At 37.4% G+C, this 72,089-nt stretch overlaps 2 protein-coding genes and 1 pseudogene across 2 annotated transcripts; 2 read left to right on the plus strand and 1 right to left on the minus strand.

Annotated features, from left to right (window-relative positions):
- Positions 1 to 27,141: 27,141 nt before the first annotated feature.
- DEFB128 (defensin beta 128) lies at positions 27,142 to 29,333 on the plus strand. Its single transcript, XM_025469622.3, has 2 exons — positions 27,142 to 27,309; positions 28,962 to 29,333. Exons 1-2 carry the CDS (start codon positions 27,147 to 27,149, stop codon positions 29,195 to 29,197), a joined length of 399 nt encoding a protein of 132 aa, XP_025325407.1. The 5' UTR covers positions 27,142 to 27,146; the 3' UTR covers positions 29,198 to 29,333.
- A 5,224-nt stretch (positions 29,334 to 34,557) lies between these two features.
- LOC112673455 (lupus La protein-like) lies at positions 34,558 to 38,294 on the plus strand (annotated as a pseudogene).
- A 6,983-nt stretch (positions 38,295 to 45,277) lies between these two features.
- On the minus strand, positions 45,278 to 48,788 carry DEFB127 (defensin beta 127). Its single transcript, XM_025469032.3, has 2 exons — positions 48,545 to 48,788; positions 45,278 to 45,656 (listed from the first exon to the last, which is right to left on the minus strand). The coding sequence occupies exons 1-2, from the start codon at positions 48,591 to 48,593 to the stop codon at positions 45,403 to 45,405; spliced, it is 303 nt and encodes a 100-aa protein (XP_025324817.1). The 5' UTR covers positions 48,594 to 48,788; the 3' UTR covers positions 45,278 to 45,402.
- Positions 48,789 to 72,089: the final 23,301 nt, after the last annotated feature.

Genomic DNA, 72,089 nt, shown 5'->3' on the forward strand with positions numbered 1-72,089 from the left:
ATTGTAGTTGTAGTTGCCCCCCTAGGTGTGTGTTTAATTTGAAGCCTATCCCTCACACCACAGCTGTGAAGATAAGCTAATAGGCTCCCCCCCCTTTTTAAAAAAAGGATTTTATTTATTTATTCATGAGATACACACAGAGAGAGGCAGAGACATAGGCAGAGGGAGAAGCAGGCTTCCTGAGAGAAGCCTGATGTGGAACTTGATCCCCAGACCCTGGGATCATGACCTGAGCCAAAGGCAGATGCTCAAGCACTGAACCACACAATAGACTTCTTTCATAGAAAGACTGGGAATGCATTTTAGTCTGCTGTCACTCTGCTGTGCCCTGCAGGAGACAGGGTGTAACTGGCTAAGAATTCTTTCTTCCTTTGTAACAGTCCTGCGGGCCTTGTGAGCACAAGCCCTGCTGACTACTAGAGCCAGATGATTAAGAGATGCCCCCTTTGTGCAGTTGCAAAAACTTGGGTGCCCTACACAAGCTCCTTCCCTGGATATGCTTGTGACCCAGAGTGAGGCAGAGGGAAAATGAAAAGATTGAGTCCATGAGCAGCCTCTGTCCCCAGAGAGCACCTCAGTAGGCCTTTATATGTGTGCCAAACCAGAAGCTCCAAGATAAGAAACAAGCTACTTTCATGGAAAGACTGGCCACACATTTCAGTCTGCTGTCTCTCCATTGTGCCCTGTGGGGTTGGTAGCTAGCCAAGAACTGTCTCTCCATTTGTTACTATCCCATGAGGTCCATGAATGCAAGCCCTGCTGGTCATCAGAACCAGGCAATCAAGAATTGTCCCCTGGGTGGCAGTCATAAAACTGGGGCAACAGATGTAAAAGCCAGGGCACAATACTTGTGTATATATATTCCCCTCTGGGCAATAGTGGTATTCTGTAGCAGGAGAGGGAGAGAGCAAAGATAAGTGTCTTTCTCTGAGGTCTCTGGAGAGAATTATAGTTAGCCCTTAGATGTGTGTTTAATTAGAAGCCTGATTCTTGGCTGCAACTCTGAAGATATGCTAATAGACCTCTTTCACAGAGAGACTAGTCACCTCAATCTGTTGCTTCTCTGCCTGCCTTGGTGTTGGTAGTGGGTTAAGAAATCTTTCTCTGTTATTATTCTTTTGGGCCTGTTAAATGTAAACACTGCTGCCAACTAGAGGCAGGCAGTCTAGAGATATCCCTTGGGCAGCAGCAGCAAAAATTGGGGGAGCCAGATGCTGTATGAGCTCTTTTCTGAGAGATATTGGTAACCTGAAGTGAGGCAAAGGGAGAGCACACATATGGGATTCACTAGCCCATCTTTGGAGAGTATTTCAGTAGTCCCCTAGATGGGTGTTAAATTAGATGCCTGCATGCTGGTGATGGGATTTATAGTGAGATTGTGTCTCAGCCTCTCCTACTTACATAAATATGTTTTTTTCCCCCTCATTTGTCCAACATGTAGGAGTTGTTCAGCTAGTCCCCTGCCCCTGCAGTAATTGTTTTGTATGTAGCTGTAGAGTCAATGTGACTGTGGAAGGAGGTAAGTTCAGATCCTCCTATGTTTCTATCTTGAATTAGAACTGCCTTGCTTTTCTTTTGATTGATTAAATATTTTTCCTTTTTTTTTGATTAAATATTTTTCAATTTAAATTTTTTCTCATACCTTGTTTGGAAGACACACACTATATCTACTTAATTATTGACTTAGAAATTTTAACATATATACTCACCTATCAAAATCTAAAATTAGTTAATCTCTCTCTCTCTCCGTTATAAAGATTTAGAGCTTTATAACTCCATCTCTTGGCTTTTTCACAATAGCTATTGTATATTTTAGTTATATAATTGTTAATGCAAGACATTAATATTGTTATTTTATAAATCAGCCTTTTCTCCTGGTATGATTCCATGATCTGAAGTCAATTCTGTTGGATGTTAATATAGTAACTCCAACTTTCTTTTTACTGGTATTTACATGGTATATCTTTTCCCATCCCTTTATTTTGAGACTACTTATAATTCCATTGAAAACAAATGTATATATTTGTAAATAGCAAATAGTTTAAACATCCATTTATGCTCAAACATCATTCATCATTAGGGAAATGCAAATCAAAACCACAATGAGATACCACTTCATATCCATTGGGTGGCTTCTGTCACAAACCCCAGAAAATAAGAAGAGTTGGTGAGGATGTGGAGAAATTGGAACTATTGTGCAATATTGATGGGGATGTTAGAATGGTGCAGTTGCTAAGGGCAATAGTATGGCAATTCCTTAAAAAATTAAAATAAAGCTACTATATGATCCAGCAATTCCACTTCTGGGTTTATAGCTCCAAAAAACTGAAAGCAGGGTTTAGAAGATATATTTATACACTCATGTTTATAGCAGCATTATTCATGATAATCAAAAGGTGGAAGCAACTCAAGTGTCACAGACAGATGAATGGATAAACAAAATGTAATATATACATACTATTTCATAGTATGTATATTTTTAAAAAGAAGGACATTCTGAAATGTGCTGTAACATGAATGAACCTTGAGAACATTATGCTATATAAAATTAGCCAGTCACAATAAAGTCAAATACTGTATGATTCCGCTTATATAAAGTACCTAGAGGAGTCAAATTCATAGATACAAAAGGAGAAGTGTGGTTTCCAGAACATGAGAGGAGGAAAAAATGAGGAGTTATTGTTTAATAGGTAAAGATTTTCAGGTTTGCAAGATGAAAAGAATTCTGAAATTAGTTGCACAAAATGTGAATATTTGTAATACTGCTGAATTGTTACTTAGAAATAGTTAAGATGGTAAATTTTATGTTATGTTTGTTTTCCTACAATTAAAAAATATTGAAATAAGCCTGGCTCTTTTATGGGTCATTAATTGTCTAGTGAAAAAAATCCATCCATATTTTAATTTGTATATTTAAATCATTTACATGTACTATGATTATCAGTGTGTTTTGATTTTGATCTACTGTTTTAATATTTGTTTTCTGCTTGTTCTCTGTGTGTGTGTGTGTGTGTGTGTGTGTGTTTAATCCCATGTCACCTTTTCTGCCTTCTTTTGGATTATTTGAATATGTTTCTGGTATCTCTTTAAAATTTTTAAAGTTTTTTTTTACTATATAGTTTTTTGGTGATTTCTTTTTTTTTAAGATTTTATTTATTTATTTCAGAAAGATAGAGAGATAGCGAAGGAGAGCATGAGCAAGGGGAGAGGGAGAGGGAGAAGCAGACTCCTTGCTGAGCAGGTAGCCTCTAATGCAGGGCTTAATCCCAGGACTTGAGCTGAAGGCAGACACTTAACCGACTGAACCACCCAGGTACCCCTTTTGGTGATTTCTTTAGTGATTACAATATACAATCTTATATTTTCATAACCTACATAGAATTATATTTTATCATTGCAAGTGGAAAGTAGTATTCTTACCACTATGTAAGTCCCTTTATACATATGTTGTCATATGTATTACATTTATATATAATAAAAACCCCATGAGATATGTTATAATCATTGCTTTCAGTTGCTATACTTATTTTATTTTTTGCTATACATATTTTAAAGCTCTTAAGGGACACTTGGGTGGCTCATGGTTGAATGTCTGCAGTTGGCTTATGGCCTTGATCCCGGGGTCTGGAGATCAAGTCCCATATCAGGCTCCTCATAGAGAGCCTGTTTCTCCCTCTGCCTATGTCTCTGCCTCTCTATGTCTCTCATGAATAAATAAATTTTAAAAATCTTAAATAAAGCTCTTAAGAAAGACTAGTCTATTATATTTACCAAAATATTTACCAATTCTGTTGCTCTTCCTTTATTGTTGAAGTTCCATTTCCCTCTGTTGCATCTCCCTCCCCCACACCTGTTTTTGGGAAGAAATTTCTTCAGCATATTTTTAGAGCAGGTCTGCTAGTTTTCTTTTATCTGAAAATGGCTTTATTTCTTTTTTTTTTAAACCACTTTATTGAGGTATCATTGGCATACAGAAAAGTATATATTCTTTATGCAATTTGATGAGTTTGGAGATGGGTATACTTCTATGAAACCATCACCACAATCAACAACATATGCTCATAAACATATATGACCTCGAAAAGTCATTAAAATCTATCGTCCTACATTTAAAATCTGATTTTTTACATTTGAACATCTAATATTTTATCATTTAAAATCTACTTTTAAATTATTTTTAATTATTTTAATTACTTTTTGTTTATTTTTTAAAGTTTTATTTACTTAGGTAATTTCTACATCCAACATAGGGCTTGAACTCATGGTCCAACTGAGCCAGCCAGGCATCCCTAAAACCTATTTTTAAATTTATTTAGTGATAAGAACACTAAACATAAGATATATTGTTTTAGCAAATTTTTAAGTATACAACGCAATATTGTTAAGTATAGGCCCTATGCTGTACAGTACTTATTCATGTTTGTGTAACTAAAGCTTTGTACTCTTTGACCAATGTTTCTCCATTTCATCTTCCCTCCAGTCCCTGGTGACCACCATTCTACTCTCTGCTTCTATGTGTTTGATTAATGTAGATTCCTTACTTAAGTAGGATCGTGTACCATCTGTTCTTCTGTGTCTGGCTTATTTCACTTAACATAATATCCTCTAGATTCACCCATGTTGTCACAAATGGCAGGATTTTTTTTTTTTTTATTAAAGGTGAATACTATTCTATTATATACAAATACCACATTTTCTTATCTATTCATTCACCCATGGACATTTAGATTATTCCATGCTTTGGCTATTGTGAATAATACTGCAGGGAATATGAATGCAGATATTTCTTTGAGATAATGATTTCATTTCCTTTGGATATATACCCAGGAATAGAATTGGTGGATCATTATGGTAGTTCTATTTTTAATTTTTTGAGGAACTTCCATTCTGTTTTGCATAGTGGCTGAACCAATTTACATTCCCAAAAACAGTGTACAAGGGTTTCAAATTTTTGCATATCCTTGCCAACACTTGTTAACTTTGTTTTATTGATAACAGACATCCTAACAGGTATGAAGTGATATCTCATTGTGGTTTTGATTTGCATTTCCCTGATAATTAGTGTTGTTGAACACCTTTTTCATATACTTGTTGGCCATTTGTATATTTTTGGAGAAATTTCTTTTTTAAAAAAAGTTTTATTTATTTATTTATTCATGAGAGACACACACAAAGAGAGGTGGAGACATAGGCAGAAGGAGAGGGAGAAGCAGGTTCCCTGCAAGGAAGGAGCCCAATGCAGGACTCCATCTGACCCTGGGATCATGCCCTGACCACTGAGCCACCCAGGCGTCCCTGGAGAAATTTCTATTGAGGTCTTTTACTCATTTTTAAAACTCAAGTTATCTTTTCTTTTGCTACTGAGTAGTAGGAGTTCATTTAATATTTTGGATTATTAATTTCCTATCAGATATGTGGTTTACTAAGGTGCATTTCTATTCCATAGATTGCCTTTTCACTCTATTGGTTGTTTCTTTTGTTGAGTAGGAGCTTTTTATTTTTATTTTTATTTTTTTAAAATTTTAATTGGAGTTCAATTTGCCAACATATAGTATAACACCGAGTGCTCATCCCATCAAGTGCCCCCCTCAGTGCCCATCATCCAGTCACTCCCCCCACCTCCCTTAGTTCGTTTCCCAGAGTTAGGAGTCTCTCATGTTCTGTCTCCCTTTCTGATATTTCCCATTCATTTTTTCTCCTTTCCCCTTTATTCCCTTTCACTATTTTTTAATATTCCCCAAATGAATAAGACCATATAATGTTTGCCCTTCTCCGAATGACTTATTTCACTCAGCAAAATACCCTCCAGTTCCATCCACGTCGAAGCAAATGGTGGGTATTTGTCGTTTCTAATGGCTGAGTAATATTCCATTGTATACATAGACCACAGCTTCTGTATCCATTCATCTTTCGATGGACACCGAGGCTCCTTCCACAGTTTGGCTATTGTCACATTGCTGCTATGAACATTGGGGTGCAGGTGTCCCGGCGTTTCACTGCATCTGTATCTTTGGGGTAAATACCCAGCAGTGCAATTGCTGGGTCATAGGGCAGATCTATTTTTAACTCTTTGAGGAACCTCCACACAGTTTTCCAGAGTGGCTGCACCAGTTCACATTCCCACCAACAGTGCAGGAGGGTTCCCCTTTCTCCACATCCTCGAGTAGGAGCTTTTTAGTTTGATATTTTGGTAATTGTTTACTCTTCCTCTTTTTTTTCAGATTTATTTATTTATTTAGAGAGAGAGCATGAGTGAAAGGGGTGAGGGAGAAAGAATTGCAAGCAGACTCTATGTTGAATGTGCCCAGTGCAGAGCTCAGTCTCATAACCCTGAGATCATGACCTGAACTGAAATCAAGAGTCAGATGCTTAGCCGACTGAATCCCCCAGGCACCCCAAGACTTTGTTTTTTAAATGCAATTTTAGGTTCATTACAAAATTGTTGGTGGGAGGAAGATACAGAGATCTCTCATATACTTCTTGCCCCTGCACATGCATAGCCTCCAGCATTATTAATGAACTCCAGTGGAGTGGTTTACTTGCTATAATTAGCATGTAATAATCATCTAAAGTCCATAGCTTACGTTATGGTCTATTCTTGGTGTTGTATTTTCTATGGGTTTAGTTAGATGTATTGATGTGGATTCATCATTCTGGTATAGAATAGTTTCACTGCTTTAAATACTTACTGTGCCTCACTTATTGATCCATTCCCCCACCCCAATCCCAACACTAATCTTTTTGTCTCCATAGTTTTTCATGGAGAAAACAAATTCATACAGTGGTAATTTCATACAGTGGTAATCATAACAAATTTCATACAGTGGTAATCATACAGTTAGTGTCTTCCTGAGATTTACTTCTTTCACTTTGTCATATGCATTTAAATTTCTTCCAAGTCTACTCATGGCTTAATAGCTCATTTTTTGGGGAGACTGAATAATATTCCAGTGTCAGGATGTATCATAGTTGTTATTCCTTTGCCTTCTGAAGTATATCTTGGTTGTTCCATGCTTTGATAATTATAAATAAAGCTGCTTTAAACTTCTGTATACAGGTTTTTGTGTGGACATAAATTTTCAATTTCTTTAGGTAAATACAGGTCCCCCCAGTATCCAAAAGTAGAGCATTCCTATGAAATCTTTTGTGAGATGATAGTGTAAAGTGAAGAGATAGTTAGCATTGCTTTGTTATTGATTAAATTACCATCCATTTAATCCAAATAATCCATTAAATTATATGGAAAAATTTGAGGGTATTCCCAGACCTGAAAAGTAACCATTCTTAGGGTATTTTTCTGGTACCTTTGGACACATCTTGTCAATGAATGCACAAAATAAATTGAGATAAAGCACAGATGCTCACGCTCACAGATCCAGTTAAAAGCCCTGGCAGCCTGATATTGAGATACTAAGTGTAGTTCTGGCAGGGGAGGGAGCTTGGTGGCATCACTATTGTTACTCAGGGTGCACACTGCCTCTTTGCTTGTTGCAAAACAAACGCTGAATGCTATTTTCCCTTTTTTGGTTTTGTTTTGTTTTTTAAAATTTTTTTTAATTTTTATTTATTTATGATAGTCACAGAGAGAGATAGAGAGAGAGGCAGAGACATAGGCAGAGGGAGAAGCAGGCTCCATGCACCGGGAGCCCGACGTGGGACTCGATCCCGGGTCTCCAGGATTGCGCCCTGGGCCAAAGGCAGGCGCCAAACCGCTGCGCCACCCAGGGATCCCGGTTTTGTTTTGTTTTAGTTTAAGTTCAATTAATTAATATATAATGCATTAATGGTTTTAGAGGTAAAGGTCAGTAATTCATCAGTCTTATATAATACCCAGTGTTCATTATATCATGTGCCCTCCTTAATGCCCATCACCCACTTTCCCCATCCTTCCACTCTCTCCCCTCCAGCGACCCTCATTGTTTCTTATGATTTAGAGTCTCTTATGATTTGTCTCCCTCTCTGATTTCATCTTGTTTTATTTTTTCCTCTCTTCTCCTATGATCCTCTGTTTTGTTTCTTAAATTCCACATATGAGTGAGGTCATATGATAATTGTTTCTTTCTGATTGCCTTATTTCGCTTAGCATATAATTCTCTCTAGTTCTATCCACATCATTGCAAATGGCAAGATTTCATTTTTTTGATGGTTGAATAGTATTCCATTGTATAGGCATACCACATCTTCTTTATCTATTCATCTGTTGATGGCCATCTGAGCTCTTTCCATAGTTTGGCTATAGTGGACATTGTTGCTATAAACATTGGGGTGCAGGTGCCCCTTTGGATTCACTACATTTGTATCTTTGGGGTAAATAACCAGTAGTTTTTTTTCTTTTTTTTTCTTTTTTTTTTTTTTTTTTTGTAAAAGCAAGAATCATTTTAAGATTTCTTTTGATTAGTGAAAACAGTACAAATGGAAGTCTTTTGTACAACTGAAGTGGTGTAATGTGAATTTTTGGGAAGTGGGAGATACCTGTACTGAGGAAGCACAATTGCTGGATCAAACAGTAAGAGTATGTTTAGTTTTGTGAGAAACCATCAAGCTGTCTTTCAAATTGACTGCTATTTTGCATTCCCACTAGCAATGAACGAAGGTTCCTGTTGTTCCATATCTTCTGTCAGTGTTTAGATTTTGGCCATTCTAATAGATGTGTAAGGATATCTCACTGTTGTTATAACTTGAATTTCCCTGATGACATATGATGCGTAGCATCTTTTCACATGCTTTTATTTGCCATCTTTGTATCTTCTTTGTTGAAGTATCTGCTAAGGTCTTTGGCCCATATTTTACTTGAGTTGTTTATTTTTTTATTATTGAGTTTTAACAATTCTTTGCATATTTTGGGTAATAGTCCCTTATCAGATATGTCTTTTGAAAATATTTCTCCCCAGTCTGTGGTATGTCTTCTCATGTTCCTGATACTGTCTTTTGCAGAGCAGAAGTTTTAAATTTTAATGAACTTTACCTTATCAATTACTTCATCATGGATTGTGTTTTTGGTCAGTCATGAAATACTTCAGCTCTAGGGTTTTTTGGGGGAGAAGGAGGGGCAAAGGGAGAGAGAGAGAGAGAGAGAGAATCTTAAGCAGCCTCCACACCCAGCCTGACACTGGGTTTGATCTCACAACCCTGAGATCATGACCTAAACTGAAATCAAGAGCTCAATGCTTAACTGGCTAAGCCAGTCAGGTGTCCCTAGGAATTTTTTAAAAAGTGATTTCTTTTTTTTTTTTTTTAACTCATTTTGTTTAAGTATTATTTTCCTAATTTTAATTGTCTATGTTTTCTTATAGCTCACTGAAGTTCTGTAAAAGGATTATTCTGAATTCTTTATCAATCAGTTCATTCATCTTTATTTGTTTTTGCATCTCTATTTTTAAAAAATATTTTTATTTATTTATCTGAGAGAGATAGTGAGTGAGAGAGAGATAGAGCACGAGTAGGAGGGGTAGAGGGAGGAATAGACTCCCCACTAAGCATGGAGCATGATGTGGGGCTTGATCCTGGGACTCCAGGATCATGACCTGAGCTGAAGGCAGACACTAAACTGATTGAGCCACTCAGGCACCCCCATGTTATCTCTATTTTTAAGGGTCAGTCACTGGAATCTTACTAGTTTTCTTGGGTGGTGTCATATTTCCCTAATTCTTTGTGAACTTTGTACTTTGTATTGGTGTCTATGCATTTGAGGAAGCAGTCACCTCTTCTAGTCTATACAAGTTCAGTTTGGATGGAAAGACCTTCACAAGTCAGTTCAGCCTGAGGTTCTGGATAGGCTAGCTCATATCTTTCACTGGCAGGGGGGCTTGCCACAAGGTCTGTGATTGAATGGAGCTCCCTTGTGCTATGAACTTTGATAATGCTGCTGGCTGGGCTCCCACCCACTAGCTGGGTTCTGTAGTTGAGTAGGGTTGCCTGTTGGGATCCATGGACAGGCAGGGCTGGTTGTTGAGCCCACCAGGTGCCTATGAATGTAGGTTGGGCTCCTTCTGCTGCTGTCTGGACTCAATAACTGGGCAGAGCCACTGGCTAGTTTCTGCAATCACCCCCTAATTGGATGGGGTTGCAATTTGTACTTTTTGGCAAAGTGGTGCTTCCAGCTGGATTTTATGTTTAAGTGAAGCTGCAGGCTGTGTTTCATAGTTTGGTGGGGTTACTGGCTGTGGCCTGCAATTGGGTAGGGCTACAGGTTGTACTCTGTGGCTGGTGTTGGCTTGGCTCCCTGGTCCAATGGAGTCACTGTCCATTCTCTGTGGTTCGACAGGGTCCCTGACTGTGTATCACGATCAAGCAGGGCCATAGTCTGTGCTCTATAGCTAGACTGGACCACTGGCTGAGGCCAGGCAGAAATGCTGACTGTGTTCTCTGGCCTGAGGGAGTGTTGACTTAGTGGGAGGAGCCACTGACTGGCCTTTCTCTTTGGGTAAGGTCACTGGCTGGGATCTGGTTGTAATGCTAAGATCCACTTGCTGATCACTGTGAGCCTCACCCCTTCTTTGTTCCAGCTGCCTTTCTGTGGTCTAAGTCTGTTAGTTGTCCCAGTGTTCTCCAAGATAGAGGTAAGCTTCTATCTCGGAGAAATGTTGGGGAGGCTGAATGTCTGCTTCTTTTTTAAAAAAATTTTTTTAAAATTTTTCTTTATTTATGATAGTCACAGAGAGAAAGAGAGAGAGAGAGAAGCAGAGACACAGGCAGAGGGAGAAGCAGGCTCCATGCACCGGGAGCCCGACGTGGGATTCGATCCTGGGTCTCCAGGATCCCGCCCTGGGCCAAGGCAGGCGCCAAACCGCTGTGCCACCCAGGGATCCCTGAATGTCTGCTTCTCATCCTGTTTTCTCCACTGGAGAAATCATGGGACCAGAAGATTACTCTTGGTGTGGCATGGTGTTGGCCTAGTGGGGGTGATATGGTCAAAGTGAACCTGCTCCTTTACCTTTCTAAAGTAGATATTTTGGTTGTTTTTTGTGCTTTAAAAGATGTGCTTAAGCCTCACTCCCAAGTTCTGGGATTTTCAAAAAGGCATCTTTTCTGTGGCTATTTGCTAATTTGTATTCTGTGAGGGTATTCTGGATGCCTCCTATTCCAGCATCTTGCTTACTTCAACAGCAGAAGTCCATTTGGTTGCAGTATAGAGACTGAATCTGAGTGCACTCATAGTGACAGTGGGGCTGGAGAGAATGGAAGAGCTTTGAACAGAGAGAATATTCAGAACACTGTGTGTAGAGTAGGAAGGAGGGATCTTAGGAATGCCATTCAATTTGCCTTTAATACTCTCCTTTCCAGCTCCTCTCATGAGCAAACTCCTACTTTTTTTTTTTGTATATTTTTTTATTGGAGTTCGATTTGCCAACATATAGCATAACACCCAGTGCTCATCCCGTCAAATGCCTGTCACTCAGTCACCCCATCCCCCCACCCACCTCCCTTTCTACCACCCCTTGTTCGTTTCCGAGAGTTAGGAGCCTCTCATATTCTGTCTCCCTCACATATTTCCCACTCATTTTCTCTCCTTTCCCCTTTATTCCCTTTTACTATTTTTTATATTCCCAAAATAAATGAGACTATATAATGTTTGTCCTTCTCCAATTGACTTACTTCACTCAGCATAATACCCTCCAGTTCTATCCACAAGCAAACTCCTGCTTATCTCTCAAGTCTCTGCCTAATTGTAACTTCCAAAGCAAGTCTGTTTACATCCTAGACTACTGTTGACCACTTTAAGCTCTTATTCATTTAATTTATTTTTTTTATTTTTTTTATTTTTTTAATTTAATTTCTTCATTACATGTTTATTGAACATGTATCATGTTCTAGAAACTGTCTCAGGGGCTGGCAGTATATACCACAGGCAGTTACTACCATCATGGAGTTTACATTAAAGTGGTTTGAAATAACCAGATACTGCTTTTACTTTCATCAAGCTTTCTGTTGAATGGCAGTCAAATAGTTGCTGCTGAGGGCTCTATAAAGATTGAAAATGACAAATTCAGATGCCACTCTAATCTGTACAGCTTTGTGATTTTCTCCAGCATTCTTATCAGGGTTGGGCTTTGCTGTTATTTTCGTGGAGAAGGCAAACACTTAAAAGGATCTGGGGTTGAACTTTTTCCACTCAGGTGCAGAAAATAATATGTTTCTGCACCTAATGTTTGGATTCTTAAGATGTTGGCAAGAAAGCAACTGAAGTGATGAATCATGGAGTGGACACTGATAAAGAAGAGTGGAGAAGGAGGGACACTTAGGTGGCTCAGCAGTTTAGTGCCTGCCTTCGGCCCAGGGCATGATCCTGGAGTCCTGGGATCAAGTCCCACATCGGGCTCCCTGCATGGAGCCTGCTTCTCCCTCTGCCTCTCTCTGTGTGTCTCTCATGAATAAATATGACTTTTAAAAAATATTTATTTATTTATTTATTTATTTATTTATTTATTTATTTATTCATTCATGAGACACTCACACACACACACACACACACAGAGGCAGAGACACATGGATCCCCTCTCAAGAATAAATAAATAAAGTCTTTTAAAAAAAGAAGAGTGAAGAAGGAAAAGTCTGATTGGTGCTTGGAATGTATATGGATCAAGAGAGTATACATCTTGATGAATTCAAGGAGAAGGTTTCCATAATAAAATCAGGGAGCTGAAGAGGTGACTGGGTGTGATTACAGGAGGTGGAATTAGGCAGAATGGATTTCATTCGGCTTACACTGCTGATGCATTAATGAAACCCTGGAAAAGTCACATCAAACCTCTGAGCCTCAGTTTCCGAACTTAAAAAATGCTGACGATGACATCACACTCAAAGTGATAACTTAAGTGACATTTAGCACATGGTTGGTGTCCACAGAATATTTGCTCACTACTGCTTGATGCCACCTAGACTCCTTTTATCCTTCCCTTTCTCCTGTCCTTATTGTTAGAAGCCTAGTAGAGGTATTGTCCAATGAAATAAAATGAGGAATAAATTGTGTAGAAAGAGCAGGCTAAAGGACTAGAAGATAAAAGACCTTAAGGAGAGCTTAGCAAGTCCGTTCCTTCATTTAGGTCACATGAGTAGAGTGATTTCAGGCATCAAGGTAGTCCAGTGTGGGAAGTACAATGGACTCTTCAGGGGGCCTCCAATAACCCCTCTGTCTGGGCAGACAGATCCCAAACTCTTTGTACCTGTGACTTATCTCTCCTGGTCATACTAATGGGTCCTCACCCTAGGGGACAGCATGATCTGGAACCATTTGTGTACATACACTTCTGCCATGGTTCAGAAAGTAAAGCCTTAGGAGAGATTTCCCCTAGTCTCCCAGTGAAGACAGTGTAGCATGATTTCCACTGAAAATATGCACAGGTAATTGTGGAGTGAGTGCAAAGTATGTGCTCCTATAACTCCCCAGAGGGGAAAACTGTGTGTCAGAACAAGAAACAAGATAGATTAATTTGTAAAACTATATAATAGCAGTATAAGCAAGTTGAATATCTAATAGTTCTATTTGTTTAGGGACAATGAACAATGTCTTTTTTTTTTTTTTTTTTTTGCATTGTAGTAGCAAATACAAAGAAAACATACCGTTTTAGTACAATACTTTGGCATTTCATGTAATTCCAGGCTGGATGGAATCCTGATTACTTAGTTACTTTTTAAATTTAGACTCTTACATTACTTTGGTGCAAAAATGTCTTTTCTTGTTGAATGCTTGGATATATAACAAAAGTTGTGCTTTCTTTTTTGGTGATTATTATTTGTGAAACAAGAAAAGAGTGTTCACTCATATATCATTTGGTGTGTATGCCTTTCTGTAATAGATGTGTAACACTTTCTTTTAGCAGCCCAGCATCTTTCAACTCCTCTGTACCTCTCTGTATCTTTCAACCCTTCTCTATACCTGTGGCAACTATGACCAGCTTTCCCCTGAAATACATCCTCGCCTTTCATAGTATATAATTGTCACTTGGAAAAGGTTGCCAATGTCCCAGTCCTCCTGCATCTAAGTGCAATCATATGATGTATTCTTACCAATGGAATATGAGGAGAAATGACCAGTGTCACTTTTGGGAATAGATTTTTGAGAATGAGGAATGATTTCCTGTGTTTCCATACATTAGCACCAACAGTCTGGATCTCACTGATCTGTTTACAAGAAACATAAGGAAAGTGTATGGAGTTGCTAAATGATCAGGGTTAAGGTCTCCTTACAGTGGGATCCATGTAGAAAGGCCTACTGGTGTATATGACTTCCACAAGTGACATCGTGGCAATGCCTTTCTGCAATGTGGCTAATGGGAAGCCAGGCCTTGTGCTGCTGCACATCATAATATTGCTTGTTCGGATAGATCATCAGAGACTCTTGTACTTGGTAGTAGAATGACATAATGCATTTTACAGGAACATAATGCTTGACAATAATCTACTCCCACATCAGGGAGCACATGAATGTCTTAGAGCACCCTCTAGAGGAGTGACAGGATGTTTTACAGGTGTTTCTTGTAGGGTAAGTCCCAATCTTCTCTTTACTGTAGGTCTTATTTTTTTTAGTACTATGGGCATTGTGTGTGGCTCTCACTTTCCTAGTGGTATACTTCTAGGTTAGTTTATTTTTTATTATTTATTTATTTTTTAAAAAGATTTTATTATTTATTCATGAGAGAGAGAAAGAAAGAAAGAGGGAGAGAGAGAGAAAGGGGGGGGCAGAGACAGGCAGAGGGAGAAGCAGGCTCCATTCAGGGAGCCTGACTCAGGACTCGATCCCAGGACCCCAGGATCATGCCCTGGGCTGAAGGCAGGCGCTAAACCGCTGAGCCACCCAGGGATCCCCTAGTTTAGTTTTTTTTTTTTTTTCCCTAGTTTAGTTTTTATATAAAATCATATAGAACCTTGATGTTTTAGAAACAAAATAGATTATATATAAAACTATAAAAAAAAGAATCACTCTGGTTGTTGGAGCACATGATTGGTTGCAGGGAGGCTGGGGAAGAACCGTTTTGTAAGAACCGAAGGGAGAGGATGGAAAAATGAAGCTGAGAGTAGAAAGTGGAATTGGGGAGTGGGGCATGGGTGTGGAGGGCTTGGGGATGGCCAGTAGAGGAAATAGCAGAGGATGAAACATCTAGTTGTCTGTCTGTTCCAGTTACCAGTGTGTGTGGGGACACAACCTCCCCTCCCAATTATCCCATGTACCCCCAAACTATAGAGTGCATTTTTCCTAAAAGGGAAAAGGGGAATTTTTATTCCTGGGTATAAGATAAACTCATGATTTAGAATACAAGGACTTTGGTGGACATCTAGTCCAACATTTATATGTTACAGATAGGAAGAGGGAAGCTGAAGAAAGAAAAGGGAATTACCAAAAGATCACCTAGCAAGGTCACGAATTTGAGTCCTAATTCACAGATCAGAAGTCTGTTTCCTTTATCCATGAACCCTTATCATCACCCCCCTCCAGAAGAAACTAAGGTTAAAAGTTGGTTGTATAGATTTCTGTATATCTTTTAAGGCCTTTAGAAACACAAGCACTTAGTACGTTTAAGATTCTTAATTTTTATTGATGTACAATTGACATTTTACCAGTTTAAGGTATACAGTGATACTGTATAGGTTTAAGTTGTACATTTATATATTGTAATATGATTACCACTGTACTGTTAGCAAAAATCTCTATCATGTCATATAATTATCATTTTTTGGCTCTTTTTTTACAGTTTGAATTTTTATAACAAAACAATATCTTTTTAAAAACATATTTTATTTATTTGAGAGGGAAACATGAGCAGGGGCCAGGTTGGCACAGGGAAAGAGAGAAATAGACTCCCCACGGAGCAGGGAGCCCCATGCGGGTTCCATCCCAGAACTACCTGAGCCAAAAGCAGACGCTTAACTGACTGAGTCACTCAGGCACCCCTATGATAAAACAATTTCAAGCTTACAGAAAAATTGCAAAAACAATACCGTAAAATACTCATGTATCCTTTACCCTCAGATTCACTTATTAAGATTTAGTCTCAGCAGCTTTGATGTATATAATACAATATTGTCTTCTATAGTTAATATGCTGTGTTTTTGACATCTAGGATTTATTTATCTACCCAGTTCTCTTACATACCAGCCCAGGTAATCACCATTCTACTCTGTTTCTACAAGTTTGGCTTGGGCTTTTTTAGTGATATCATGCAGTATTTGCCTTTCTCTATCTGACTTATCTTACTTATTAGTAAAATGCTGTCAAGGTCCATTCATGCTGTCAGAAATAGCAAGATTTCCTTCTTTTCATGGCCGAATAATATTCCATTGTATAGGTACATATAACACATCTTCTTTATCCCTTCATATGGAATAAAGCTATTTTCAATATGGGAAAACAATACAATGCATCCTTTGAGGCTTATTTATATGTACATTTTTTGGAGAGCTTCTTTTGATCCATATTCCATGAGACCTCCCCAGACTGGAATGGGAGCCTCATCTTTTTTATGGCTCTTGGCATGGCCCTATCTTTTCATCCTCTTAAACTTCTGGTTCTTTTTTGTTGGTGGTGATAGTGGTCAGTGATATGCTGTATTTATTTATGTGTTTTTTTCTTTTTATCTTACCATCTTCACCCATTTCTCTCACCTCTCACCCCTTTACTCTGGCAACCACCAATCTGTTCTCTGTATCTGTTTTTTTTTTTTTTAAAGATTCCATATAGAAGAAAGATCATATGGTATTTGTCTTTTTCTGTCTGACTTAACTTATTTGGCATAATATCCTCAAGGTCTATCTGTGTTGTCACAAATGGTAATGTTTCATTCCTTTTTATGACTTAATAATATTCCATTATATATATATATATATATATATATATATATATATATACACACCACAATTTCTTTACCCATTTATTCATCAATGAACACGTAGGTTGTTTCTGTATCTTGGCTATTGTGACTAATGCTGCAGTAGACATGGGGATGTATATATCTTTTCAAATTAGTGTTTGTATTGTTTTTTGGATAATTATATTATAGAAGTTCCGGACCAGATGGCTGCATCTGGTAGATCCTACCAAACATTTAATGAAGAATTAATATCTATCCTTCTCAAACTATTCCAAAAATAGAGGAGGGAACTCTTTCAGACTCATTCTAGGGGCCATGGTTACCCTGATACCAAAACCAGACAAAGAGATTATAAGAACAGGAAACTGTAGGCCACCTATCTCTTTGGTATCCTATTTTTATTTCCTTTGGGTATGAACCCAGAAGTGATATTGCTAGATTATATGATAGTTCTATTTTTAATTATTTGAAGGAACTCCATACTGTTTTTCATAACAACTGAACAAATTTGCATTTCCACCAACAATTTTTAAGGGTTCCCTTTTCTCTGAATCCTCACCAACACTTATCTCTTGTCTTTTTTAAAAAAATTTATTTGAATTCAATTTTCCAACATATAGTAACACCCAGTGCTCATCTCATCACGTGTCCTCTTGTCTTTTTAATAATAACCTTCCCAACAGATATGAGGTGATATTTCATTGTGTTTTTTTTTCATTTTCCTGATATTTTGAGATGTTGGGCATCTTTGCATATACCTGTGGACCTTTTGGGTGTGTTCTTCAGAAAAATGTCTATTTCCTTTACCTATTTGTTTTTTTTCCCTTTACCTATTTGTTAATCTGATTTTGTTGTTGTTGTCGAGTTATATGAGTTCTTTATATGAGTATTAATTTCTTATCTGATACCTGGCTTGCAAATGTTTTCTCCCATTCCATAGAATGCCTTTTCATTTTGTTGATTGTTACTTTTGCTGTGCAGAAGCTTTTTAATATGATGTAATTCTACTTGTTTGTTTTTGCTTTTGTTGCTTTTGCTTTTTGTGTCATATCTTAAAAAATCACTGCCAGGACTAATGTCAAGGATTTTCTTCCCTATATTTTCTTGTAGGAGTTTTATAGCATATCAGGTCTTATGTTTGTTTTTTTATTTTATTTTTTAAAAAGATTTTAAAATTTTTATTTATTTGACAGAGAAAGCACAAGTGCACAAGCAGGGAGCAACAGGCAGAGGGAGAGGGAGAAGCAGGCTCCTCACTGGGCAGGGAGCCTGACGCAGGGTTCAATCCCAGGACCCTGGGATCATAACCTGAGCTGAAGGTAGATGCTTAGCTGACTGAGCCACCCAGGTGCCCCTCAGATCTTATGTTTAGATCTTTAATCTATTTTGAGTTAATTATTGTGAGTGGTGTAAAGTAAGAATGAACATTTTTCTGCATGTGTTTGTCCAGTTTTCCCAATGCCATTTGTTGAAGAGACTATCCTTTTCCCTTTGGGTGTTCTTGACTCTCTTGTCAAATATTAGTTGATCATAAATGTGGGATTTCATTTTTTTATCCTGTTCTATTAGTCTATGTGTCCATTTTTATGCCAGTATCATACTGTTTTAATTAGTATAGCTTTATTGTTTGGTTTGAGATCAGTAAGTATAATTCATATCTCTAGATTTGTTCTTCTTTCTAATGATTGCTTTGGCTATTCAGGGTATTTTGTGGTTTTACAATTTTTGGGGTTATCCTGTTTCTGTGAAATATATATGAAAAATATGATTGGGATTTTATTTTATTTTAATTAATTAATTAATTATTTTTAAAAAAGATTCTATTTATTCATTCATGAGAGACACAGAGAGAGAGGCAGAAACACAGGCAGAGGGAGAATGCTGGCTCCATGCAGGGAGCCCAACACGGGACTTGATCCCGGGTCTCCAGGATCACACCCTAGACCGAAGGTGGCGGCTAAACCACTGAGCCACCCAGGTCCCTGATTAGGATTTTAATAGGAATGGTCTTGAATCTCTAAATTGCTTTGGACAGTATGAACATTTTAATAATATTTATTCTTCCGATCTTTGAGCTTAGAATATCTTTCCATTTATTTATGTGCTCTTTAGTTAGTTTTCTCTGTACATATCTTTCACCTTTTTGCTTAAATTTATTCCTGAATATTTTATTCCCTTTGATACAATTGTAAATGAGATTGTTTCCTTAATTACTCTTTCTGAACATTTGTTATTAGTGTTTAGGAATCCAATAGACTTTTGTGTATTAATTTTGTATCCTTTAACTTTACTGAATTTGTTTATTTTTTATTTTTATTTTTTTTTGGTGGCGTCTTTAAAGTTTTCTATATATCTGACAATTTGTTATATGCAAATAATGGCAGTTTTACTTTTTCCTTCCCCACTAGGGTACCTTTTATTTCTTTTTCTTGCCTAATTGCTCTGGCCAGGACTCCCAATACTATGTTGAATAAGTGGTGAGAGTGGGCACTCTTGTCTTTTTCCTGATCTTAGAGGAAACGCTGTTACTTTTTTGTGATTAAATATTATGTCTCTGTGAAGTAGATACAAAATAGCTTCTTCCATTGTCACAGTTTTAACTTCTGACAAAATATGTCATCTATCAGAAAGAGAGAGAAAGAAAAAGAGAAAAAGATCAAGAGACCTGACCCCATATCTGAGAAAGCAATATTAAAGGCAGTGACATGTGTGTGAATCAGAGTATCTAGCTTTAACTAAAGATATATATTTTGTATAATAAAGCTAACTTAAAAAAAAGATTCACTCCAGGATGATTTAATTTAGATTTAATTTTTCTTTTTCTTTTCTTAAAAAGATTTATTTATTTATTTGAGAAAGAGAGAGAGAGTGGGTGTATGAACTGGGGTGAGGGTGAGAAGCACAGAGAGAGAGGGAAAAGGAGAGAAGCAGATTCCCTGCTGAGGGTGGGACCTGTCTCTGGCTGGATCTTACCATCCTGAGATCATGACCTGAGCTAAAATCAAGAGTTGTATGCTTAACTGACTGAGCCCACCCAGGCGCCCCTAGCTTTCTCTTAACATAATTTTGCTTGATATGTGTATGTCAATGGTGTGGCTGGAACAACTTGCCTCTCCTTTTATATGATTTTTAATTTCAGGAGATATTGTGTACATACATTTGCTGAGAGTTGCCAACACAGGGTAAAACTAAAATAGTTCCTTTTTGAATTTTTTAAAAAAATATTTTATTTATTTGAGAGAGAGAGAGAGAAAGTAAGAGACAGAGCATGAATGGAAGGGGAGGGGCAGAGGGAGATGGAGAAGCAGACTCCGGGATTATGACCTAAACTGAAGGCAGACATTTAATGGACTGAACCACCCAGGCACCCCTTCCTTTTGAATTTTTAAAGATATTCCCTAATATTAGAAAATTATTTAAGAAACAAAGCAGAGGATCATAGAAGAAGGGAGGGAAAAAGAAAATAAGATGAAATCAGAGAGGGAGACAAACCATAAGAGACTCTTATCTAAGGAAACAAATTGAGGGTTGCTGTCAGGGAGGGGGGTGAGGGGATGGGGTAACTGAGTGATGGACATTAAGGAGGCCACATGATGCAATGAGCACTGGGTGTTATATACAAGTGATGAATCACTGAACTCTACCTCTGAAACTAATCATATGGTATGTATTAATTGAATTTAAATGAAATAAAATTTAAAAAGCAACACAAAATTATTTTGTTAATGTTTTAAAGTCTCTAGATGTCCATGGACCATGCAAAAACAATTATAGAAACCTGTTCATCGTTTCTGAGGAGCTATCTTGAAGTTTTGGAATGTGGAATGCTTGATTAGTTAGTGAGAGGATTTGCTTTGGCCACTAGGTGGTACTTGGAATCCAAACCACCTGAATTTTTTATTTTTATCTTTCTCATGTATGTATGTATGTTTTAAAATTTAATTCCAGTATAGTCAACATACAGAGTTATATTAGTTTCAGGTGTATAATATAGCAACTCAACAATTCTATACATTACGCAGCAAGGCTCGTTGTAAATGCAAAGCATCTGAATTTGACAGTGAAAATGGGCTAGGAGTTCAAGAGGTTTATGATGGAATTAAGGGAAAAGAAAGCGTGACTGCTGTGGGTTTTGCAAGGGCTGCAGGAATTTGAATGGAGTATTCAACTGGGAAAAATATGCCTAACATCTCCTGTTGCCTCTTGGGCTGATATGAGGGGAATGGATTAAGAACATAGTTTTGACTAACCTGAAAGTTTGTATGTGCTCTCCGAGATATATCAATTTTATTGCTCCAAAAATTTTATAATTATCTGTAACATTTTTTTAAAGCTAAAATAATCAGGAGTAAATCTAGATGAAGTAGGTATTTTGTTGAGCCATTACCTACATACATAATTTTCTCTATATAGATGAGTTTTCAAAATAACATTTTACACTAAAATTATTTTGATAGAAAAATATCTTTTTCTCATTTTCCTGAACATCTGAAGGTGTATATAAATTTCTTCTGGGAACACAAGTTTCCTCTGTAACTGTCAGTTGGCCTAAAAATACCAATTGGCTAGAAGATACCAATTGTCCTGTGTGAATCAAGTCTCATTTCAGGTTTGGAAGCTTGCTGGCAATGTGTCCTTTCTGACAGTACCTGCTTTATTACTTCACTTGGCTGAATCATGGAATTGTTCTAGATCACTGGAGGGACTCTGACATGTTGACATGACATTGAATATCGTCTTAGTTTCCTATTGCTGTTACAAATTACAACAAATTTAGTGGCGTAAACAAACACAACTATACTATCTTATAGTTCTTAAGTTAGTCTGAAATAGGTCTTAGTGGGCTAAAAGCAGATGTCCCCTTTGGAGTTTATATCTAAGGGAAAATCTTTCCTGGTCTTTTCCAGCTTCTAGAGGATTGAATTCTTTGGTCATGGCCTCTTCTTCTATCTTCAAAGCTAGTCATGTAGCATTATCAAATCATTTTTTGACACCGATTCCTACCTCCCCCTTCTGCATTTAAATGATCCTTGTTATCACATGCGACCCACCAGATAATCCAAAGTAATCTCCTTATTTTACAGTCAGCTGATTAGCAACCTTAATTCCATCTACAAAACTATGTCTCACTTGTCACATAACATTTATTTACAGCTTCTGAGAATTAGAATGTGGATGTCTTTATGAGACCATTATTCTTCCTACCATAAATATTATTAATGCAATTATTTTTTCCATCTTTAGAACTCAAAATTATACATACAGATGGTTTCTGACTTACAACATTTTGTTTTAGGATTTTTTTGACTTTACAATGGTGCAAAAGCAATACATATTCAGTAGAAACTGTACTTTTATTTTGAAATTTTTTAAAAATTTTTATTTATTTATGATAGTCACAGAGAGAGAGAGAGAGAGGCAGAGACACAGGCAGAGGGAGAAGCAGGCTCCATGCACCGGGAGCCCGACGTGGGATTCGATCCCGGGTCTCCAGGATCGCACCCTGGGCCAAAGGCAGGCACTAAACCACTGCGCCACCCAGGGATCCCTGTACTTTTATTTTGAATTGTGATCTTTGGGAGGAAAGAGCGGCAGAAGGAGAGGGAGAGAAAGATTCTTAAAGCAGACTCAACACCCACCCTGGAGCCAGAGATGGGGCTTGATTTCACAGCCCTGAGATCATGACCGGAGCCAAAATCCAGAGTTGGACGCTTAACCAACAGAGCCACCCAGATGCCCCTTGAATTGTGATCTTTACCAAGGCTAATGATATGTAGTATGATGCTCTCTCTTGATACTGGGTAGTGGCAGTGAGCTGTAGCTCCCAGTTAGCTATGTGACCATGAAGGGAAACAACTGATACACTTACAACCATTCTGTTTTTCACTTTCAGTACAGTATTTAACAAACTATGTGAGATATCCAATGCTTTATTATAAAATAGACTTTGGGTTAGATGATTTGTCCAACTGCAGGTTGATATAGGTGTTCTGAGCACATTTAAAGTCAGCTAGGCTAAGCTATGATGTTAGTAGTTTGGGTGTATCAAATGCATTTTTGATTTATGATATTTTCAGCTTACAATGGGTTTATCAGGATATAACTTCATCATAAGTTGAAGAAAATCTGTACAACTTTTTACTATCATCAATTTTCTATTATTGAGGGAGGAGAAGAGAAATATTTAGTTGAGGTAACTTGAGTTTAGATATATAGAATATGAAACATGAAGGTATCTGGCATGTCACTGGTTGATTGACAGATTGAGTTTCTTCATGTTTTCTTTAACTAGAATTCAAAATAAAAGGATATTTGGGCCATCCATCCCTAGGTGCTGCCTAATCCTCATGGACCTGCATGTGACTTTCTCTTCAAGTCCTACCAGAATCAGAGTCAATCCGAGCCATCTAATACTCTTTGAACTTAAAAAAAAAAATCACTTTAAGTTTTTCAGTCCTTAATTATTACTAGAGATCTGGTCTGTTTTGAAGGCCATTCTGATGAAAACAGTTTCCGTAATTATAGATTATCATTTATTTATCATTACTAACATATGATCTTTTTCTTTTATCTTGTATTCCTCTGACCTGACAATTTTCATCAATAAAAGACTGGAAGAATCAGGCAGACATGGGTAGGCTTACACACAGATATACACCTTACCTGGAGAAAATCTTCACTTTGGCATGTTATAGAATGCTGCATCAAATCCGCAGGTGCTATCTCTTCTATTTTAGATCTACCTTTCATACTATTATTTAAATATCAAAAAATAACAAAACCAAATAAAACTTCAGATTCATTTTGATTTTATAAAATGATCTGAAATACTGCAGCAAGATGATAAAACCATGACATCGTTTACTTCTTTTAGTTGCTCTGGGGGAAAAAGGAGGACAATAGTTAAATGGCATATTTAAAGCTACTTAAAGCACTTACATCTTTAGTATTTAAGCAAATACAGTTTATGAGCCAATACTAATTATCACATGAGACATTTGTATACTTTTTGTGTAGTGTTTTACAATTATTGTCCAAACACACACATAAAAGGTCCAAATGTACATTTCATAAAATATGATACATTCCTAGTGTACTTAGGTCTCAAGAGTACAGTGGAATGAGAAGGAACAGTAATATACAGCGAATTGCAACCTCAGTTGGGTCCCTCAGTATTATCTTAGTAAGTTTATTTTGTGAGACAGTTTATAAATTAAAAGCAGATTTTCTTAAAATGAATATTCTGCTTCTAAATTTATATCAATCTTCTGCAAGAGGTGCATACATGTTTTGTTTCTATGATATTTTTTGCCCATTTTCATTTGTCATTTTGTTATTGATTTTTAAACATTCCTTATATGTTATGGACATTAATCCTTTTATGGTATATCATACGGTGATGAATTTTATTCTACTCTGATTATCTTTCTCTTATACCCCCTTGAAACTTCTCCTGCATATATTTTGTTATGAAGATATTATACATTTTATGTAGTCAAATCTCTCACTCTTATGATTTTTAATAATTCTCTTCTGTCCTCATTATTAGCTTTATTTCCTTTGAGGTCATTTATCCTTATTGTTAATTTAATTTCTTCTTTTATATTGTTTATTTTCCTGAAACTATCTGGTGATATATATTTAGGCATAATGGTAGATTATTAAAGGTAGTTGAATGTAGTTTCTCTTTTTTGGGTCATGTCTGTTTTGCCAATAGGCATGTGTCTTGAATTGGATGGGTGAATGTAGACTTTGTATGTGTATTTGTATGTGTGCTCAGGGAATGTTGACTAGCAACTTTATTTTAAACTGAGTGACTGAAAAGCAAGCAAGCTTACTTTGTTTCATCTTACTTCTTATACAGTTGTCAAATTACTTTTGGAGTGAAATATTTAGAAGGCTAAACACTAGAATATTAACAGTGGTAAGATTATGGGTGGTCTCTTTTCTTTTTGCTTATCTATGTGTCTAATTTTTCTAGCATGAAATGTTAATTCAACTTCCTCACATCCCTAAACAAAGGACAACAAAAGAATCTTGCTTGACTCCTCCAGACTTTATAAGAGGGAATTAGTCTTCCTATTTCTTGCCTGGATTCAGCTTACTCAACAGTTTGGGAAGATAACATCTTAAGTAGAATTCAGAGAATATTTCTAAGAAATGAAGCACATTTAAAGATCACTGATAAAAACCAATTTGTACAACTATGCGTCACAGTGGGAGGTGCAGTAACAAATGTTGATGGGTGATTTTTTTTTTTAATGACCATGACTAAAGTGCAGCATTTAATTCTTCACCCCAGCCTACTCAAGGGGAAGTCTATTACTTAGCCACAAAGGGCTTTGAAAATGAGGAGACTGTGTGCTTCTTATGCCCCACAAAGATTGCAGAAAGTCTCTCTGATAATAAGGACTTGACAAACAGGCTTAGGAATCTATTAAAGCAAACAAATAGTATTACTTCCTGGATGTAACAATGTCACCTTTGGAAATCAGAAATATGAATTCTCTAAACATAGGCTGCTGAGTGGTAAGTAGGATATAAGGAGGTGGGTGGGAGGAGGATGTCCAGCCAAAAACATGACAATAAATTTTGTGATCAAAGCAACATCTTATATTTGGATATTTTGTCTTTGTCTCCCAAAGATTGACCCAAAGAAGGCAACTGGAGAGGCAGGTTAGCACAATGGCTAAGGCCTTTGTTTTTATGCAGATGTGGGTTGATCCTAGCTCATTCCTTACTAGCTATATGACATTGGGCATATTACCAATTCCCTAAGTTGTAGTTTTCCTATTTGAAAGAGGTATTAGCTTCATACTTCAAAATGTTCTTGTAAGGCTTAAAGTAAGCCTTAATGTGTACAAAATGTGTTTGTCATCTAGTAGGTGCATGTAAGAGATCATGGAGCTGAGCCCAAATGAGATACTGGCAGGGCTAGTGCAAATCTGGTGGGGCTATTGATCGATTCTCAGTCCATATCTTGACATATCAGTAGCATTTGACACTTCCTCCTCCTTGACAAATTTAATTCACTCCAGTTATTGACAAACATAATAAGCTATACACAAAACATTAGTAACCCTAGCCCTAACCTGAACCCTATGTTGTGATACAAGTTTAATCGTCATCAACAAATATTTATTCAGCCCTCACACATTCCAAAATTCTTCCAGGTACTGTCTCAGAAACATACTTGGGTGGGCCCTAATTACTGTAACTTCAAAGTTCTGGTGTCCAGAAATTGTAAAACATAGTAAACAGAATTCTTTAGGAAATGTCTTAATTAACTTTATTACTACCCTTGGTGTATTTTATGGAATAATAATTTATTTGGTACTTTACAATCATTCATTATATAATTACATACTGAAGATATAGTGTGAGTTTTGTACTGTGCACTAAGGACTCCAAATTGAATGAAGCCAGTGGCCTGCCTTTGAGGGACTCATAGATTATTACAGAAGAACAAATAATTGGAACATGACATATTGTGACTGCCAACAAAAATATGGACAAGATACAGTGTTGGTACAAAGAAGGGTGTTCTTAGCTCTATTTAGTTGGGTCAAGTGAAACTTTCATAGATATGGAGATGATTGAACTTAATTTTGAAGGAATATTAGGAGTTCAACAGGGCAAATTTGTTGGACAGGTTGGCAAAGCATGATAAAAATTTGAAAAATGATTTAAATTTGCAAAGAAACAGGTTATGGAAGTAACAAGTTGGCTTAAGGTACCTATACTAATTTGGCAGAAACGTAAGTGGTTCTGTAAAATGCCTAGGAGAGGTGAGCAGGGACCAGTTCATAATGAGTTGGATACTGTGCTAAAGAGATATGATCTTTTGAAAGACTTCATTTGTAGAATTGAGCTGTACCGGGGAAGACTTTATGGGAGACTTTGAAATAATATCAATTTACCTAGCCAAACCTAAAAGCTATCTTACTCCCAGATGACTTTCTGGAAATTTCATAAATTAAAAAATTATTATTGGATATGTATGTCTGCCTTGATTAGTTCATGATTTAATGAATCTTCCAAATGGGTAACTTTTGTGAGTAAAAGGTGGTGTTAGCTTGATGGGACATTGAAACAAGAGGAATAAACTAGGACTGACTCACACAAACCAGAACACATGACCAACCAGCCTTGATCCAATTAGGCTGATGGCCCAAGTGGAGAAATCAATATTCCTCCTTTCTGGGAGCTCTCATCCTGAATAAAGAAGAGTAGGTGTGAGGTGATGGAACATTCTGTGATTGTAAACTCCATATATGGGAATGAAGGTGGGGTGGACTTGGATTTACTGTCCATCCATGTGGGTTAAAATGAGAACTCAGAATGCTCATAGCATGGAAAAGCTCGTGTCTCATCTTGAAAAACTCTGTGATTTCTATCAAGAGATCACTGGATAAGGAAATTGTGCTGCCTATTTCTCTTGGGAAATCTGTAAGCATGAAGCTGTTTCTGGTTCTCATTATTCTTCAATTTGAGGTACCAACAGGTAACTTGTACAAATGTACCATGAAATCCTAGGAGCTACTATTGTCTGTAGGAGTGGGACGAGGGCCTTCAAGATTGTCGGTATCTTGACAATATCTTCAAAAGTACCCACTCTCCTTGAGTCTGTATCTTATAAGAAAGCATTTGGGGAGGTAAGAGGTAAGAAGACATCAGGGCTGTACTCTCAGAAGTCCTCTCCAAAGGTAGGCATGGACCCATCATCTAGAATTATCTTTATAAGTTAAACATAGTTTTCACTCAGGAACCTCACCATCTGTTTTTCTATTCAAACTCATTTTCAGCCTTTACAAGTAACAAGAACAGCACAATCTTTGGAAACATGTAGATGTGAGGGTAAAATATATCTTGATCACAGGTTGATTGTATGAACTGAACTAATCATTCCCTTTTAAAAAACTATTTATTTTAGGTGGGGAGGGGCAGAGGGAAAGGGAGAGAATCCTTAAAAAGACTCCCTACTCAGTGTGGAGCCCAATATGGGGCTCCAGCCTAGGACCCTGAGATCATGACCTGAACTGAAACCAAGAGTTGGATGCTCACTTGAGTGAGCCATCCAGGCACCCCTAATCACTCACTTAAAAAAAAAGATTTTATTTATTTATTCATGAGAGACACACAGAGAGAGGCAGAGACATAGGCAGAGGGAGAAGCAAGCTCCCAGTGGGGAGCCTGATGTGGGACTTGATCCCAGGATCCTGAGCCAAAGGCAGATGCTCAACCACTGAGCAACCTAGGGGCTCCCTTAATTATTCCCTTTGAATCTGTTTTCTCATCTGTCAATTGAGTATAATGACCCAATTTCATGATTGAATTTCATGAGAGGAAATGTCTTTGTTTTCCCTCATTGTTTCATGAGCTTGTCCAAATTTGTGTATGGGGACACATAAAGAATTGGAAACAGGTGATTTAGGACTTCAATGCAATACTCCAAATAGGTGACAGTTTGGATCTCTAAGGAGATGGGTACATACAGAGTTGAGCTTGATCCCTGGGCGACATATTTATGTGAGATGTAAAGGAGGATGGAAAGAGAGAGAAAGAAAGAGAAAGAGAGGAGCCAGGAGGAGCATGGTCATGAAGACCTAGAAACTGAATAAGGGAAGTTCTCAGCAACATTTATTGCTGAGACCCATGAGGTCTTGGCAAAGGGAGATTTCTGCTGTTCATATCAGTGAGTGTGAAACAATTTCTGTCTTAAAAAGTCCTGTCTCTGGTACACTTTTAAAAGGTACCTTGGCTCTGAATAATGCCATGGTGACAAGTTGGTACTCTTTGGGGACACTGGACTAGGGTAAGGCTGAGGGAGTGCTGACTTAGGAGCATGGAATACAGAGTCAGATTTGCCAGAGTCCAGGGGCGGGACATAGTTTTGGTTGATAACCATGAATTGATCTCTCTTTGTTTTTGTCATGTAAGTTACAATGTTCTCAGACCCAACTGGGTATTGGCTAGGAGCCTGGGGTTTTGATATCCTTAATTTGGGATGATTTTCAAGGAGGAGGCTCTTAGTTTCTTCTTATCAGCATAAGATTCACTTTGGAATCACAGAAGGCTAAAGCTTTTGGGAAGCATATACTACTTCTATTCTGCCTCAGGAACTAATCTGTGTTCAATGTTGTTTTCTGTGCACAGATACAGCACGACCCAGAAAATGCTTTAGTAATATAACAGGCTACTGCCGGAAGAAATGTGAAATGGGGGAAATATATGAAATGGCATGTCTAAATGGGAAATTATGTTGTGTTAATGAAGACAAAAACAAAAAACACCAAAAAGCCCCAGAGTCACCTCTCCCTTTACCACAGCCTAAGGGGAAGATAGACTATGTCATTTTACCCACCATCACACTTCTCACAATCCAACTATAAATCAAGCACTTGCTTCACTGGTCTCCACTCTTCCTAAATCAAAAGTGCCACCTCCTTCAACAGCCTGGAACAAGGGATTCATCTACTTCTGTGAACTTGATTATCCACATAATAAAATTTTATGCTTTTCTCTGGATTTATTAATGTATTCACTCATTTTTAAACACTTTAACCATAAATGAATAGTTATCATGTTCCAGGCATTATACTGGTAGGATAATATACGGTAAGATGGGTGATACAGAGATGAAATGAACGTGTTGGTAGAGGTGGAAGTTAGCCCCTCCATTTTCTATGCAGTTTTGTAGTATTTCAAGTATAACTCTTCTTATAAATGAAGTTTCTTGTGTCTAAGCAGATCTGAATGTCTCAACTTTGTATGTGTAGGGTGAATAAGGGTTTTGCTAATAACCAAGAATTCATTAGAAGAAGGCAAGATATTAGAACATTTTCATAACATTATTGGCCAGTTCTTTTTTTTTTTTAATTTTTTATTTATTTGTGATAGTCACAGAGAGAGAGAGAGAATGAGGCAGAGACACAGGCAGAGGGAGAAGCAGGCTCCATGCACCGGGAGCCTGACGTGGGACTCGATCCCGGGTCTCCAGGATCGCGCCCTGGGCCAAAGGCAGGCGCCAAACCGCTGCGCCACCCAGGGATCCCTATTGGCCAGTTCTAATGGGCAGTGATGACACCTAGTAATAATTCCAATACAGGTTTCCCCTGCTATCCAAAAGTAGAGTGATTCTATGAGAACTTCCATAGGCCAAAATGGTGTAAAGAAGCAATTGCCATTAACTTATATGGAAAATTGTTTGAGTATTCCAGACCCAAAAAATAACTTCTCAGGCTTTTCTGATACCTTAGGATAGATCTTGCTAAGGGATGTGCAAAATAAATCAGGATAAAGCATAGATGCTCATAGACACAGTTCAAAGCTATGACAGCTTTGTGCTGAGATGCTGATTGTAGGTCCTGGGGAAGGAGCTTGGTGAGGCCACTCTCACTGCTCAGGATGCCTACTGCCTCTGTAATGGTTTGCTGCAAAACAAACTGAATCACTCATGTTTTGTCACCCTCTTTGATTTTTCTCACTTATTTTCCCCTATAATCCCTTTCACTATTTTTTTTTTTTTTTAATTTATGATAGTCACACAGAGAGAGAGAGAGAGGCAGAGACACAGGCAGAGGGAGAAGCAGGCTCCATGCACCGGGAGCCTGATGTGGGATTCGATCCTGGGTCTCCAGGATCGCGCCCTGGGCCAAAGGCAGGCGCCAAACCGCTGCGCCACCCAGGGATCCCTCTTTCACTATTTTTTATATTCCCCGTATGAGAGACTCCTAAATCTGGGAAACGAACAAGGGGTGGTGGAAGGGGAGGCGGGTGGGGGGATGGGGTGACTGGGTGAGGGGCACTGAGGGGGTCACCTGATGGGATGAGCACTGGGTGTTATACTATATGTTGGCAAATTGAACTCCAATAAAAAATATACATAAAAAAATAAACATTGAGTGCTATTTTTGTTTTTTCCTTTTTAAAAAAGATTTTATTTACTTATTCATGAAAAACACACAGAGAGAGGCAGGGACATAGGCAGAGGGAAAAGGAGGCTTCCTGCAGGGAGCCAGATGGGAGACTAGATCCCAGGAACCCAGGATCACGCTCAACCACTGAGCCACCAAGGTGTCCCTGCTTTTTGCCCATTTTATGCAAAAGACAATATCTTTTTCATATTTGCCATTAGTGGAAACAGGTACAATGTAGGTTTTTTGTAAAAGTGAAGTGGTGTAACTGCAAACTATAAAAAAGTAGAGGTTATCTGTACATCATTTGAAGCTTATTTAATGTTGTATGGTCCATTTCCTTTTTTTTAGCAGCAAACGGAACATTAAGTTGACACAAGTTTTAGGCAATATTACTCTTAGAACCTTTGAAAACATTACATATTCAATAATTTGCTTGCTAATAGTGTGAAATTTACAAGCTTTCAGTTGCAAGGTGAATGAAGTCTGAGGATCTAATGTGAAATGCAGTGACCATAGTTGAGAACACTGTATTGTATAATCGAAATGTGCTAGGACAGTAGAACTTAAATGTTTTCACACACAAAAAAGCCCTAAAACAAAACCAAAACCACCAGCTAAATATGGGAGGTGATGCATATGTTAATTAACTAGATGGGGCGGGAGTGCTTTTATGACATATGCATATATCAAAGCACCATGATGTACCCGCTAAATATCTTACAATTTGTAAGTCAATTATACTTCAATAAAACTGAAAATAAATAAATAAAAATATTGTGAAATTTAAAGCCCTATAAATGAGAGAGACATTTAAAAATTTTTTTTATTTTTAAAGATTTTATTTATTTATTCATGAGAGACACAGAGAGAGAGAGAGAAAGAGAGAGAGGCAGAGGCAGAGGGAGAAGCAGGCTTCATGCAGGGAGCCTGATGTGGGACTCGGTCCCGAGACTCCAGGATCGCACCCTGGGCTGAAGGCGGCACTAAACCACCGAGCCACCCAGGGTTCCTGAGAGAGACATATTTTAAGAAGCTCCTCACGAGCTAGATAAAATCTTGTAAAGTCATGATGCTCTCCAGATGAATAGAACAGAGCATTTTGTTGTGCCATCCACTGATGTTACTTGGTTAAGGTATAGGTCATAAATAACTTTTGTGGAGCTAAAATTGGCTCATCTGAGTTGAAGAAATCAATGAGACTTATTCCTCCATGTGTAGCTCATCATCTTGTTTTACTGGGAGGACAGAGAGACAAATATTTAGATGGATTTGTTAACATTTTAAGAGGCTATAAAGACCTTCTTTTTAGTAGTTGTGGCTTTTGAGAATCCTGGAAAAGTATATAGGAAATAAGGACCAGACTAAATTGTAGAGTTAGAAATTATTTTGTTGATTTCACCATGAAAAACTAATGTATGACTATTTCACTCTAATTCTCAGTGGAGTTTTTCAGGAAGCCCACATTAGAAAGCCCTTTCTTTATTGCAGCACTTCATAAGCTCCTCTTTTTCAGTCTTCCATCACTATGGATCACCAAGGGCATTTTAAAGGAATGCCCATTTTGTCACTATGATATGAAGATAGGTCTTGCCCATTGTCTTTAATCTATATGTGTCCTCTACTCTGTATGAGTCCATTGATTAATTAGGTACAAGAATCTATTTGGCTTAGTTAGTATCAGAACAACCAGTGAAGTGTTGCCTGACTCAGGAAAGAGAAGTATAATGAAATAAACATAAATCAAGCCTTAGATTCTGCTTTGAATGGGCAGAACTAATCTTTGCTTTAACTTTTCCCTATTATGTATTTGTATCCACTTCATACTCATAGAAGAGTGTATGTGGTTAGTATTGTTAGGCACATGTATTTTTGCCCATTTTATTTTTATATAGGAAGTTAAATTGAAATCCTATATTTTTATTATGTACCTTTTTGGCACAGGCAGTATTATTGGTACCTTATTTTTCTTGGATCTGTTTTAGAACATTCTCCAAAATCTTATTCATAGAACATTTGAAAATTGCCAGAATGTTCCAGATACATTTTTTTTCAATTAAATCCTAGTAGCTGGGACCACCCATCTCTTTGGGGGTCTTGGATAATGCTCATGAAAGGTGCCAGAGATATTAGTCATTTCTTATACGTACTCACACCTTTTTAGAAAATTTGCTCAGCTTTTCTTTGGGAATCTATTTCAATGGGCCCCAGCAAGATGGAAAGAGAGTAGAGGGCCAGAAAATCTTATTATTTTGGCTACAAGTAATTGGGACCAGGGTGGATGGGACCAGATGTATAAGTAGAGATTGAACTTCTTTGGATTTCCAGGTTGGGTCCCCGTGTACTGATGAATAGGAAAAGATGGAGAAAAAGAGAGAAAGAGTGAGAAAAGGATGGCAAGAGGGAGGGAGAGAGGGAGAGGGAGAGAGAGGGAGAGGGAGAGGGAGAGAGAGATTTCTAGTTACTAGTTCTAGTCCCTTAGGCCTCATGTAATTACTAACATTTCTTATAATAGGTCCTCCTTTTCTGAAGTTGGTTTGAGTGGGCATGTTTCCTATGATCTCATATCTAAGACATGAAAATTGTAGGTAGGGCAAGTTTTTAGGCACAGAATTATAAATAGAGGGTTTGCTCATTTGTAATACTTAATTAGGAAAGACTAGGATAATGACAGTGACAGAAATTCAGATCCACTTCAACAACTAGTTGTATTTATTTTAAAAAAGATTTTATTTAATTTATTTAAGAGAGACAGTGAGAGTGAGAGAGTGCACAAACAGGGGGAGGGGTAGAGGAAAAGGGAGAAGCAGACTCCTTGCTAAGCAGGGAGCCCGATGGGGGGCTCAATCCCAGGACCCCAAGATAACAGTCTGAGCTGAAGGCAGACACTTAACCAACTGAGCCACCCAGGCTCCCCAACAACTAGTTTTAGAGATACTCAAGTACTGAAGGGAAGCCATGTTCAAAGCAACGTTAGATGATATTTTGTATTCATAGATAAGTTCTAATTTGGCTTCAATTACTCAATGGTCCTTGGGAATATGAGATACTCATTACCCTCGTTTGGTGCTTTCCAAAAAATACCCAATAAATATTATTAGAAAACACAAACTAGTGGAAAATAATTATAGGGGATAATAATTAAATTATCATTAAATAACCCTTCCCAAATAGTGCATGTCAGAAAAGTATGAAAAGCCCAGATACCATTAAACAATATTTCCTGAGTCCAAGAATCAGGTCACGTAAGACTTAGGCACATGTAAAATCCCTATATTATGTCAAATGGAAGCACAGAAATGATAGGAGAGCTATTTTTAAGCATTTTTTTGGTATCTTTCAACCTGGTAAAAGTTGGAAGGTAATTATCTGTAACTTCTACAAATTAAAATGAATTACAATGTATAGAAAAAGTAAAATACAGTTAACCAGTTTGAAGTAGTAAAATATAATTTAGTAATGTATCTGTATTCTTTGGTTAAGAATAGTGGCATGACAAGCATTGCCATGCTGAGAAAGCTCCCTCTTTCCCCCAAAAAGCATATTTTAAGTAACATGCAACTACTGACTTGCAGACACACAGAATATCACTCAGTGTGCACAAAACCTATCTTTATTTTTAAAAGTTAATAAGTGTATGCAGTGAATATTGGACATTACCCAAATTAAAAACTTTGGAGATTCAAAGGGCACCATGAAGAAAGTCTAAAGGTAATCCACAAAATGGAAGAACATTTTTGCAAATCATATATCTGATAAGGGACTTGTATCTAGAGTATTTAAAGAACTATTGCAAGTCAATAATAAAAAGCTGACCTGTTAAAAAAGGACAGAAAATGGTCCTCATCTTTATGTACGTTAGGCCAGCAGGTAGTGTACATTGCAGTCTGCTGTTACCATTAGTGATTGTGGCTCTGTGGACTGGGACCTTAAAGATAGCCACAGTGGATTAAAATGGTGATAATAAAAAAAATGGCTGCTCTGGAGGCCAAAACTGTTATCAAATTGAATATGATTTTGGTGACTTCAATTTGCCACCTGACAAAATTGTAATGGCACAGATCAAACTAGATAAGGGTTGGTTACCTTTAAAGATCTGTGTTCATCAGGGATATTGGCCTATGATTCTCCTTTTTGGTGGGGTCTTTGTCTGGTTTTGGAATTAAGGTGATGCCTCATAGAACGAGTTTCGAAGTACTCCATCTCTTTCTATCTTTCCAAACAGCTTTAGTAGAATAGGTATGGTTTCTTCTTTAAACGTTTGATAGAATTCCCCAGGGAAGCCATCTGGCCCTGGACTTTTGTGTCTTGGGAGGTTTTTGATGACTGCTCCAATTTCCTCCCTGGTTATCGGCCTGTTCAGATTTTCTATTTCTTCCTGTTCCAGGTTCGATAGTTTGTGATTTTCCAGAAATGTGTCCATTTCTTCTAGATTGCCTAATTTATTGGCATATAGCTGCTCATAATAAGTTTTTAAAATCATTTGTATTTCCTTGGTATTGGTGGTGGTCTCTCCTTTTTCATTCATGATTTTATTAATTTGAGTCTGTTCTCTTTTGTTTTTAATAAGGCTGGCTAATGGTTTATCTATCTTATTAATTTTTTTTAAATTTTTATTTATTTATGATAGTCACACACACAGAGAGAGAGAAGCAGAGACACAGGCAGAGGGAGAAGCAGGCTCCATGTACTGGGAGCCCGACTTGGGATTCGATCCCGGGTCTTCAGGATCACGACTTGGGCCAAAGGCAGGTGCCAAACCGCTGCGCCACCCAGGGATCCTTGTCTTATTAATTCTTTCAGAGAAGCAACTCCTGGTTTTGTTGATTTGTTCCACAGTTGTTCTGGTCTCTATTTCATTGAGTTCTGCCCGGATATTTATTAACTCTTTTCTTCTGCTGGGTGAACATTTTATTTGCTGTTCTTTCTCCAGTTCCTTTAGGTGCAAGGTTAGCTTTTATATTTGTGTTCTTTCCAGTTTTTTTATGGATGCTTGTATTTCGATGTATTTCCCTTTCAGGACTGCTTTTGCTGTATCCCAAAGATTTTGAACAGTTGTATCTTCATTCTCATTAGTTTCCATGAATCTTTTTAATTCTTCTCTAATTTCCTGGTTGACCCTTTAATCTTTTAGCAGATGGTCTTTTAACCTCCATGTGTTGAATTTCTTCCAAATTTCTTCTTGTGATTGAGTTCTAGTTTCAAAGCATTATGGTCTGAAAATATGCAGGGGATAATCTCAATCTTTTGGTATCAGTTAAGACCTGATGTGTGACCCAGTATGTGGTCTGTTCTGGAGAAAGTTCCATGTGCACTTGAGAAGAATGTGTATTCAGTTGCATTCAGATGCAAAGTTCAGTAAATATCTGTGAAATCCATCTGGTCCAGTGTATCATTTAAAGCTCTTGTTTCTTTGGAGATGTTGTGCTGAGAAGATCTGTCATTTTCAGAAAGCGCCATGTTGAAGTCTCCCAGTACAAGTGTATTATTATCTAAGTATGTCTTAACTTTGGTTATTAATTGATTGATACACTTGGCAGCTCCCCATTAAGGGCATAAATATTCATGATTGTTAGGTCCTCTTGTTGGATAGATCCTTTAAGTATGATATAGTGTCCCTCTTCATCTCTTACTACAGTCTTTGGGATAAACTTTAATTTATCTGATATGAGGATGACTACCCCTGCTTTCTTTTGAGGACCATTTAAATGGTAAATGGTTCTCCAGCCTTTTATTTTCAGGCTGTAGGTGTCCTTAGGTCTAAAATGAGTCTCTTGTAGACAGCAAATAGATGGGTCTTGCTTTTTTATCCAGTCTGAAACCCTGCTTCTTTTGTTGGGATCATTAAGCCCATTCATGTTCAGAGTTACTATCGAAAGATATGAATTTAGTGTCATCATAATGCCTATTCAGTCCCTGTTTTTGTGGATTGTTTCCTTGGACTTCCTCTTTCTTTTACAGAGTCCCCCTTAATATTTCTTGCAGAGCTGGTTTGGTGGTCACATATTCTTTCAGTTTCTGCTTATCTTGGAAGCTCTTTATCTCTCCTTCTATTTGGTTACCTTTGAAGATAATGATAAAATTTATCTAACCATCTAACCATGTAACTTTAATGTATAGCAGGAGCATTGATCAAATCAAAGGTAAGACTCAAAGAAATAAATGAAGCTAAAACTAAGATCAGATCTCCAAGAAAACCTCACCCTGAAGTGACTGATGAGTATAAAAATGGTGTAAAAAAATCTGTTTTTATTAAAAACTTCCAAACGGATTCAACACTCACTGATATAAAAGAATGGTAAGAGATAAAGGTCAAATACTAAATATTCATATAGAAAGAACATTGCATAGAGTATTTAAGGGATCAATATATGCTATATTTGTTAGTATTGAGTCTAAGAGGTTTGTCGAGACCCCTGGCCAGAAGACAGGGACCTGATAATACTTTTCAAGGAGGAATACTTCAGAAGGAGAAGAAACAGAAGCAGCAGAAGAGAAGGGGATGTCTGGGCGGCTGGGTCGGTGAGGCATCTGTGTTTGGCTCTGATGTGATCTCAGGGTCCTCGGATTGAGCCTGCATTGGGCTCCCTACTCAGTGGCAAGTCTGCTTCTCCTTCTCCTTCTCCCTCTGTGATCTCTCTTGCTCTTGCTCTCTCTCAAATACGCAAATAAAATCTTTTAGAAAAAAGAAGAGGAAAAAGAAGGGGGAAGGAGAGGAGGAGGAAGATGTGGAGGAGATGGAGGAGAAAGAAGAGGAAAAGAAGAATAAGAAAGAAGGCAAAATGAAATGGAGGCTAAATGATATGCTAAACAAGAGCAAGAAGAAAACAAAAGTTAGCAGAAAATGCTGAAATGGATGTCCTAGCAGAAAAGATTGGATGCTTGCTGGAATTTTCAGGGAACTTAGATGGTCAGACCTGTAGAGAAGATCTGCACGTCTTTCTCTTAAATCATGGTGAAATAAAATGGATAGACTGTTAGAGGAATAAAAGAGGGAGTAATCCTATTTATTTCTTTATTTTAAAAGATTTTACTTATTTACTCATGAGAGACACAGAAAGAGAGAGAGGCAGAGACACACAGGCAGAGGGAGAAGCAGGCTCCATGCAGGGAGCCCAACGCAGGACCTGATCCTGGAACTTCAGGATCACGCCCTGAGCCAAAGGCAGATGCTCAACCGCTGAGCCATGCAGGCATCCCAGAGTAATCCTCTTTAATTAAAGAGTGAAGAAAGCAAATAATGGTAACTTAAAGGAACAAAGAAGTGACCTGGGAAGTACAAAAGGAAGTCATGGAACAAGAAGCATTTTAAAAAGTCGTAAATCAACAGGAATCCCTAAACAAATGGAAGTCTAAAGGTCTCAGATTTAAAGGAAAAATAAAGGGAAATAAAGCTGCCTAGGATGGGTAAAGGAAAAGTTCAGTTTCAGGGCAAGAAAGTGAAATGTGATTGTGATTATAAAGGTGATAAAAATGGTGCAGCTGGACATGGAAAAAGAACAAGAGAAGAAACAGACAAGGAGAGCCTGCATTGAAACAACAGAAAACTGAAAATGGTGCTGGAGACAAATAGTTTAGGGAACAAATTGTATATTCATTTTAATTAGATTTTAAGTTGCTGTTGTCTTTGGAGGCTTCTAAAAAGGAAACTGAATTAGGTTCCTTTCAGTGTCACTTGTAAGAAAGGAAGACTTTTTTTGTTGTTTAATGTGTCTTTTTTGTTGTTGCTATCCAAATGAAGATTTTATTTTATTTATTTAATTAGAAAAAGATTTTATTTATTTTAGACAGAGAGCACAAGCAGGGGGAGCAGCAGAGGGAGAGGGAGAAGCAGGCTCCTCAAGGAGCCAGGAGCTCCATGTGGGGCTTGATCCTAGTACCCCAGGATCATGACCTGAACCAAAGGCAGATACTTAACAGACTGAGTGACCCAGGTGCCCCCAGATGAAGATTTTAAAAAAAATGTTCGGTTCTATTTGTGTTATTTTAGATGATTCAAGTATCAAAAGAAAGATTCTTTCACTAAATTGCTTTTATAATATGAGAATGTATTAGTACAAAGTAATAAAATATATATACTGTATGAAAAGCAAAAAAAAAATGGACAAAAGATCTGATAGATATTTCTCCAAAGATATGCAAATGACCAGTAAACAAATGAAATGAAATGTACAAAATCACTAGTTACCAGATTTATGCAAGTCAAAACCATAATGATATACCATTTCATACTCACTAGAATAGCCAGAGTCAGAAAGGCAGATAATAACAAGTTTTAGCATGGATGTAGAGAACTTGGAACCTGCATATCCTGCTGGTGGGTATATAAAATGGTGCAGCCATATTGGAAAACAATCTGACAGTTCCTCAAGTGTTAAACATAGATTTACTATATGGTCTGACAATTGCACTTCTAGTTATATATGCAAGAGAAATGAAAACATACCATCACACAAATACTTGTACACAAATGTTCATAACACTATTATTGATAATAAGTCGCCCAGGTCACATGCCTGCACCCTAGGAGCAACTTTGGAATGCACAGACTCATTCCTTCAACCCAAGTAAGAATCATATTGAATAAAGTGCTCAGAATCCAATAACCGGACAGTTGTCCATTACATTTTTGAGATAAGAATTCAGGAGCAGAGAACCTCTTCGTTTTTGTGGTTGGAACTAGAGTAGATTTTCAGGGACAGAAACAGAGTAATTGACCTAGGCTTAAAGATAACACTAGAAAGGGTACAAGTGTATTGTGAAGAGACACTGCGTTACAACCTGCAGTGCTTGCTTTTTCGAGGAAAACAAGGGAGACACTGCTGTTAGGTTACAAGTTCAAGGGGAAAAAATCGATATTTTTCTTAGGGCAATATCTCAGCTTCAGAGCCATCTAAACGCTGATCATACTACATTCCCAGGCATAGAGAAGACAGTCTCCTTTTCCTCTAAGAGAGGATTTAAGTGACAGTGAATTGGGGCATAAAACCGTAGCAAGGTCAGTGGGCTTGGGTGACTGTATTGAAGGAAGCAGGATCAGCACCATCTATAGTCAAATAAAGGAAGATTTATTTATTATTTCAATATTATTTCAAATTATTATTATTTATTTCAACAGACTTATTGTATACATCGAATGTAGGATCCTGCTGTCAGCTTGATGTTATTGTCAGGATCACTGAACTTCTTATCAACTCTATGTGTCACAACTGTTAAAACTGTTAAAACCACTCGTTCAATCCATGGCTTCCAGAATTCATTTAATAGACTTAAATCAGCAGCTGGTGTTGTGATAATGAGACAACGCAAGGACACATACTATCCTTCAGGAAACGACATTACTGTCACTCAGTTTCTTTTTTTTTTCTTTTTAAAAGATTTTATTTATTTATTCGAGAGAGAGAGAGAGAGAAGCAGAGACACAGGCAGAGGGAGAAGCAGGCTCCATGCAGGGAACCTGATGTGGGACTTGATCCCACGACTCCAGGATCACGCGTCCTGAGCCAAAGGCAGACGCTTAACCACTGAGCCACTCAGGCATACCTGTCACTCAATTTCTTATGTCACTGTGGGATGTAACTAGGGAGTCATCTTCATTTCCACTACATCCAATGAATAATCAATTACTATAAATTATTATTATTATTTTAAAAATTGTACTTACGTATTCATGAGAGACATACAGAGAGAGGCAGAGACACAGGCAGAGGGAGAAGCAGGCTCCCTGCAGGAAGCCCAATGTGGAACTCAATCCTAGAACTCTGGGATCATGCCCTGAGTCAAAGGCAGATGCTCAACCACTGAGTCACCCAGGAGTCCCTCTTTAAAATAATTTTTATAATTTCCTTTGAATATATACCCAAAAGTGGGATTGCTAGATCATATTGTAGTTCTTTTTAAATTTGTTTCATTTTATTTTATTATTTTTATAATAATAAAATAATATATATTTTATCAAGTTTATTCACTTATTTTTTAATTTGAATGTAGTTGACACATAATGTTACATTAGTTTCAAGTGTTCAACTTAGTGATCCATCAAGTTTATACATTATACTATGTTCATCACAAGTGTTGCTACCATCTGTCCCTATTTTTAATTTTTTGAGGAACCTTCCGTAGTAGTAGCCTTCTACACTGTTTTCCATAGTGGCTATGCCAATTTGCCTCTCTACCAACAGTTACACAAGGGTTTCCTTTTTAACCATATCTTTGCTAGCACCTGATATCTCTTATCTTTTTGATGATAGCCATTCTAACAGGTGTAAAATGATATCTCATCATATCAAAGTTTTGCTTTGTATTTCCTGATGATTAGTGATGTTTAGCACCTTTTCTTGTACATGTTGGCCATTTGTATGTCCTTGGAAAAATGTGCATCCAGGGGCATCTGGTGGCTGAGTGGTTGAGTGCCTGCCTTTGGCTCAGGGTGATCCTGGGATCCAGGATCAAGTCCTGCATCTGGCTTCTTGTGGAGATCTTGCTTCTCCCTATGCCTATGTTTCTGCCTCCTCTGTCTTTCATGAGTAGATAAATAAAATCTTAAAAAAAAAAAGAGAAAAATATGCATCTAGGTATTTTGCACATTTTAAAATTGGGTTGTTTGAATTTCTCCTATTGAGTTGTATGATTTCCTTATATATTTCGGATATTAAACAATTAGGGGAATACAGACATCATAACAATATGAATATGATCCAAAAACTGGTGAGTGTATTTGACCTTATGGTTTTTAAATGGGGCATTGGATTATTATCAGAGTTCAAGAAAAGACCATGAGTCCATCTGTCACAAGCAGATAAAATAAATGACAAAACCACTAACCATTAAGAATGCAATACACATTACTTATTAAGGAGACAAGTAAACAGACACCTTTCATACCTAACTACAGAAAAAAAAAATAACTGGAAGGACATTCAGACTCAGAGAGTCATTATAGAAGATAAAGCATGATGGAATAGGTACATGTCAGAAGACTATCAGTAATTATACAAATTTTGATTTTAAGAATTTAAGAACTGGTGTATTGAATTCTCGAGTGTATTGATGGGTCCCAATGTACTTGGGATAATATAGTTTGAGCCAGTCTGTAATGAAATGAACAAAACTAGAATAATGCAATGAGATTTTAAGAAATCTGAATGAATTTAGTTAAAAATCTGTCCTTTTCCCCTACTATGTCATATTTCTTGGTGGTAAAACTTCACTTTTGGAATGATGGTGACATTTAATGATAAATTAATAAATTATAGAGATAATTGGCAAACTTTTATAAGTCAAAAATATTTTTAAAAGTTTGCTGATCTAGGAAAGACAGGACTAGAAGAATTTTTTTTCCTTTTTTTTTTTTTTTTTTTTTAAGGACTAGAAGAATCTTAACAGAGGTCAATATAAATGAAAAGTAAATGCCAGTTTTAAGCCACACAAAAATCTCATGGCAAGGCAGAGGATCTTATTGAGAAAAACCATATGAGAAACAAGTATGTAAAAGTTTCTGTGTATGATATTTTTTGTTTGTTTTCAGGTTGTGTTGTTTGATTTGGTTTATATATCATCAAAGTAATCATACTGTATATGTACTTATAATTAATTGAGAAAATCACATGGTCCCCATTTGCCTCCATTGTCTTCATATCATTGAGATTGTACTCATCTAAGAAAAGTGAGAAGGTTCATAACGTGATAATGAATTACTATATGCCAAAAATTTATGGGACGCTGCTAGAGCTGTGTATAGAAGGAAATTTATAGCTTTAAAATACTCATATTTGAAGTGAAGAAAGTCTTAAGAGAGATAAGCATCACCTAAAGTTAGAAAAAGAAGAGCATATTAAAACCAACAAAATAGAAATAATACATTATACATCTAAAACAGTGAATTTTATATCATGTGAAATTGTTTGAAAAAAAGTGGAAATAAAAACATTAATGAATATATTAAAGAAATGGAAACTAGACTAAAAATTAAAGAAAATTTGGTTTTTGTAAAGACTAATCAAAGGAATAAGTAAATAGTGAGACTTACAAAGAAAAAAGATATAAATAAACAATGTCAGAAATGAAAAAGGAGACATCACTACATATCTTATAGGCATTAAAAGGAAAAGGAAGGGGCAGCCCTGGTGGCGCAGCGGTTTAGTGCTGCCCGCAGCCCAGGGCGTGAACCTGAAGACCCCGATTGAGTCCTGTGTCGGGCTCCCTGCATGGAGCCCGCTTCTCCCTCTGCCTGTGTCTCTGCCTCTCTCTCTCTGAAAGAATAAATAAATCTTTAAAAAAAAAAAAAGGGAAAAGGAAGATATTACAATTTCTTTTAGGCTGACACGTTTAAAAACCTTAACAAAATGGGAGAAATGATGAAAGAAAAAATATGAGTTGAATAAGAAAATTGCAATTGTCCTTTAACTTTTAAAGAAATCTAACTTATAATTTTAAACTTTCCATAAGAAGTTGAATCTCAGTTGATTCTATTAAACACTCAATGAAGAAATAACATGAGAAGCTCTTAGATAAATAGGATAAAAGGGAATATGACCAAATTGATTTTGCATTTAATTTTAAAAATTGAACTAAATTTTTCTTAAAGAATAGTTTTAGATTTATAGAAAAGTTACAAAGATAGTACAGAGAGATTCTGTATACTCCTCAACCAGTTTCCCCTATTGTTAACATCTTATACACTATGATGCATTGACAAAGGCACCTCCAAGTATATTGCTATTAACTAAACTAAACTAAACTAAACTGTCTGTGACAGTTTCTCAGAAATTTCTTATTTTTGGTGAATTTGACAGATTTAAGGAGTATTGGTTGAATATTTTGCAGAATGCCATTCTGTTTGGCTTTTCTGATGATTTTCTCATTGTTAAACTGGGGTTATGGATTTTAGGGAGGAAGATAGCAAAGGTGACGTGCCATTCTCGTTACATAATTTCACATGTTCATGCTATCAACATGATTTCTCCATAGAATCTGATGCATGATTTAACAGGTTTATCCATTGTAAAGTTACCTTTTTGCTCCTTTCCATACTCTAGTATTAGAAGGCAAGTCACTAAGCGCAGCCCACATTGAATGGAGAGAGGCAAAGCCCCATGTCCTCGAGGAGGGAGTATCCACATAAATTACTTGGAGTTATTCTGTACAGAAAATTTGTCTTTTCTTACGAATTTATTTATTTAGTAATTTATTCAGGTCAGTATGGATTCATGGATATTTATTTCTATGTTGTATTATAATCCAATGCTATATTATTTTGTTGCTCAAGTTGTCCCATCTTTGGTCATTCAAAATTCATTCAGTGTGACTCCGGTGTCTCACTAACATGCCCCAGCCTTCTGATTTTTAAAGCACTTTCTTGCTTTCTGGTACTACAAGATGCTCTGAGCTTATCGTGTATATTTTTTGCCTCAATCCTAAAATAGGAGATAAGAGGTAATTAAGAAGAAAAGCAGAAAACAGGTAATTAAGAGAACACATGCCACAAATTTGTGTGGCGGGTGTCACATGGTGAAATGACATAAAAAACAAAACCAGAAAATGAGTGCGAAATGTATTTGGAAAGGAAAGCTTTCATGTTAGTCATATCTAGAGGGTATATCTTTAAGAATTAGATAGACTGTATACAAGGATTATCATTATGTCATCTTGCATATCAAGATAGCAATAATGTCTCATGTAATACTGCAATTGAAACCAATTCCTAAGTCCTTAACTTTTCCTCCAAATTCCAAAGTGCCCCAGTTGCCAAAAGGATCCATTACTAGTGCTAACATATAAAACATCAACAGCAAAGGAACAACTAAAAGCTTGTCTTGAAGTTACATATTTTATTTTTGCCTCTACCTTATATAGCAAGCTCCATAATAGTAGAATCCTATTCATCTCTATCTTCCCAGTTCACTGCTTTTTACAGGAACTAAAGAAATTAGGTTTCCCTATAGTTCATCTTTGGGAACCCTATTCAATGACCAAACAAAGTGCATGTATATTCTCCTGAAATGTCTTGTTTGTTACAATTTTTTTCCATTTGTTGATTTTTTTAAAAAAAATATTTTATTTATTTATTCCAGAGACACACAGAGAGAGAGAGAGAGAGAGAGAGAGAGAGAGGCAGAGACATAGGCAGAGAGAGAAGCAGGCTCCACGCAGGGACCCCCGATGTGGAACTTGATCCCTGGATTCCAGGATCATGCCCTGAGCTGAAGGCAGACACCCAACCTCTGAGCCACCCAGGCTGTCCTCCATTTGTTCATCTTATACTGTTTATGCAAATTGGCTTCTCACAAACATTTGCCAGTTGAAATCCTACACATTTCAGAAGGCACTATAATCCTAAACTCACTTGTGATTTTCCCTGAATACTTGGCTTCACTTTCCCTCTCCTGAATTCCATTACAACTTTCCTGAGTTTCTTGTTCCAGTCTTTCATGTTATAGATTTTTAGTGTCCTGATTATAACCTCTTTCCAAGGGGTAGGCTTTGAGTTGTCCTTATCGTTTCATTACTTGGTGTATTGACTGTTCAATCTCTTATTAAAGAACAAATGAGTCAGAAAACTGTCAGTGAGCTTTATTAGAATCTGCCGTAAGGGGGTCAAGGTATCAGAAGGGAGAAGATGTGGACCTCTTTACTTTATTGGAATAGGTTGAGAAATAAAGGATCAGAAAATTGTACTTGATTTATGTAGAATTTGTCTTGGATCTTGAATAATTTTCTACAATTATATCATCATCTTGAGGGAAAGTCATTGCATATGTCCTTGGCTCTGGAGGAGGTGGCTTTGTAATTTTTCTACGTGCTTCCAATTCCACGATGTTGAGGCAACAATATCTCCCATTTTCACAAAGTACTTCACGTATTTCACTTATTCTGCATATTTTCCTGCAATATCCTCGTATATATTCACCCCAGCATCTCTTAAGTTGTTCAGTTACTGTGCATATAAAGAACAACAGGCCAAGATTAGTGTTTGAGGCTAAAAGGCAACTTTGATCATGGGAAAGATAGAGGATGTTTGTAAGGGGTTAGGTATATGGGAGATCCACAGTCATAAACTCATAATATCCTATGGAGGATGCTTCAAGAAGGTAAACCTCGGGATCCCTGGGTGGCGCAGCGGTTTAGCGCCTGCCTTTGGCCCAGGGCGCGATCCTGGAGACCCGGGATCGAATCCCACATCGGGCTCCCGGTGCATGGAGCCTGCTTCTCCCTCTGCCTGTGTCTCTGCCTCTCTCTCTCTCTGTAACTATCATAAATAAATAAAAATTAAAAAAATATATTAAAAAAAAAAGAAGGTAAACCTCAGGATTTATGTCTAATTGATCACTCATATTTACTTCCTCCCGGGTTTGGGGCTTCCATTCAACATCTGATGGAGTCCCCCAAAGGCATCAGATCTTATATGGGAAAATAAAGCAACTGAATCTTTGATTTCAGGCTATATATGGACTATATACTCCATCTGGGAACCTCAGCACATCTGTCTCCATTTGAATGCTCCCAGGGTACTACTTCTTTTTTTTTTAATAATAAATTTATTTTTTATTGGTGTTCAATTTGCCAACATACAGAATAATACTCAGTGCTCATCCTGGCAAGTGCCCCCCTCAGTGCCTGTCACCCATTCACCCCCACCCCCCAGCCTCCTCCCCTTCCACCACCCCTAGTTCGTTTCCCAGAGTTAGGAGCCTTCCATGTTCTGTCTCCCTTTCTGATATTTCCTACCCATTTCTTCTCCCTTCCCTCTATTCCCTTTCACTATTATTTATATTCCCCAAATGAATGAGACCATATAATGTTTGTACTTCTCCGATTGACTCCGATTGATTGATTATTTCAGTATAATACCCTCCAGTTCCATCCATGTCGAAGCAAATGGTGGGTATTTGTTGTTTCTAATGGCTGAGTAATATTCCATTGTATACATAGACCACAGCTTCTTTATCCATTCATCTTTCGATGGACACCGAGGCTCCTTCCACAGTTTGGCTATTTTGGACGTTGCTGCTATAAACATTGGGGTGCAAGTGTCCTGGCGTTTCATTGCATCTGCATCTTTGGGGTAAATCCCCAGCAGTGCAATTGCTGGGTCGTAGGGCAGGTGAAACAAAAGCAAAAATGAACTATTGGGACTTCATCAAGATAAGGAGCTTTGGCACAGCAAAGGATACAGTCAACAAAACTAAAAGACAACCTACAGAATGGGAGAAGATATTTGCAAATGACGTATCAGATAAAGGGCTAGTTTCCAAGATCTATAAAGAATTTATTAAACTCAACACCAAAGAAACAAACAATCCAATCATGAAATGGGCAAAAGACATGAACAGAAATCTCACAGAGGAAGACATAGACATGGCCAACAAGCACATGGGAAAATGCTCTGCATCACTTGCCATCAGGGAAATACAAATCAAAACCACAATGAGATACCACCTCACACCAGTGAGAATGGGGAAAATTAACAAGGCAGGAAACCACAAATGTTGGAGAGGATGCGGAGAAAAGGGAACCCTCTTACACTGTTGGTGGGAATGTGAACTGGTGCAGCCACTCTGGAACACTGTGAGGATGTTTCTCAAAGAGTTTTTCTTTCTTTCTTTCTTTTTTTTTTTTATCATCACCCCACTTCTAGTGCCCAGAGAATAATAATTTGTTTCTATGTATTTATATCTGAGTCAGACTATGCTCCTGGGTTCATACTCACTACCATGGTCAAGAATGACTGTCTTACTGTCCAGTTAGGGTTTTTTTCCCTCAGTAATCTTCCTTCCTTATTAATTCTCAGCATTGCCCATTTTTACTACTGCGTATCTTCCTTTAGCTTCTATGTCATCACAATAAACTTGGATTTGTTTTACCCCTCTATGAGTCCTCATAGTCCTCCATCCACCTCTAGAGGCAAGATTTTCTCCTGTTTAGTTCCACAATTTTCTTCACCTTGATATATATTCTTTCCTTTAGTGATCCTAAATACTTTTGGTGATCTATAGAGTTAAGATGTTCAGATTTTGGCTTCTGGGCCTGTACAGTCTTCTGAGATAGACCCTAGATGGACTCCACCAAGAGCATCAGATCTTGTTTGTTGAGGCCAGCAAAGATGCTGCCTCCAGCTCCAGATTCTAGAACTCTTTTGATTCTTAGGCCAGAGAGAGACATTACTAATCCTATATAGTAAGAGCCAAATATAAGATACCTGCTTTTGAAAGAGGAAAAAAAAACACTAATTTTAAGTTCTTATTATATACCAAGCCTTAAGCTAGATATTTTACAAATGCCATTTAATAAAGCCCCCATGATCCATGTGTCATTACCTCCACAGATGAGGAAACTGAGGCTCAGAGAGTCTTTACCATTTATCCAAAGTTGACAAACTAGTAGACTTTGAAAGCATATTTCTAAAAGCTGACTCCAAAGTTTGTGCTTCTTTCACTATTCACACCGTAGACTAAAATATATATTGGAGTGGAAGAAAATATGGCTGGGTGTCAATAAAAACTGTATCCAAATAAATAAATAAATTCCTAGATATTAAGCTGATTCCTTTCTACAATGAGACATTCTCAGGAAAATTCTGGTCCCTTTTCAACTCTGTAAATACTTCTTTTTAAGAACAGTACTATGGGTTTTTTTGTTTGTTTGTTTTTTAAAAAGAACAGTACCATGCATCAGGAAAAGGGAATTTCTGGTGACATTAGTAAGACTTCAGGCATCCCAAGGGGTCCTATCTCCTATTACCATGAATTGTGAAATTCCCTTTGTTCTTGTAAATAATCCATCCCATTGTTGATTTGAGCGAGCCCCTGGAAGGCTCTGGATTACCTTTGGACTTCTGGAACAGCAGGATTGCAATGATCAGGATGAGCTTCATGGCCAGGTTCCCACAGGAGGTGGCAGCCAAAGCTCTTTGTCCAGTGAGTTGTACACCATTCCACCTTCTTCAGAGACTTGGATTCTTATGCACCAAACAAGAACAGATGGTATGATACAACATGTGTTCCCAAATATCTGAACTGTGGACTTTGCACCATGTGGGCAGGCATAGGAAATTTGAGGTTACCCACTTTACCCCCACATGCAATTCAGAGACACAGCATGTTCTATCTCATCCCATCTGATGCCTTCTGTAGGCTGTAGACTACTGGTGAGAATAATCTGTGCTTTCTCTCCTTTGGCTGTCTGCCTTGCTAGACTTGGGTAGACATGTATTCACTTCTAAGTATGAATAAAATAATATAAGTAATGAAACCTATTCCATTTATTGCATTCATCTAAGTCTAGGATCTCTGGGTGTTGTGTCTATCACTTCAGTCCATCCAAATGGTAGCTGATTTTCATTTCCACATCCTAGATAAATTTAATTACTCACAGACAACCAATATACAATGATAGAGGAATAATAGGATAACTAAAATACAATTTCATTTAGAAACAGCAAAAAGGAGGAGAAAAGACAGAGATAATATAGCATATAGCGTTGTCCTGATGGACTAGAGCAAGGTTTTTTTTTTAGTTTAGTTTAGTTTTAGTTTCTATTCTTTCTGTTCTGCTCTCTGGGGAAGATTTCTCTTGTCCGTTGATCTCAGTGGCCATATCTTGCAGGAGGTTGGGGGAGAATTCTTCTGGGAGATGTGCTACTTTAGCAAAACATTTCTTACTAGTGCAGGTTTAGGAAATTACACAAATGATTTTGTTACCCAGGCTTTTATATCTATGGCATTGTAACTCTTTTGAGAGATAACAGACTTTTCTTTGAATTGCTTTCAGTCATTTTCATGTTTAAGACCAATCAACAAATCATTTTGAATCTGGAAATTCATTTTACGTCACAAACAGGGCACTGGTATCTATAGAATAAGCTTGTGGAGATTATACCATCTCTATTCCATATCTAAACTCATCCCTTAACAGCCTCTCACTCTAGCTCTGACTATAAGCATTTAATACAGTAGCATCTGGACAGTGTAGATGAACTAATTCAGAGTGATAACCATGAGTTTATAGTGATATCAATGTATATTTTTGTGTAATGTCACCTACAACACTTATCTAAATTTAGAAATATACACAACAGATAATTGCATTAATGCAGGGTTGTGGTGTGCCCAAGGAATTAAAGGACTGAAAGAAGAAGAAAAAAGGAGCCCCTGTTATTGGCTAGAGATCTATTGAAGTAGATCATGGACTCTCCTGGATATATAGAGAAATATAAACAGACTGTGGCTGATAAATTGATCTTTGAGTTTTGAAGACGAGTTTCTTTATTTTTAAAAGATTTATTTATGTATTTGAGAAAGAGAGAGCATGTGTGAGTGGGGGAGTTGTAGAAGGAGAGGGATAGAGTGAATCCTCAAGCATACACCTCACTGAGCATGGAGCCCTACTAGGGGCTTAATCCTACTACCCTAAGATCATGACCTGAGCTGAAACCAAGAGTCAGATGTTCAACCGACTGTGCCACCCAGGCACCTGTGAAAAGTTTATTTGTATTAACAAAATGAACTGCCTGTGCTATGGAGACACTATTTTATACCTAATCTGCGCTGTCTTTTTCACCAATTCCTGTCCCCTGCTGCCAGAGAGTCTATGAGCCTGATCTAAATCTATTCCATAGAGAGTATTCCTTTCCCCAAGTCCTCCTAGGGCTAAACAGTAAATGTTCCCATGAGCAAAATGGGATGAATAAAGAACATGATGTTTCTTAGGAAAACATCCACTGGGACTTTTAAAAGTACAAATTGTTTTAATGTACTTCTTAAAAAAGGACATGAGTATAATATATTTCTGGATAACTCACCCACCATGCTCTGTTGAGTTGAGGGGTTAGGAGAATGAATTATTTGATTATTTAAAAGGGCCTACCAGGGAAGTTGTGTTTGTTTGTAAGATTAAATTTTTTTTCTTTTTATGTCAATTAGAAATAGTATTTGAAAAATAGTCTTATTGTATAACATGTGCATTATTAACAAGAATCAGGAAATACAAAAGCAAAGAGAAGAAAGGAAAGACCAGTAATATTACTACCATCTAAAGAAAACATCTGGAAACATGTATGCCATTAAAATTTTTTTCTTTAATAGAATGAAAATAGTTTCATTGTTTAATCTAAATATAAGCTTATGGGATTTTCCTGATTAACAGGAAAGATATAGTAAAATTGTTTAAACTCTTATGAATTGCATGGCTTTTGAAAGTCTAGGGTCTCTTTAAAAAAAGGGGGGGATCCCTGGATCGCTCAGTGGTTTAACGCCTGCCTTCAGCCCAGGGTGTGATCCCGGAGTCCCAGGATCAAATCCCACATCAGGCTCCCTTCATGGAGCCTGCTTCTTCCTCTGTCTGTGTCTCTGCCTCTCTCTCTCTCTCTCTCTGTCTCTCTCTCTGTCTCTCATGAATAAATAAATAAAATCTTAAAAAAAAAAGAAAGTCTAGGATCTTTCAGATCTCTGCCAGTTCCAGAGATGTGTACATTCTCAGGGACACACTTGCCTTCAGAATTCTCTATCTTCATTTGCTAACTCTGACTTGTACCTTATTCATCCTCCTTGACACAAAACTCTTCCTTACCTCCCCCCGCCCCACGCATAAAACCACACGTACTAAGCATTTTGGAATTTATCAGAATGTATACAAGAGTTTGAGAAGGAGGGTTACAAAGAAGGTGATTATTTGGCAGTAGCACAAGCAACTTTCAAAAGAACTGGAAGACATCATTGACCTTAAATTAAATTTCTTCATCCCACTAATAATGAGTTTTTCTGGTTTTGCCTGCTCTGAGCTTCTTACTAGCTCACTGGCTTTTGAAATATCTTTCCCTTTTTCATTTCTTCCACTCAAACTTCCTTTTCCAGATTGCCCCCAAGGACTTTTATATACTGTGGAATAGTTTTTAGTGTCTATCAGTTAAAAGAATATTTCCTTGGCATTAATTCCTAGAGGCTGATTTGGGGGATTACTGGAAAAGCACATTGCTAAACCTATTATAAGATAGAGTAGGACATTATCTGTTAATACAAGAGTTACTTTGTCATGAAGACATAACCATTATAAAAATCTATGCATCGAACATAAAAAAGCCCGTAATACATGAAGCAAACATTGACAGAACTGAAGAGAGAAATAGACAGTTCTATAATAGTTGTTGGAGAATTTATAGTGTACTTTAAATAATGGATAGAAGGTCAAGATAGAAACTAATAAGGGAATAGAAAATTTAACAATATAAGTCAATTAAACCTAGAAAGCATCTATAGAATACCCAACTGCAGAATACACATTCTTCTATAGTGTACATGGTGCATTCTTTGGGATAGACCATATATTTAAGCCACAAAACCAGCCACAAATTTTAAAAAAAGATTTAGATAATACAAAGTATCTTCTTCAAACACAATGGAATGGAACAAGAAGTCAAAAGCAGAAGGAAAACTAGAAAATCCTCAAATATGTAGACACTAAATCACAGTCTTAATGGATCAAAAGAAAATCACTAGGTAAGTTAGAAAATACTTAGAGATTAATTAAAATGAAGAACAACATGCCGAAAATCATGTGTAGTGACAGTGCAAAGAGGAAAGTTGATAGAAGAAAGATCTCAAAACCATAATCTATCCTTACACCTTAAGGAAATAGAAGAAGAAGAGTAAGCTAAACTCAGACTTAGCAAAAGGAAGGAAACAGTAAAAATGACAGCAGAGAGATAAGTGAAACAGAGAATAGAAAACAACAGAGAATCAACAAAACCAAAACATTTTTCTTTGAGAAAAATATTGACAAAACTTTAGCTAGGTCGACTAAGAAAGAAATAGAGAAGACTCAAGTTATTAAAACCAGTAGTTAAAGAGAGGCCATTACCAAAACATTACAGAAATAAAAATGGTTATGAGAGAACAATTGAATAACTGTATGCCAAAAAATTGGGTAATCTAGATGAAATAGGCAAATTCCTATAAAAACTATCAAAACTGACTCAAGAAGAAAGAGAAAATCTGAATAGATTCATAATGAGTAAGAAGATTGAATTTGTAATAAAAAAACCTCCTAACAAAGAACAGTCAAGGATCAGAAAGATTGCTAAACTGGTGAATTCCCCTAAATATTTTTCCCCTAAATATTTTTAAAAACTATCTATCTATCTATCTATCTATCTATCTATCTATCTATCTATCTATCTATCTATTTAGAGCTTGAGTGGGGGTGAGAGGGAGAGAGAGAATCCCAAGCAGGCTATATGCCTAGCATGGAGCTGATGTGGGGCTCAATCCCAGAACCCTGAGATCATGACCTGAGCCAAAATCAAGAGTCCATTGCTTAACTGACTGAGCTACCTAGGCACCCTGAATTCCTTTAATATTTTTTGAAGAATTAACACTAATCCTTCTCAAACTCTTCCAAGAAACTGAATAGGAGGGAGCACTTCCTAACTCATTAATGAGGCTAGCATTACCCTGATACTGAAACCAAATAGACACAAGAAAATTACAGGAAATACAGTTAACATAAAAAAATCACATTCATGGAATGAAGATAAATAATTACATGGTCATCACAGTTGATGTTGAGAAAGCATTTGACCAAATCCAGCATCTTTTCATGATTAAAAGAAATCAATAAACTAAGAATAGAAGGAATTCCCTCCACAAGACAAACTCCATAGCCAATATAATACTCAAGGGTGAAAGACTAAAAACTTTTCTTTAAAATCAAAACTAGCTAAGAATGTATACTTTCACACTACTATTCACATTCTAGCTAGAGCAGTTAGACAAGAAAAAGATATAAAGAGCATCTAAATTGGAAAGGATGAAGTAAGACTACAGAGAACATAATCTTATCCAAGAGGACTCCAAATAATTTACAAAATACCATTAGAGCTAATTAATGAATTCAGTGAAGTTGTACCTACCATAAAAATGACTTGCATTTCTGTACACTATCAATGAACAATCTGCAAATGGAAATGAAGAAAATAATTCCATTGACAATAGCATCAAAAAGGATAGAATACTGAGGAATAAATTTAACCAAGTAGATATAAGACTTGTATCCTGGAAACCCCAAAACATTGAAAAGTAAGTAAAAAGACATTTAAAAAATTTTATTTATTTACTAAACAGAGAGAGAGAGAGCGAGCGAGCACTGGAGCAGGGGAGAGGGGCAGAGGAAGAGAGAGAGAGAATCTCAAGCAGACTCTGTGCTGAGAGCAAAGCCAACTTGGGCATGGATCGCACGACCCTGAAATCATGACCTCAGCCGAGATCAAGAGTCTGGTGCTATACCAACTGAGCCACCCAGCTCCCTGTAAAAAAACATTTTTGTTCATGAATTAGAAGACAATATCTTTAAGATGTCAGTAGTACTCAAAGTGAGCTACAGATTTAATGCTACCCCTATCAAAACCTCAATGGTATTTTTTTTTCAGAACTGTAAAAACTCATTCTCAAATTCATATGGAATTTCAAGAACCTTAAATATGAGAAAACAACTTTAAAGAACAAAATTGAAGGACTCAGACTTCTCAGTTTCAAAAGTTACTGCAAATCTATAATAACCAACACCATGTGGTTATGGCATAAGGATAGATACATAGATGAATGGAGTCGAATTAAGAGCCCAGAAATAAACTCACATTATGGTCCATTGATTTTTGACAAGGGTCAAGATCATTTGATAGGAAAGATTAGTCTCTTCAACAAATGGTGCTGGAAAAACTAGATATCCATATGTAAAGGAATGAAATTGGACCCTTATCTTGCATCATTTATAATCCTTAACTTAAAATTCACCAAAAACCTAACTTAAGATGTAAATCTATAAACCTCTTAGAAGAAAACAGGGGGAAATCTTTATGACCTTGGATTTGGCAATGATTTCTTAAAGATGACACCAAAATTACAGGCAACAAATTAAAAAAAATAGATAAATCTGACTTCACCAAAATTAAAAACTTTTGTGCATCAAAGAGTACTATCAAGAAAGTGAAAGGGGTGCCTCAGTGGCTCAGTTGGTTAAGTGTCTGACTCTTGGTTTTGCCTCAGGTCATGATCTCACAGTCCTGAGATTGATTCCCACATCAGGCTCCCTGCTCAGTGAGGGGTCTGCTTCCCCACTTTGTCTGCTCCTCCTCCATTCACGGACACACACACACACACACACACACACACACACTTTCTCTAAAATAAATAAATAAATGTTTTTTAAAAAGTGAAAGTATACCTATTGAATGGGGAAAATATTTGCCAATCACATATCTGATAAGAGTAATATGAAGAATATGTAAAGAACTACAACTCAAAAACAAAAACAAAAACATCCAATTTAAAAATGGGCAGATGATTTGAAAAGAAATTCCTCCAAAGAAGATATACAAATGACCAATAAGCACATGAAAACATTCTCAATATCTATAGTCATTAAAAATCAAAACCAAGATGAGATACTACTTCACACCTGATACAGTTTAACAAAATTTTTTCTTAATTTATTTTTTTGACAGACAGAGAGAGAGCCAGAGAGCCAAGCAGGAGAAACAGCAAAGGGGGTAGGAGAAGCAGGTTCCCTACTGAGCAGAGAGCCTGATGTGGGGCCGGATGTGGGGCTTGATTCCAGGACCCAGGGACTATGACCTGAGCTGAATGAAGGCAGGCACTCAACCGACTGAGCCACCAAGGCGCCCCAGTTAAAAAAAAAAAATTTAAGGTTTTATTTATTTATTTATTCATGCAGAGAGGCAGAGACACAGGCAGAGGGAGAAAGAAGCAGGCCCCACACAGGGAGCCTGACGTGGGACTCAATCCTGGGTCTCCAGGGTCAGGCCCTGGGCTAAAGGCTGTGTTAAACCATTGAGCCACTGGGGCTGCCCTCACCTCTGATTTCTTTTTTTTTTTTTAATTTTTATTTATTTATGATAGTCACACACACAGAGAGAGAGAGAGAGGCAGAGACACAGGCAGAGGGAGAAGCAGGCTCCATGCACCGGGAGCCCGACGTGGGATTCGATCCCAGGTATCCAGGATCGCGCCCTGGGCCAAAGGCAGGCGCCAAACCGCTGCGCCACCCAGGGATCCCTCACCTCTGATTTCTTTAAATGAACTTCTGTGCCTTTCTCTCTTTTCTTTCTGGAATCCAGATTATTTTGCATAGACTACAGACTTCATTCTTGAGGACTCTATGCTATGCAGAATGACAAGCTAAAAAGGTAGAAATCAGCTTTGAGGATATCTTTCAGTTTAGAATGAGATGGGTTACAAATAGGTTGTGGTCTTGGAAATAGTGGAACTGCCTTTGATATGTGACTGTGCAAGATCCTCTTCCTCCATAAATCTGAGAGTTTTCATATTTATTTATTTATTTATTTATTTATTTATTTTTTATTTTTTATTTTTTATGATAGTCACAGAGAGAGAGAGAGAGGCAGAGACATAGGCAGAGGGAGAAGCAGGCTCCAAGCACCGGGAGCCCGACGTGGGATTCGATCCCGGGTCTCCAGGATCACGCCCTGGGCCAAAGGCAGGCGCCAAACCCAGGGATCCCCGTTTTCATATTTAAATAGAAGTTTATACCTCACTAAGTCTACATGTCTTAGAATTTTATAGGTACCAGAAACTGTTCTTTATGCCTTACCTATTTTAATTTTTAGAGTGATTCTAGAGGGTAGGTGTATGTGAAACATACCAGTGAAAGAATTGAGGGAGAAGCTACAAAATAAGTAAAAGCAGTAAGAAGCAAACTTAGATACAACATTTGGTATATTTTGCTCCAGTTTCTTCAGCTTTAATCACGTTGTCATAATTCTTACAGAAGGCTTTTTTATTTAATAACATTGTGCATCAGTGTGCTTGGCACATTCTGGATTCTCATACAATGAAAATTCCTTCAAAAGCTGCCACCTAAGTTCCAGCATGGGATGAAGAAAGAATGGATGTAAGGGAAAAGGACAGTAGGGTAAAATTTCAGGCTGCCGCACTAAGATGATATTCCTCACCCATAATCACAGTGATCATAGCTCTGAGGTGTTTGCAAGGTAGTGATCAAGGTGATTACTGAGGGGAAAGCACAGTGAGTTCTACCAGGAGCCTTTAAAATCCCATCTGGCTATTCAGTGAGATCCTCTGATCTTAACCTCTGTCACAGCCTTCTTTGCATTGCAATGAGCTTCCTTCCCCCCCAGGTGAAACATGGCTGCTAATCACCATACCCATGCAAAACAGCCATGGTCTAGTGAGCAGGGCCCTCGGGAACTGTGCCTTTCTGCTCTTCCCCCAGGAATCAGCAACCTGCTATGGCTAAGTCCTTATGTTGTGAGTAAATTTGAATATACTACTCTAGCAACCTTCAAAGGACCCTGAGTGGGACTAAATATTTTCTTTATTCTTCAGCTTCATGAATTTAGGCTTAAAGGTGGGAAATCAATTGCCCACAGACTGAATAGATGGATAGATGGTCGGACGATGAGTGACCTCATAGATGTCTGACTGTGAAGCTCATGTTTTTTTCCACTGCCCTCCTGTGCTGAAGTGACCTGCCTCTGTCCATCCCCTTTCCTGTGTGAGTTCATGAGTTCTGCCTACAATGAGAGCCATGGGAGTAAAAGGCAATGATGTCCTGCTAGTTTGGGATGACCTACCCCTCAAATTTCCCCTGCTGGATGATAACACAGATCACAGATATATCTGTTTTAGGATGCAGAGGCCAGTTTCCTGGAGGAGATCTAGAATAAATGAAGATGGTATTTTAGTAATATCCAAAAATCATCCAGGCTATCAAAGAACCCCCTTTCTTTTTTCAATAAGTTCTAATATAGAATCTAGTTAGGGAACAGGAAGAGAGAAAGAAAAAGAAAAAGTTTCCTCTCTTTGAATAAAATTTCAAAATCTGGCTAGAGGAGAAGGCATACAAGTAGATACATAGAATATGATGTGGCATGATGACAAATTCCATATAAGCCATAATAATGGAGAACAAGTGGTGACAGTAGTTGTATTATGGGTGGAGCAGTTAGGTTATCAATGTCTTCTGGATGGGAATAAAGATTTTCCTGGACGGGGGTAACTGGAGAGAGCAGCATATGTATAAAAATTCAAATTCAGAAGCATTCCAGTGAGTCCAAATCAATTGTGTTTAAGTGTGAGTAGCAGAATTAGGGGATGAACCTAGGGGGAGTGAGAGGAGATAAAATTGGAAATTTAACTTAGGATCTGAACATGAAGAACAATGAAGCCTGGACTGAAATGTTGGCTAGGATGCTGTGAGCAATGATGCCAGAAGGAGAGCTTGCTGATTAGATTTGTGTCAGAAAAATGACTGGCTACCAGTGTAGAGGATGTGTACGTGTGTGTGTGGAAGAAAGGCATAGCGATGAACAGGAAGGCTCTTGCAATAATCCCAGGGCAAGTCTTGAGAGCTGAGTCCTTACTCCAGCAGTGGAGATAGAAGTCATGATACATATTAAAGGTAGAAGATTTGCATAGACCTATTAGTAATGGGATGTGGGATCAAGTGAAGATGGAAAAGGGTACCATGACAGCACTCATGGACTTGTGTTTACAGTGTGATAACTTTTCCACCAATGTTTTCACCCACTTTTAGTTCTCCACATTAAATCCTTGGCCTCTTGTGAGGTGAAAGGTGAAGTTGACCTGATGAGGCATAACGTAAGTTCATATTTTTAGCATCAGAAAGATAGCAGCATGATAAGGGTAAGGAGAAAGATATTCAGTCCAACCCTATCACCTCCTAGGTGGACAAACTGAGACTGACAAAGACAAACATAGCCAGTGAAGGCAACCTCATTTCCTATTCTCCCAGTCTAAGTATCAAGGAGTGTGTCTGAGGCATGGGTAGGTGACTATGATGCCCCTGGTCCTATTCTCTTATTTGTGCAAGCAGAGTTCTTAAGGGAAAAATCCTTAAGCTTAAAGTGAGTGTCTATCCCCATGCTCAGGTCACACTATAGAGATCTCATTCTACCATCCTAAGTTGGAATCTGTGATTGAGGATTTCCAGGGCACAGGAGAAAATTGGACATCAAGTGTAGTGACAGGATGCTGTCAGTGGTCAATTAAATGTTCTAGTTCTAATAATTATACCTCAAGTTTCTTCTCTGAAGTGAAGTCACAATACCGACATTCTGAAGTTGTTATAGGCAATCTAATAAGAAAATGATTACCTAAGCACTCTGTAGCAATGCTTTTGTATCAGTAACCACTTCAAAAATACTTAAGATTTCACCCTCAATCTATAGGAAGAGGCCTTCAGACATTCCATATTATGGGCCATTGGTTCTCAAAGTGTAGTTCCTGGCCCAGAAACATTGGCATCACCTGGAACTTCTGAGTAATAATAATTCCTCAGGCCTTACCACAGAATCCGAAACTGGAGATGAGGCCAAGAAATCTGTTTTACCAGTCTCTCCAGCTGTTTCTGATGTGCTTTAAATTTGATAATCACTGCTGTAGGCAGATTGTAGGCCTGCAGGCTGGGAACTGTCTTCAGTGACAGTTCCCAAGCTCATTGTCCCAAGCCTCACTTGTGTCTGGCCTCTACCTTATTTGCATCCCTCCCCTGGCCCTGCTGGTGCTAAAGAGATGCGATGCCCTTCCAGACATTGTTGCATGGAGTGGCAGGGCAAGAGGGTGTAGCAAGAAGAGTGACACCAGAGTAAAGCCCTTTGCTTTAATGAAGCAGGGATCTTAGTTCAGGAGAGACACGTGGGGATGTCCTTGGGCCAGGGGTAGTCGTTGAACTTTCTGAAGCCTGTGCCGAGTTTGTTGTCTTTGTGGTTTCCCCGCAGGCAGACAGGATGCAGCACATTTTTTCTTTGGGGCACATCCCAGTAGGAGGCACTGTTGCCATCTCTCCCGGTCTGCACACCGACCTGCAATTTCCAGTTTTGTTTGCACACTTTCTCACATACCAATTACCTGCGTAAGGGAATTATATAGATTATTTAAACCAGAGACCTATCACAAAAAGATAGAAATGACAGTTTTTTGAACACTGATTATTCAAGTCCCTTACTAGTGGCATTGTTATATTTTTCCTATTCCTCAGACTTGCCCTGAGGATTAAATGAGACTTTATAAAAATATTACACACAGAATTTTGATGTATGTATGAGCCTTCCTGAAATTGAAATTCTGGATGTAAAAACTCACTGGGTATCTATTCCCTGTTGTTTTAATGTGAGTATATATATATACTCTCATTATTTCTAGTAACAAAAGCCCTAACCAATTTCATAAAATGTAACTAAAACACACATAAACCACCTAAAAAGAAGTAAAATATGAAAATTTTGAAATATGAAATGCTCAATTCATCACTGTAATGCTTCTTACTGTCATCCAAGTGCACATGGCTTTTGTTGCTGCTTGGTGAGATTTTCAAAATGTCTTTACATGTTTGTGAGGTTCTACAAATTGTATATGAAATGTAACTGGATTTGTCTAATACATTGTCTTATTAAATGTGATATAATTATATATATATGAATATCTATGTATCTATACCTATATAATATTGAGATACAAATATACTCTACAACATGTTGGGAATAAAAACCCAAAAGCCATTCTACTAGGAATATATTCATTAGGGATCCATTCTTCTGCAAGGTGTGCTTACATATTATATACACATATAAAAAATTTTCTCCCACATGATATAACACATAGAAGGCCCTGAAGAGATGTTAGAACTCTTTCTCACTGGGGCCTATGTTGCTCAACTCATTTTCCTATTCAATCAACACATATATAATGGGTGCCTACTATGTTAAGAATGCTGCAAGAATGATGGGAATAAAACAATGAACAGGAAAACAAGATCTGAGAAGCTTTCATGGGAGGTGAGAGGAAAGAAAATAAACATGTAAGTGAATAAACAAAATAACTACAGATTGTGATAAATGCAACAAATTAAAAAACATAATGGAATGTAGTAGAGAGTAAGAAAATGGAGCAGTAATTTTTGATTTCTGACTATTACCACCACTGGTATCCTTTATCAGCTGCTTAATTCTCTGAGGATTAAATGAGATTTTACATACATGATGTTTATGGACATGAATTTACATACTAGATGTAAGGCTATATGAAAGGGCCTTCACTCATAAAATCAGGATTCTACATGGGGTTTTTGAGGAAATTGTCCCTTAAGAAATGACATTCAAGCTTAGATGGAAGGATGGATGAAAGGGATCCAGCTATGTGAAGATCTGGAAAAGTGTTCAAAGAAGTAATAGTGTATGTGAAGGCTAAGAGTAAAGGAAGAACCTGCTATTTCTGAGACTGGAAAAGATTGCTTGACTTCTTTGCGTGGTTTTTCTTTATCTCCTGTTTTTATTCTTTTTTTTTTTTACCTGTAAGGAGTCTCCAGAATGGCCTTTGACTTTATTTATTTTTTTTAAAGATTTATTTATTTATTTATTCATGAGAAACACACACAGAGAGAGGTAGAGACACAGGCAGAGGGAGACGCAGGCTCCATGCAAGGAGCCTGATGCGGGACTCAATCCCGGGTCTCCAGGATCACACCCTGGTGCACCCTGGTGCACCACCAGGGCTGCACCACCGGGGCTGCCCGGCCTTTGACTTTAAACTGTCTCTCTAGCACTGGGTGTTATGCTATATGTTGGCAAATTGAACTCCAATAAAAAAAAATAAATTAATTAAAAAAAAAAAAAAGAAACACAGAGGAAAAAAAAAACTCTCTCTAGTCCCTTTTTCCATGATCTCCTCTTTCTCTCCGTCTCAAATATCTCCATGGAGATAACATTCAAATGCTTTTCTTCTGCTTCTTCAACTGGGACAAGTGAATGGAAACCTCAGATCAAGTTTCCCTCCTTTTCATTCTGATCTACCTTGAGGCCTGGTATTTTGTTAATTCTTCCTTCCAAATGTCCTTTCTTAGGCTTGCATCTCTCTAATCTAGAGAGATCTTGGGTTAGACTTGGATAATCTTGTAGAATAATCCTGAATTGCTTGTGTGTGTCTAGAAAGGAAACTGAGGAATTTTCTCAGGTTCTTTGATTTAGAAAGAGGACACCATGCAAGTGTGTGGTGAATATCATCAATGTCCCAGAGACAGAGGACAATCAGCAATCAGCAATCTAAACTCATAGAATTTCAAGGATGTAATAGATCTGAAACATCTTCTGAGGCAGCCTTCCAGCCGTTATTAATTTCCTCTTATCCACCATCAATTTGAACAGTTCTGCAAATTCTAAAGAACCTAAAACACTTTCCCTAGAGGCAGGCTATAGAGTTATACAATTTTCTATCTGTTAGGAAATGCCACCTCAAAGTTAGTTCTTCCCTTTTTTTGTGCCATTAGAAAACATGGATGTATCTAGAGAGTACAGTGCTAATAAGTGAAGTGAGCCAGTTAGAGAAAGACAAATACCATGTGATCTCACTTATATGTGGAATCTAAGAAACAAAACAAATGAACAAAAGGAGAAAAAAAGAGAGATAGCCCAGAAGACAGACTCTTACCTATAGAGAACAAACTAATGGATAACAGAGAGGAGGTGGGGTGTGGTGGGATGGGTGATAGAGACTGAAGTGTACAATTATGAGGAGCACCGAGCAATGTATAGAAGTGTTCAATCACTGTATTGTATACCTGAAACTAATATAACACTGTATATTAATTATGCAGAAATTAAAATAAAAACAAGACAACACAGTAAGCATGGTGCACAAACTATCCTCAACATAGAGAACTTTCTAAGCTAATGGAAGAATGCAAAGGAAATACTAATAGATTTGACAACATGCCAATGAAAATTTTTTTGCTTCTAATAAATCAGTAAAAATAGAAGTTTTACTGCTACAACCTTAAGTTAAAAAAGATTATACATTCATATATCCATTGGTAACAACTTTTAAAATGTGAGCAGTGGTGGAATGGTGGCCAATTTCTTTATTTCTAAAACATTTCTAGTGTTCTAGTCTTAGTTTTATAAATATAAACTATAGAATTAATTAAAAGATAGCAATGCTATACACATAGAGCTGAAATTTGGCATAGGATTTCCAACAGTCTTGAATCTTTTCCCTATGTTCACTCACAATGTTTCTTTCCTTATCCACCTTACAGTCCTATAGATATTTAGAAATAGCCTTTCCTGTCCTGTTAATCACATCCAAGAATTAAAAAAATGGGAGACTTTCTCTGTAAGACTAAGAAAATCAGAAGAAGTAATATTGCAGACTTATTACTTTAAGAGTAATACTTGGTGCCATACAAAGTGAAGTGAGTCAGGGTTGGCCTGAACTGGCCCTGAGTGATAGGATAGAGGCGGTTTTGGAACATCAGGACCATCTCTACATTTGGATTCTCAGTATTCTCCTTAACTGCCAACCATAGACACTGCTCTGTTGTGGGAGCTTAGAGGTCTCTTATAATAGAGATGTTCTGAAGAAGTAGGGCAAACCTTAGCATCCCCCTCCCAGCAAGAATCCTGCCCCTACTCCCATGGATGTTTGCTAATAGGAATTTCATATCTAGGACCCTGTTCTGGGCTAACATTTTTACCCCCAAGATTCTGTTTACCTGAGACCAACTGGGTCAGGAGCATGAAGCTTGAAAGAGTGAACAATAGGGACTTCATGGCTCCTGAAACACGTAGGTTCTATGGAGTCCAGAACTCTCTATTCAGTGTGACTGCACACAGGTCTTTATTGTCCTCCCTAGATAGGGTTGGGCTCAACCAGTAGACCAGTAGGATATAGGATACTGTGCCAAACATAACTTCAGTCCATTGACCACTCGCTCTAATTGAGGCATCACTATTCAAGAGCCCTATTCTAGGCATGCCTTGAGGGAAAGAGAAGGACTTAGAAGACTAGGTGCAACGTCCACTGAAGTGTATGACAATCTGGAGAGAAAAACACAAGAAGAATTTATACTGCTCCCCCAAGGCTGGGTACTCCTATCTGTTTTTTCACAGTCCTCCTGTTTTGGTTCCAAGGGTATTTACCTTACTGCATTGTGGCTATCTGTTCACCAGGCTGTCTCTTTTCCTAAAATACAATTTCTATACACTAACAAAGAGACTAAAGAAAGAGAAATGAAGGAGTCAATCCCATTTACAATTGCACCCAAAAGCATAAGATACCTAGGAATAAACCTAACCAAAGAGATAAAGGATCTATACCCTAAAAACTACAGAAAACTTCTGAAAGAAATTGAGGAAGACACAAAGGGATGGAAAAATATTCCATGCTCATGGATTGGAAGAATAAATATTGTGAAAATGTCAATGTTACCCAGGGCAATTTACACATTTAATGCAATCCCTATCTAAATACCATGGACTTTCTTCAGAGAATTGGAGCAAATCATCTTAAGATTTGTGTGGAATCAGAAAAGACCCCAAATAGCCAGGGGAATATTATTATTATTATTATTGCCAGGGGAATATTAAAAAAGAAAACCATAGCTGGGGGCATCACAATGCCAGATTTCAGGTGGTACTACAAAACTGTGGTCATCAAGACAGTGTGGTACTGGCACAAAAACAGACACATAGATCAGTGGAACAAAATAGAGAATCCAGAAGTGGACCCTCAACTTTATAGTCAACTAATATTCGACAAAGCAGGAAAGACTATCCACTGGAAAAAGGACAGTCTCTTCAATAAATGGTGCTGGGAATATTGGACATCCACATGCAAAAGAATGAAACTGGACCATTCTCTTACACCATACACAAAGATAAACTCAAAATGGATGAAAGATCTAAATGTGAGACAAGATTCCATCAAAATCCTAAAGGAGAACCCAGGCAACACCCTTTTTGAACTTGGCCACAGTAACTTCTTGCAAGATACATCCATGAAGGCAAGAGAAACAAAAGCAAAAATGAATTATTGGGACTTCATCAAGATAAGAAGCTTCTGCACAGCAAAAGAAACAGTCAACAAAACTAAAAAACAACCTACAGAATGGGAGAAGATCTTTGCAAATGACCTATCAGATAAAGGGCTAGTATCCAAGATCTATAAAGAACTTATTAAACTCAACAGCAAAGAAACAAACAATCCAATCATGAAATGGGCAAAAGACATGAAGAGAAATCTCACAGAGGAAGACATAGACATGGCCAACAAGCACATGAGAAAATGCTCTGCATCACCTGCCATCAGGGAAATACAAATCAAAACCACAATGAGATACCACCTCACACCAGTGAGAATGGGGAAAATTAACAAGGCAGGAAACCACAAATGTTGGAGAGGATGTGGAGAAAGGGGAACCCTCTTGCACTGTTGGTGGGAATGTGAACTGGTGCAGCCACTCTGGAAAACTGTGTGGAGGTTCCTCAAAGAGTTAAAAATAGGTCTGCCCTATGACCCAGCGATTGCACTGCTGGGGATTTACCCCAAAGATACAGATGCAGTGAAAAGCCAGGACACCTGCACCCCAATGTTTATAGCAGCAATGTGCACAATAGCCAAACTGTGGAAGGAGCCTCAGTGTCCATCAAAAGATGAATGGATACAGAAGCTGTGGTCTATGTATACAATGCAATGTTACTCAGCCATTAGAAACAACAAATACCGTCTATTTGCTTCTACGTGGAGGGACCTGGAGGGTATTATGCTGAGTGAAATAAGTCAATCGGAAAAGGACAAACATTGTATGGTCTCATTCATTTGGGGAATATAAAAATTAGTGAAAGGGAAAGGGAATAAAGGGAAAGGAGAGAAAATGGGTGAAAATATCAGTGAGGGTGACAAAACATGAGAGACACCTAACTCTGGGAAATGAGCAAGGGGTAGTGGAAGAGGAAGTGGGCGGGGGGTTGGGGTGACTGGGTGATGGGCATTGAGGGGGGCACTTGGCAGGATGAGCACTGGGTGGTATGCTATATGTTGGCAAATAAAAAAATACAGTGGATGTTTGAATACTAACTGCATATTATTCTTTCTTTGTGTTAGTTCCGTGCATAGAGATGTACCTAAGAAGTTGTTTGTTCAATGAAAAAGTTAATACTTTATTGTTAATCTAGCAATTTACAATTTTTTTAAAGAAATAAATCAGTGCTCAAAAATACATGTACAATGATGTCTTTAAGTTCTCATTGAAGTCCTAAAACAGATCATTGTAAAATAAAGTGCATACATATATTTTAGTGCTTTACATCTTTTTAAAAAAGACTTTATTTATTTATTCATGAGAGAGACACAGAGAGAGGCAGAGACACAGGCAGAGGGAGAAGCAGGCTCCTTGTGGGGAGCCTGATGCGGGACTTGGTCCCTGGCCCCTGGAATCACACCCTGAGTGGAAGGCAGACACTCAACTGCTCTGCCACCCAATGCTTTACATCTGTTAGAGGAGTGCAGAGATTTTGTCTAGACATTTTTGAATGAAGGAGCAACCTTGCAGAACAACATGTAGAGTAATGATTCTAATTTATGTGAAAAAGTTGTATGTGTTGTATATAGGTAAATGGATTAACTAAAAGAGTACAAGACATATCATTCTGACAGTAGTTTTCTGACTGAGTTAGAGGCAGACATTCAAAGAGGATTTTATTTGTGTTATTAAAAATTCTTATGAAAAAAAATTCTTATGAGTAGTCCTGTGGATTGTTACTGGAGGTAAGGTCCTAGAGATTTTATTCTTTGTGGGGAATTTTTGTTTTTTATTATTTAAAGTTACTGAGATATAATTGAAGTACATTGAAAAGCATTATTTAAAGTGTACAGTTTGATGAGTTTGAACAGGTAAGCACTTGTGAAACTATCACCAGAATTAATGTAATGCATATATCCTTCACCCTCTGGTAACCATAAATCTGGTCTCTTTTTCTATGAGTTTGATTTTTTTTAGATTCCACATATAAATGAGATCATACAGTGTTTGTCTTTCTCTGATTTATTTATCATAATGCCCTGTACCACATTTTCTTTATCTGTTGATCTGTTGGTAGAGACTTAGGTTGTTTAGTTAATTGTGAACAGGCTATTCACACTTTAGCTGTTTTAAATAGTGCTGCAACAATATCTGCAACACCTATATCTATTTGAGATCCTAATTTCAATTCTTTTGGATAAATATCCAGAAGTGGGATTTCTTGATCATATAGTAGTTCTATTTTTTTTTTTTTAGTAGTTCTATTTTTATTTATCTGAGGAACCTCCTTACTGTTTTCCATAGTGGCTATACCATTTTGCATTCCCACCAACAGTGTGCAGGGTTCTACTTTCTCCACGACCTCACTAACACTTGTCTTTTGCTTTTTTTTTTTTTTTTGACAATAACCATCCTGACAGATATGAGGTGATATATCACTGTGGTTTTGATTGGTATTTCCTTGATGATTAGTGATGTTGAGCAATTTTTCATGTACCTGTTGCCTGTTTGTATGTATTTTTTGGAGAAATGTCTAGCCATTCCTTAATTCGTCTTAAAATGGAGTCCTTAGTGTTTTTTTTTTTTTTTTTTTTGCTGCTGAGTTCTAGGTGTTCCTTATGTATTTTGGAGATTAATCCTTTATCAGTATATGGTCTGCAAATATTTTCTGCCATTCCATAGGTTGTTTTTTTTACTCTGTTGATTGTATCCTATACTGTACAGAAGATTTTTAGTTTGATGTAGTGTACCACTTTTCTATTTTTGCTTTTGTTACCTATACTTTTGATGTCATATCCATGAAATTATTGCCAAGACCGATGTCATGAAGCTTTCCCTTATATTTTTCTACTAGGAATTTTACAGTTTCTGGCCTTACATTTAAGTTTTTAATCCATTTTGAATTGATTTTTGTGTATGGTGTAAGGTAAGAGTCCAATTTCATCCTTCTGCATGGGGATGTACAGTTTTCTCAAGCCATTTGTTGAATTTATTATTTTCCCCCATTCTGTATCCTTGGCACCCTTGTTGAAGATCAGTTGACCATATATGCATGGATTTATTTATTTTTTAAAAATATTTAATTTATTTATTCTTAGAGACAGAGAGAGAGAGAGAGAGAGAGGCAGAGACACAGGCAGAGGGAGAAGCAGGCACCATACAGAGAGCCTGACGTGGGACTTGACCCGGGGTCTCTAGGATCACGCCCTGGGCTGCAGGCTGCGCTAAACCGCTGCGCCACTGGGGCTGCCCTATGCATGGATTTATTTATGAGGTCTCTACTCTGTGACATTGGTCTATATGTATGTCTTTATGCCAGTACCAACCTGTTTTAATTACTGTAGTTTTGTAATGTGTTTTGAAATCAGGAAGTGTGATGCCTCCAGCTTTGTTCTTTCTCAAAATTGGTTTGGCTATTTGTTCCATATGAATTTTAGAATTGTTTTCTACTTCTGTGAAAAATGCCATTTAGGTTTGATAGGGATTTCATTAAATCTATAGATTGTTTATGATCTCTGGAGATGCAGACAGGAGTGTCTCCCACTGGGGTCCCAGATCCTTAGGACTGCTGACAGACTGTGGCTGTGAGGGGCCTGGAACCAAATATAAGGCCCTTTCAGAAACTTCAGGGGGACAGGCAGGAGTGTCTCCTACCAGGTCTTTGTGCCAGCAGGAATGTTTGTGGACGATGGCTGGGATGGGCTAGAATCCAGTAATAGGGCTGGTATGGGCTGGAGCTGGTTCTTGGGCCACTTTCTGGGTGCATGGCCAAGACCAAGTTCTGGATGACTATTACCCTATGCATGAGTGGGTGTGACTCTTGAAGGGCTCCTTAATATATGGTGCTGGTGACAGGACCAAGACCAGTGGGGCTGCAGATAAGTCCATAGAAATTGAAGCTTTTTCCTTGTCTGTAGCCGGGACCAGGATTGGTGAATCAGTTACTTGGGTGTTGGCCTGTGTTCTTAAAACAGCTCTGCTAAGTCTTCAACTGCACCAGGGTTTCACAATCTCTTATCTGGATTCCAAAACTCCCACAAAGGCATTTTTGTTCTTGGATGGATGCCAAATTATTGTTCAGAGGGGATATGAGAGGAAAGTGTTTTATTCAGCCATCTTACAGATGTTAGTCCTCTGTTTTCCTACTGTTGACTTCTAAGAGTTCTTTGTATGTTTTGGATACAAGTCCTTTATCAGATACATGTTTTCAAATATATTCTAATGTGTAGCTTATTTTTTCATTCTCTTAAAAGTGTTTTTCATAGATCAGCAGTTTTTAATTTAATTAATTGATTAATTTTAAAGGTTTTAAATTTTATTTTAGAGAGAGAGTGAGAGAAGGGCAGAGAGAAAGAGAGAATCCTCAAGCAGACTCCTTGCTGAGCAGGAGCTCAGCCCTTGCTGAGATCCTGACCCTAGCTGAAATCAAGAGTCAGCCACTTAACTGACTGAGTCACCCAGGAGCCCCCAGTTTTTAGTTTTGATAAATTCCATTAAATTTTTTCTTTCATGGATCATGCTTTTAGTGTTGTATATAAAAAGTCATCACCAAACCCAGGGTAATCTAGATTTTTTCATATATTTTCTTCCGGGAATTGTGTACTTTTGCACTTTGCATTCAGGTATGGGATCCATTTTGAGCTATTTTTTGTGAAAGGTGTCAGATGTGTGCATAGATTCATTTTTTGTGTGTCCAGTTGTTCCACCATCACTTTTTCCCCCATTGGATTGTGTTTGTTCCCTAATCAAAGGCCAGTTAACTGTATTTGTTTTGGTCTATTTATGGGCTCTTTATGGTGTTCTATTGATCTCTGTCTATTCTTTAACCAATATCACACTGTCTTGATTACTGCCACTTGATAGAAAATCTCAAAGTTGAGTAGTGTAAGTTCTCCAATTTTTTCTTTCTTCACATCGTGCTGGCTCTTTTAAGTCTTTTGCCTTTCCATGTAAACTTTAGAATCAGTCTGTCAGTACTCATAAAATAACTTGTTGGGATTTGGATTTGAATTACATTGACTCTATAGTTAAAATTGGTAAAAACTGACCTTAACTCTGTCTCTGCATCTCATGGAAACTTCCAAGCTTTGTTGGCTTTTCCCTCCCTGCATGACAGCTTGGAAAATCTCTGCAAGCAGTTAGCTGCGGGCAAATGTAAGCTTTACTTTGTTACTTTGCCTTTTCTTGGGAGTCACTTCTTGAGCTTCCTATTCCTCAATGATTTAAAATTATTGTGTCATATTTTGTCCAATTTTTAGGTTGTTTGAGTTGAGTGAGTAAATCCAGTCCTTTTGATTCCATCTTAGGCACAAGAAAAATCCTAACATTTTCATTAAAAATAACCTGGGTGTTATACTATATGTTGGCAAATTGAACTCCAATAAAAAATATACAAAAAACTGAATTTAAATTTTAAAAAATCTAAAACAAAATTAATTAATTAAAAAATAAATTTGGTGGGTTTCCATTTCACATTATTGGTGGGCTATTCAGAGCTATCCTTTAGTTTAAAATAACTGAAAAGTATGGTAACACTTTTTACAGTATCTAGAAAACATTATGGGACTGATGAATAAGTAAAGAAGTCTGGCCAAAAGTGAAGGAAAGTTAATATAGAAAGTAAGTTGGACATACAAGTTAGTTTTAATCTGATGGCCTGATAATTGTAGTTAATTAAAAAACTGTTTTGATGCTGTTCTTGGGCAAGGGAGATAGAAATCAAACCTTGACATATACACATAGCTTTTTTTTTTAAATTTTTATTTATTTATTCATGAGAGACACACAGAGAGAGGCAGAGATAGGCAGAGGGAGAAACAGACTCCCTGCAAGGAGCCCAATGTGAGGCTCTTTCCGGGGACCCTGGGATCACACCCTGAGCCAAAGGCATGTGCTCAACCACTGAGCCACCTAGATGTCCCATACACATAGGTTTTATAATGGGAAACAATTTTCACAGTAACTGTTACCATAGAAAATACAAAGTAATGTGCAAATAATATACTGAATTTAATAAATAAAGTTATAAAACTATAAACAATCAATTGTGTTTTCCATAGATTAGCAAATACAAGTAGAATCAGAAATTTTAAAAAATGCTAGTAGTAAAAACTTCAAAATCTAGGCATAAATCTAAAAGTACAAAACTGGAGACTATATATCCAATAACAAGATAAAAGAATTATAAGAAAGGATATAGTTATACTAGTAACAGAATCATGGATATTCTTATGTAGTTCCTTGATTATTGCAAAGGCAACACTGCAGCCAACTGAATAACCAATGTTGTTTTCAGTAAATTGTACCTGGGTGACTTGACATATAGCAGAAAATTAACCTTGATTCTTCTTTCATACCTTATACAATCAATATAAATGGTTGCAGGTATAAATGTGAAAAATAAAAGAACAAAGATTCTAGAAAAAAGCAGAGGAGAAAGTTTTCAATACAACTGAAATCAGCTATAGAAAGTAAAAATATATATAAAGGAAAAATAGAATTTTAAATTTATTACAATCTAGAATTTCTGGTCATAATTTCACACCAGTAAAGGAGTAGAAAGACATAGAGTGGGAGCAAATATTCACGATACATATATCTGATGAAGGACTAATATATGAAGTATTTTGAAAATATGCATCTGTAAGAGAAATATCAACCCAATAAAAAAAAAAAACTGACCAAAACTTTGAACACTTAACAAAAGAGGATGTGTCAATGGCCAATAAATATATGAAAAGGTACTCAACTTCATTAGTTGCCAGGGAAGCTCAGATTAAAGCCACTGATACCCTACCACACATTCAAAGAGAAATATGATGACTATGAAGTTTTGATAAAGCTATCAGCAATTATAAATCATATACATTGTGAAGAGTAAGTAGGTATAAAACTTTGAGTAGTTAAACATTTAAAAATTTTCAGCAGCAATTCATGATGAAATATTTCTTAAGCTAGGAATAGGAGGGGAACTTTTTTAGTCTAGCTTAAAAAATGATTTAAATTTTAGCTAGAGTAGCTTAAAAGAACAGAAAGTACAATACTTCATGGTTGATTACATAAAGATTTTCCTTGAAATCAAAATGATTCAAAATATTATACTGGGAATACTATATTGTGTGATAATAATTAGAAAGCATAAGTTTGGAAAGGAAAGGACAAATCTGTCATTTATTTAATGACATGATTACATATCATGTAAAAAATGAAAAGAATTTGGAAATTATTAGAATGTAAACATGAAATTTTTTTTTAGGTTTTATTTATTCATGAGAGACACACAGAGAGAGGCAGAGGCATAGGCAGAGGGAGAAGCAGGTTCCTCTCACTCAGGAAGCCCCATGTGGGACTCAGTCCCAGAACTCCAGGATCATGCCCTAAACCAAAGGCAGATGCTCAATCACTGAGCCACCCAGGCGCCCCTAAAAATGAATTTTGTAAGGTCATTTGATATAAAAGGACTATAAAATAATCAACCTCTGTTTTACATGTCAGCAACAAAGAA

The sequence above is a fragment of the Canis lupus genome, chromosome 24, assembly GCF_003254725.2.
Source record: "Canis lupus dingo isolate Sandy chromosome 24, ASM325472v2, whole genome shotgun sequence".
Lineage (NCBI taxonomy): Eukaryota > Metazoa > Chordata > Mammalia > Carnivora > Canidae > Canis > Canis lupus.

Excerpts from the sequence above, each read along its gene's own strand:
- DEFB127 (XM_025469032.3), bottom strand. The coding sequence starts at position 48,593 with ATGAAGCTCATCCTGATCATTGCAATCCTGCTGTTCCAGAAGTCCAAA. Across the intron at positions 45,657-48,544 it reads GCTGTTCCAGAAGTCCAAAG|TAACTGAACAACTTAAGAGA; the intron begins GTAATCCAGAGC and ends TTATATGCACAG.
- DEFB128 (XM_025469622.3), top strand. The coding sequence starts at position 27,147 with ATGCTCATAGCATGGAAAAGCTCGTGTCTCATCTTGAAAAACTCTGTG. Across the intron at positions 27,310-28,961 it reads TCAATTTGAGGTACCAACAG|ATACAGCACGACCCAGAAAA; the intron begins GTAACTTGTACA and ends TTCTGTGCACAG.